Source organism: Triturus cristatus, chromosome 7, assembly GCF_964204655.1.
Source record: "Triturus cristatus chromosome 7, aTriCri1.1, whole genome shotgun sequence".
Classification (NCBI taxonomy): Eukaryota; Metazoa; Chordata; class Amphibia; order Caudata; family Salamandridae; genus Triturus; species Triturus cristatus.
The window spans coordinates 1625042917-1625115005 of NC_140590.1; the positions used below are offsets into that span (position 1 = coordinate 1625042917).

Sequence of the window (72089 nt, forward strand, 5' to 3'; positions counted from 1 at the left end):
GCGAAAGACCTAAAATATTCGTCATCGTGTTCCAAGGCCTTGTCTAAAGCCCGTCTGGTTTTCCGGGATTAGGTTAAGGTCGTCAGACCATGCCTTAAGCTCTTCTAGTACCGGTAAGGCATAATATTTGGCCTCTACGCCCAGCAAGGCTTTAAATAAAGGTGTCAGAATCGAACCTTGCCAGTTTACTGGTGTGATGTTTAGTTTCTCTATTTCTTGATATAAGTTGGAAAGGTGTTTGCCCCAAAACGGAATATCATATTTGAAGATTGCTTGGGGGATTCCGTTGGGGCCTGGTGCACCGTCGTTTCTAGCTTTCTTAATTATACGTCTAACTCCTTCAATCGAAGGGGACGAGTAACTTTTGGCTGGAATCAGGGAGACATTTTCCTCCATTGGATTTGTGACCACGTTCGATTGTTCCTTCTGTTTTGAAGTTGCGGCGTCTTCTGGGCTGGTGCTTTCCAAGAACCCGGTGGACTTTACATGAACTGTCCCTTGATCATAGGTGTTTCCCACGATTGGTTCTAGCAAGGGGGCTTCCCAAAACCTACTGGATAGAAATTCCACCCACTCAGATTCTTGTATGTTTGAGGATAACACTGTAACCGGTCGATTCAGGTTGTTTATAATGATCCAAAACTGTTTTGAGTTGGATTTCTTTGAGCTGCAGAGGAGTTCGGCCCAGAATTTGTCGTTGCTCTTTCTTTTTTCTTCCTAGAGGTCTTTTTTATAACATTTCCTGAGCTGTCTTACACTGTCCCATGCTGCTGTATCAGGAGTTGTTCTTTTTAGCATCCTTATGCATTTTTTGAGTTTACATTTCAGGGTTCGCAGACCTAACGTTGTTGTTTTTTCCCGAGTGTTGGGCTGCTTTTGTCCTGACGGCATTAATGTTTTTAGCTCAGCTGTAAAGCTTTCCCATGCTTGTATTTTGTCCTGGGCTCCAATTTTGCTAGTAATTAACAAGTTTTTTATTTTTAACTGCAATATTTCAATTGTGTCGTTTGACCATTTTAGACGTTTTAGGTCCACTGTGTGTATGTTGCCATCAATAGTTGTATTTACCTGGTGTTTGGTAATTTTTGACCTAAAGTGTATCAGCTGATATGAATGGTCACTCCTGGTTGTGAACTCTATCGAGAAGTGCGATAGGGATGGTATCAGCGATACTGAGATTGCTGTGTAGTCCAGTCTTGACCTTGTCTTTCCCCCATGGAATGTAAACTTAGGGGGGAAGTCGTCTGGAGTTCTACCGTTCAATACTCTTAGCCCAAGAAACTCTAAGGCATTAACCAACCCGTGTCCTATGCGGTCCACTTTTGGCCTCATTGGCTGGTATTGATGTGGGACGGAGCAATATATATTGTCTGCTGATGTAGATTCGTCCTCGTCCGGAGTATAAATTAGGTTTGAATTAAAATCCCCTGTGAGTATCAAGTCCCACAAGGGAAAGGTACTCCGGATGTTGGTAATGATTCCAATTAGTTGTTTATTATGGGCCAATTTTTTCCTGGCCGAAGGATGTGTGTATGTGTTCATCAAGAGGAGGATTTTTGATCTATTAGCAGGCCCTAATGTCAGTTTGATCTATTGAATATTTGGTCCTTCTGAATCCATTTGTTCACTTTCAATCTTTAACTCTGAAGAGATATAGACTGCCAAGCCCCCTTTTGGTCGACCGAGGGTTTTGGTTTTGGTTGCTGGAACTGTATAGTGGATGTAGTTTGCCAGTGGGAGAGCTTCTAGAGCCCAGGTTTCCTGCAATACTATTATATCGTAATTTTCTCATTTTTTTGGGAGTTCTCCATTCTCCAGCCATTTTTATGCCCCCGCGATGTTCCACGAGAGCACCTGTATGTTGCTTGTGTCTTGAGTTGATAGATTATTTTCCATTGGTCAGAGGCTTGTTTTCGACATTAGTACTCCTGGCAACCATCCCCAGTTGTCCTTAATCCCGTCCATTCAGTTTACCCGGTCATTTTGTGGCCCCTCTTTCTGTGTTGTAGAGTGGTTGCCACCAATTGCCCCTTTGAGTAATGTTTGAATGTTAGGTGTGTTGTCATTTCGCCTTTGAGCTTTTCCTTTACTACGGTTGAGAATTTTGTTTAGGGGGCCAGGATAACGGGGGGTCGCTGATTTTAACAATTTAATTCCCCAAGCTTCTAATTGCACCTTAGAATCCATGCTGTGCTGCGCGTCTTCTTCAGTCAGCCAGGTGGTCAGTGTTTGCTCCTTACTCTTTTGGTGTTCCATTCCTATGAATTCTACTGCCAGTAGATTCGCTGATGTTAAGTATTTTAATGCCGAATGTTTGATGTTAGCTGCAATATGTTCCCTCTATTCAATATATCATGGGGCCCTTTTGAATCGTATTCTGGGATTAGCAATAATTGCCATTCTGTTGGTGCATTACAATGGCCTGCCTGGGGCGTTGGGTGTTCTTCCTTATTTCCGAGTGTAATTTGCTTTAAGTCACCTGTAATTTCGACTTTTATGTTGACCCGGTGGGTCTTGAGATCCATCGCAGACTGATCGACCAGAGGGTCGTCTACCCGGCGTCCTGCGCTCGAGGTAATTTCTACTTCCTGTGCCGTACTCCTTAGGATTGAGTCGGCTTCTTGTTTCGGTTGTGGTCTCTTTTGATTTTCCACCAATCCGTTGGTTCCCCCTAGACTAAGCATCTGGAACTTTGGGGTGTCCGTTTTCTGGGCAACTTTTGTACTGTCACCGTACTTTTGGTTCCCCATGTTTGGAGTTTCTTGATTGTCAGGGAGTTTCCATGTTTCTCTTCGTCCATCTGCAAGATCTCTATTGGTGTCATGGTCCGATTCTGATTTGTGTTGTCCTTGATTATTTGCAACTTTGTTTCCACTGCATTTTTCTTCAGGGCAATTTTGAGCTGTCGGGTTACTAGTCGTAGCTCGTTGTTCGCCGTGACTTCTCACGTCTTCGATTATGATTTCCATTCCTTTCCCTTTTTTTTAATTTTTTGAGCACTTGTTCTTCGTTATTTGTTGGGTTCCGGTAAAGTCTCCAACTCGGGTCACCTCTTTATTTGGGCCTTGTTTATTATCTCCCTTTCCTTCTGCTTGTTTTTCAATTGCTGCCGGATCTAAGCAAGCTCGGGTCACCTCTTTATTTGGGCCTTGTTTATTATCTCCCTTTCCTTCTGCTTGTTTTTCAATTGCCGCCGGGTCTACGCAAATAACACTATCGGTGAGATCATCTGTAGAACTAACCGAGGCTGTTGTTGTATAACCAATCTCTGGTAAGCGAAGCATTGGATAGATCTTTGTTGTATGCTGCTCTAAAAGCAGAGACAGTTTATTCCGTGCTTTCCTATCGCGTTTTTTTTGTTTTCGTGATAATTTGCGATCTTTGTTGCTTGATCTATCCTGATTGTCTGTCTGTTTGTCTGTTTTTATGTCATTGTGATACTCTGGGCTTGAAAGAGCTTGATTGTTTTCTGTTTTAATTTTTGTCGATTCCTTTTCTTTTATTATGCCCTTCACGCCCAAAGTGAATTTATTGATTTGAATTATCTGATCTAGAAGCGTTGGCAACAAGCTTAGTTTGTCTATTATTGGGCTGCATGCGCACTGGACGGAGTATTTTGCCTGGGCTCTAGAAATAAGATTGTTCATACTCTCCAGTTTGGTATTGATCCCTGCTATTTGGGTTGCTATAATGTTCATCAAGTCTATTTGGATATCCATCTCATCATTTTGCATGTTAAACGCTGTTATTGTTGTCTGTAGTGTATTCAATAAAGATTTAGATGTCTCCGAAAAAAACTATGGTTACTGGCTGTTTCTCCTTGTTGCAACTGAGATTTTAAATATTTGGTCTCCTTTGGGTCTTGTTCTTGATTAAGCTGGTGGGTTTTGTCGTCAATCTCCCAACTAAAGCTATTGTTGGTATACCTTTGATAGCTTTTTTTTCCCAGGGTGGATTCCTGTGGGGTTGTATTGTTTTGGGAATTAGCATGATGCTTTCCGCCCGCTTGGGCAGGCATTTCGGACACAGTTATTTGCATGATGTCTCTGTTTGGTGGTGACATTCTTACAATTTGACGGATATTGTCAATACCTTCTTGATCATCTTGGTCCAGCTGGTGCACCTGAGCAGCTATGTGAAGCCTTGTTGGTCTAGCGTTGTTTATTACGGGCTTCGGGGTGGATGATGACAGGTCCCCTTGGGTAGTTTTGAGTATTGTTGTTGGCGAGTAGGATTTTTCACTGAGACTTAGCGCCCTTTGGTCAGAGCTTGTTAAGCCTACTATCTGATTCAGGCGGTCCGTGGGATTAGTTAGTTCTGTGTTGTATTCAGTGATATTGTATATGGTGCCCTCGTTATTTGTCCTGCATGCCTGTGCTGTGTCAGAGCTCAGGCTTAAATCCTCTTTAAGTGCCGTACCTATGCTGGTACCGTTCATCAACTCTTCCCTTTCTGACGCTGACAGAACAATCTTTTCCTCTTCCAGGCTTTCTGCTTCTGTTTTTGCGCCTTGTTTTTTCTTTTTCTTATTCTGCCTGTCGCTCTTGGTTCCCTGAGTGGGGGTCTGTCTGACTCTCCCCGACCTCATCTCCCTAAGTTGTCTGCCCTCGTTGGTCTTGCTACTAGCCACCAGGTAGAGCCAAGTACGCAGGCTTCCTTTATCGCGGTCGGCGATGTGTGGAGCTCACGGGGGGGCTGGCTGCGAGAGGAGCACACAGGGGGGGCCGCGGGTTGATCAGACCTAGTCGGACTGCCTGTCGGTCAACCCCCGGGCTCTTACTTCGCGGCCGCCTCTATCGGCAGCCGCTCTCGCGTCTGTCCCCCCTCCGTACCTTGTATCTTGCTCCGGTGCCGGTAGCGATACCGGTGCCGAATTGCCGGGACGCGCAGCCTCACCTTCCTCCTTTCACCAGGCAGATGGGCGGGCGGTGCAGAGCGTTCAACCGGCTGTGGGGGCCCTGGGGGGGCCCTGGATCGCAGGAAAGAAAGCCCGCAAAGTCCTCTGCCTCGCCTCGCCTCGCCTCTCCTCGCTCCTCCTTCGACACGTGAGTCGCCTCACTTCCTGTTAGTGCGTAGTGCGAATAGTAATTTTTTTAATACATTTTTTCAGCCTTGTACACCTATAACGCTGATCCTACTTTCACTACCCTGAGATGGGAAACATGCGCAGCTCTAGTGTTGGGGATACGGTGCTGCCATTGATGTTAGAGCTCCTTCGATGAGGGGTTGGAAGACCAGTTACAAAAGAGAAAGGTCTGTAAACACGATAAACAATCGATAAGCAGCATTGTAGAGATTATCAGACACAAACAGGTCCAATGATAGCCGTACGTTTTGACTGTTGATCAGATATGGCTTGTGGGCGCCAAATGTTTTTAATTTCATTCAGAGCCTGGAATTGAAATTTTGTTGTCCTTTACTCTATTCGTAATGGCACAGTTCTACTGCGTTCAGCCTGGACGCCATTAGTGGAGGGGGTCACAAACAGAGAAGTGAGAGAGATGATAAGCTTGAGGTGGGTGTCTTGTCCAATGGTGTCAATTGATAGCTTTTATGAGAAACAAGTGTGAAGAGGTAGGAGCTCACCTCCATTATATAAGAATATTTGGAATTATTCCGCCAGCCTAGAAAGGTTAAATTCTACAACCCTTATTTATATAAACGTGATCCAACCAGACAACCCAATAGAAATTGTCAATGATGAAAACTGTCTGCAGCTCAAAGGCTCCCTGCAGGACTTCAACCTCATTCCTCAAACACTAATGGGGCAATATTGTTCATGACTCTCCTACTTCATTGAAAGCCATCTCTGTTGGAGACAGTGATAACAACAGTGAAGATTGATTGGATTAGTTTAAGAAGATTATATAGCGCAACAGCTACCCGCTCAGAGTTTCCCAGGGCTTTAACAACAGGGATGAGTGATACCGGCCCAGCTAGCAGAGCACAGCCACGTCTTTAATTGTCTGCGGAAGGTGGTTAGTGAAGGGCAGAATCTCAAATGTTCCGGGTAAGTCGTTCCAGATTTTTGGGCTGAGGTACGCAAAGGAGCGACCTCCCATACAGGATTGTTTAATCCTAGGAATTGTGCACAGAGAGACCAGCGAGAAGGAGCATGGAACTGTTGTGCAGGTCTTTGCTCTCATTGGTGGTCAGGCATTTTAATCAGTGCACACACTGTAGTTGCATTGCACAGGCAGAGCGCTTAGTGCATAGTCCTTTGTGCCGCCTAGCAGGATTCTTTGCTCTTTGCCCAGATGCCTGGGAAAATAAGGGCTTCTCAAAAGTATGTGACTTTTTAATATTTATAGGATGGAAAAACGAAAACTCCTGTCAGGAGCATTGTCCCCAGTAGTTTTGTTATAAAATTTGGTGGAACACTAACGTCATCCCTCATCTATAGAGGATTTCTTTAATAAATTATGAGGATCACAGGGCTCAGTGGTACAAATAGGCAACAGTTCAGTAGGTTTTGCACAGACCTTATTCACTTTAGCTACTGCAGAAATTCACACTCCAGCTTGTGAGTCTTCACAGTTGCCTAAGGCAGTGCCTTAATATGTAAGGAATCGCTTGAGGGATTCTCTTATGTCTTGAGTCACGCAACTGTGCCATACAGCTAGTGAACCACTGGTCCTACTATGACACAATCCTCTCTAATCTGGGTCAGCCAAATCCTGCATTGCACCCCCTAGAAAACTCATTCTTTCCAAGCAAGCTTTTCTTTAGAAGCCTTCCCCTAAGTCCTACTGACTTTGTAGAGCACCCTGGAAACTACCACTCTACCTCTAAATTGGCGATCCATAAAACTCTACATACAAGTCCATTAGCTGCAGCCGCTGTTTGGGCACGTCGCTTGTAATGATATGTAGCTGGGTAATTTAAGCAGCAGGTGGATTTCAATACGACTCGAATCAGAGGAGTTTACCCTAATAGCCAAGTGCTCTGCATTATCAGATAAGCCTAGAACAATGCTGCAAGCGATTGCTCATGAAATTAAATCCAGTTGATCAAGAAGTTGTCTCGTGTGGTTGTTGTTTTGTTGCATGACCTAATCATATTCTGAAAATGTGGGGGATGCAAGGAGACTGTGGATATTCTTTGTATGGATATAGCACCAGAGTAAGATATAGCTCATTTAAAAGCAGAAAGCATGTTTGCAGGGCTATCTTTGCATTGAGGGGGCAATGATTACAGGTTGTCCTATTACTGTATTCCCGACGGCCATATGCCAAAAGACTAGGGATAAATTAAGGAAATTTACTACACATTGGAATGCTATTACAGATTTAGAACACAAAGTAAAGACAACACCACCATTTCCCCAAACAAGTTATTCCATATTTAATATTTTTGCAGATCTAGAGAACCTTGGTAATAGATCCTTGGGCTGCCACAGGGACAAACTCTAAAGAACCCACAAGAGTTTTAATAGATAAGGGGTAGGGGACAATATGGTTCTCATTAGAGGAATGTGCTCATTACACTTTGGTGGTAGGAGACCTAAAGAATAAACTCCTGTGCACAGACTAACATAAATGGTTTAACACTGGTTCAGAAGACTTGTCCCACCGGGTGTACGGGATCAGACATGAACAGGAATATTCCCATATTGCACCCACAGGTGCCAAGAAGGGAGGTAAATGGCTGGCAGCAGCCAAGATCTTGAGAGTGGATATGTCAACTCTATTCCCTTTACATAAACTTGGTTCTCTGGCCAGAAAAACGACTCTGACAGCCAATATTTGTCTGACCACTGACCCTGATAACAAGCCTTTAGATGGGAGCCAACAATTAGCATGCTACTCTTCCACTTTGCTTTTGCCAGAAGTACCAGTCTCAAGGTTCATAGACAAAGGCCTTAGAGAATTGTGATTTACATACATCTCTTAACCTGACTGGATCTTTCAGTAGGGTGCACCAGACTATCACCGGGATTGGCCTCAATACACAGATATTGTATGAAAACTTAGAAATATATTACTGACTTATAAGTAATTCATTCAATGATGATGCCATAAATATTTGCGATTCAAGTGGTAATTGTATTTGATTTTAGGTAGACAAGAATCAGGCAAGTGAAGCTATTGAAAAGCCAACACATCCTTTTACCCCTTAGTAGCAGTTTTGCTTGGGTCTTCTTCAAGGCTCTAATGGGTCATGGTTAAGCATAATATAGATTGCCACAGTACTTTGTACTGATATAAATCCTACATGGTCAGAGCGAATTAGGGGTGTGTATGTGTGTGTGTGTTCGTGTGTTCATGTGTGTGTGTGTGTATGTGTCCTTCCTACTATGGCTTTGTTAAGTGGGTCGAGTATAAACCTAGGGCACAGGGTCAAGACTGATTTGCATATGGCTGGGTCCAAACTGGAATGGCATGGTGAGCAAAAGAATGATGGATTTAGGCCCAGATCTCTGTACTGGGGTGAATGTATGACATTGTTCTGCATTCTGTCCATCAATAGTTCTTTTTGCATCGAGTATAAACCTTCCACCACAAATTGTCTCTCAATAGAAGCTATGGCGAGCAGTCACAGGCTTCTCAGGGAAGTACTGTGGGGGTGCTCGTGCACTCTATATACACACATCCATGTAATACAGGTTCCCCAAACCCACTACTTGACTTTAAAAAAGAAAAGTATGTTTATTACACACTAGGACTAACTACTACACACAGATATAGTCTGGATTCAAGTTAGTGTCCTGGCATTGGAGTCAGTTGGTGCCTTTTCGCACTAGGGCACTGGGTCAGTCTGAGTCGGTTGGCGCCTCTTGCCCTTATGGCCCTGGGTCACTCCCTGTGACTGGGGGAAGGGCTGGGCTTAGATGCAGTTTGCCACCAATACTCTTAATAGCTCACAACTTATCAGTCTTTATATGACTCCTTGCCCAAAAACAGATACAAGGCTGTTGATTGGGCCAAGTCATGGCGGTCACCATGCTTCCTGCAGGCTTCACTACTTCCTCGCTTTTGGGGCTGGGCACCCTCCAATCATCTTGGTCAGGCTTCCTCGCAGTCACATCTCCTCAGTTGATTGAAGGCTTCTCTGCAGGGCACTGGGTTTTCATAGTCCTGGTGGTGCATGTTGCAGCCCCACCCTTATATGCAGATCTGGAAGTTAGCAACAACAGTTTATAAGTGAGGTACAATGATACCTGCCGGAGATAGATGCACCGGGAAGGTGAGATCGTTATGCCCCAGCCGGGACCATTGGAAAACGTACATAATTTGCGAGTGGACCAATTTGTATCCTCAGCGGTTCCCGGTGCGGGACATACCCGTGGCCGATTGTCCCAGGGACCGCTGGGGCATAACGACCTCACCTTCCTGGTACATCTATCTCCGGAAGGTATCATTGTACCTCACTTATAAATATTTTTTTTCACATACCAGGACGTCTAGGTATCCTGACATAAGGGGATGTGACTTTAACCTCCTTCACATTTTTTGCTGCCCACAAGAGTAGACGAGGATTACAGGTCCTGATGAATTGCCGAGATCCTGTTGGACTTTTTAAATAGGCATGAGACATGTTGACCCTTTCAGATAACTCACATGAACTGACACAGGTCTAGTTTCCCCTCTCAGTTGACACATTTTTATCTATGGCCCAGAAACTCCGCAAATAAATTCCACTTAGAGTCTCCAGGAGCCATTTTTAAATCACACAGGCATTCCCACATCTACTCACTTCACATAGGTTTGCCCTCTCATAACACCATCTAGCTTCACTACGGCAAAACCCCTTACGGGGCTCGTTGGGCATTGCAGCGCCGGCCCAACAATGAGCAGCCCTATGATGAAGCATGACACCCCTCGGGTGTGTGAGGGCCCTTGCTCCTTATTGGAGCTATCCATGGATGTTTTTTTTCTTCAATATAGCTATCCATGGACGTACCTACCCACGCCCACCATCACTGACGTGTCCTCCCTCTCTTTCCTTTAGCCCTCCTTCCCTCCCTCCCTCCAAAGGAATTGAGCCACCCCACCTGTACCCTGTCATGGTATACGTCACTGCTTCCCAAATTCCGACCGTACCCAAAAAAAAAAAAAAAGAGCATTAATGTGCTGTGCTGCTCATGGCAGCACAGGTAATAGTGCTGTAAGCTGTTGGGGTGAATGGGACTCCTGATGACTCTTTTCAATCCATCCATCCAAAATCCATCCAAACCTCACCTCACCTCAGGGAGTGTGAGTTTGAACTCTAGTGTTTGCTGGTGTGGAGACTTTTGGCCTGGAGCACTGCGGTTCCCGGGTTAGAAGAGGGAGTGAGTCCTGTGTGTAGAGGGAACCTCGGCTCTGAGGAGTGTTCGCTCTACCTTGCGCCATGGCCGCCGTTCTTGGAGGTAGCTAAGGGGATGTTATCGCCGGAGTGTGGCACGAGAGGACGGTCAGAGGCAGACCCAGGTAGCAGGGGCTTATGCACGAGAAAGGGGGCGGACGAGACAGGCCATGCTCGCATTGGGCGATGCTCAACAGCCATGCATTGGTGGCCTAAAATGGGATCAACTGACCCTCGCAGTATCGGGAGCGGTACTTACTTTTTAGAGTACCGGTTTGCTCCTGAGAAGTTCTGTACTCTCCCATTAAATGTACAGCAACAGTGCTTATAAGTGTAGGTACTATCCCTTTCAAATTGAAGAAGTGCAGGTACACAGTACCGGACCGGACCTGCCTATTTAAAGCACTGCTCTTACAAAAAAAAAGATGGGTTATGCAAAACAAAAATATAATGGGTGGTCTGACTGTAACACTGGCAAATCAAGTCATGAACTCAGTTAGCACTCAGGACAAGTGTGTATCTTAGGGCTAGATGAATGACCAATTTTAGAATGTGCAAGCGGGTTGGTGACCCGTTTGCGCATGCTAAAATTGGAATGGTCATGTACTAACACAATTTTGCGAGTCGATAATGAATTGCGACTCACATAAAAGTGTTTAGAGACTCGCTATTTGGAGGGGCGTTCCCTTCCCAATAACGACTCTGTAACCCATGTACGAATGTTTTGCGATCGTAATTACGGTCGCAAAACACTCGCAAATCACCACCCTTTTCAAGAGGGTGGTAATGGAGTCGCAAATGGGAAGGGGTCCCCAGGGGACTCCTTCCCCTTTGTGACAGGCTCTGAAAATATTTTTAAAGGGCAGGCAGTGGTCCCAGGGACCACTACATGCCCTTAAAAAATTAAACGAAAACGTTTCATTTAAAAAAAAATATATATATGCATCCCGTTTTCCTTTAAGGAAAACGGGCTGCATTTTAAAAAAACTGCTTTATTTAAAAGCAGTCACAGACATGGAGGTCTGCTGAGCCCAGCAGGCCACCATACCTGGGAGGGCCTGCCATTCCCAATGGGCTTGCAAATTGCGAGAGGCTCATTAATATTCATGAGCCTCACAATTTAGACCCCATTGGGAATCGCAAACTGTGTTAAACACACTGTTGTACATGCAAAATAGCGCCTTGCAAATTGCGAGTCGCAAAAGACTCACAATTTGCAAGGCGCTATTTTGCGCAGCGTACATCTGGCCCTTAGTGTGTTCTCTGATTAAAATGGGAGGTGCACCACCACCTGCTTTGGTCACTGTGGCGTCACGGGGCTTATCTAGGTACTGTGCTATAAGAAGCTTTCAGCTGATGTCAGGAGGGTCGGTCAAGATAAATATGTATTTATGTTGTGCTTGTTTGGCATTGCCACCTCCATCTGTATGAGTAAAGCCAATCGCTTTGGTGTAACTCCAGTTGAGGCCACACTAGGCTGCTCGTGATGGACTGGTGGAGCACACACATAGCAGGGCTGTGTCAAGAATGGGGGTGGGTGGGTGGGTATAAGGTGCTTTATGAAAGTGCATGGAGAGGCAGTGAATTCATGAGTACAGTCCTCTTACCCTCTGAGCATCAGGGACTGCTGCTGGATTAAAGCTCAGTGCGCTCACAAGCATGCCTGAGATCATGCAGAGGGTCCCTATCACCAGGAAGCTTGCACTCATGCTGGTGACTGCGAAACTACTGGCGACAGCAGCAAGAGAGGCTTTCCATTCATGTGTCTCGCAAACTACGCGAATGGCAACCACCTCTGGCACAAAGTATGGCCGGGGGAGGTGGGGGGGGGGGGCAATTACAACAATGATCAACAAAAGAGTTTATTTTAAATCTGCACTCCGATAGTTCATGCAAGCGATGGAATAAGTTACCACATCACTTCTCAGAAGTCATTTCATCTCTTCTGTGGCTGCTTTTGTTGTTTCCGTTCCCGGCAGCGCATGATGCAAGGCCGCCATCTTTCACAGTCTATTGACAGCTTTTCATGCCTGCTTGCTATTGAAACGTGATATTTGCATACACTGAAATAGAACAGGAAACAGCAACCAGCTTTCTTGAAACAAAAGGACATGCGCATTAAATAGGTTTTATTTGAACAAAATACCCTCGTATGAGCTGCGTTACCTTTTATTGAAGGTGATTTTTAGGTAATTTCAGCCTCCCTTCAGCCAAATAATGGGGTAGAGGGTCTTCCTCTTAACCGAGGCTTAGTCAGGCCTCACAGTATAGGCAGCAGTATCTTAATATATAGCAGAAGGGAAAGTTACCACATCACTACACCAAAATTATTCAAGCAGAGCGTTTTTTAGGGGGTGGTTACATTCATTTACTTTCATCCATCCCCAAACACTCCTGGCTCAACCATTAAGCTGCCTATTTCTGCTCTATTATGCTCTTAAAGGTCTTCCCCTCCCGGGCTCTCTGCTCCTATGCTGCTTATTTTCACCCTTCCCCCTGCCCCCATCTGATGCTCCCTCCCGAGCACGTCTCTCCATTTGCTTGATGAAACAAGCATTTACAATGCAATGGTCTCGGCATTGGTAAAGTTAGAGCTATTGGCATTGCTCATGACATTATTTTTGTTTATGTTTTTGTTTTTAAAACATTTAAAGAAACGGCATTGTCATGAGCAATGCCAATAGCTCTAACTTTAACAATGCCGAGACCGTTTGCATTCTGCACTAGCTTGAATCACACAATTCTAACATTTCCTACACACAGATTTCAAAACAATCCAGTCAAAATAGAATAAAAGGGATCCACCACAATATAGCTTCTCTAAACATCCTTCAAACTTCTGATTTTCTGCAACAAAATTAGATACATTGGACCAACTATGGATAGCCCCATTGATGGCAAAAAAATAACTGACGGAGCCAAACCTCTGCAATCCCCACTACAGGGACGAGTCAAACATGCTGCAAGGGACCAGAAGTTGAAGTGACAACATGCCTTCATGCCATTGAGCCGACATGCTTCAGAAAAAAAAAGTGCGCGCAACTGGTCAATCTCGAAAAGGGTGCTTGGAAGCAGGTATTAGAATTAGTTGAGGGAATCGCTTGAAGCTTCCTAATCTGTTTAAAAATAATGGCACTCCTTACAGAATGAGTATCACTAAAATCTACATTTTGTAAGCACGTGTTATCTAAAATTTTCCGCATTTTGTACCAGCCTAATATACTGTATGCAATGCAAGTTTCAAATACCTTAGTCACAGTACTTTCTGTTAAAGACTGAGACCCGTAGCACTAAACATACGCAAATCACTAATCTCCCCGCAACAACCTTTTTTCCCCCCACTGCAATTTCTGTGTTGGCTAAGCACCAGATCAAACTATACAGGGATCATGAAAGTACTGTGAAAAAAAAAAACCCGCACTTACACAAGTGCCCACTATTGTGTTTTACACAGGGAGCCTCAATCAAGGGACATCAAACAAGCATCTACTACACTTATCGGAATAGAAGTGATTTTCCATTTTTAACGTTCGGAAAGAACCGGTAGAAGACAGGAAGCGTTTAAAACGTGCATAGGTAACTTACAATGGCCTTCAGACGGACTCTTTGGAGGCCCCTATAAATGCGTTTCTTCTCAGCTACTTTAGGCTCCAGGCAAGTTACTTTGCAGTGGAGTGAGCTCATCACAAGATTCATACACCTACAGCATAACAGTGAACATATTGGCCTACTGAAAAGATGTTGCTTGTGGTTAAGGAACAGTTACTACATATGGCAACTCATACCTGTGCAACTGCCCGAAATCTGTAGCTGAAAGGAAATCGGGGAGTTTGCTATTTCAAAATTAGCACAGCATTTTTGATCTCCTGTTCTTGCACGTAATAGCAAGTGAGTTGGGGGTAGTTATGATTGTACTATACAATAAGGCTGCTTTGCGAGAACAAAGTTATTTTACGAAACCGCGCTTAATACGGCAACTTTACCTGAATATAGTAATAACAGGCAACCAACTCTGAAAGGGTGTAGTTTATAGTGAAAACGGTAATCAGAAAAAACATAAAATGACGGTCTAATACGCTATTAGTACAAACTTTCCAACTTAAGACACCATTGCACTTTCCACGAAAAAAGGAATACGTTGTAGGGCAGCGTCTAGTCAACGCCATGTGGTTACCGTGAATTATAGTAGCGAGGCATCCACACCCTCCCGCAGACAGTCATGCAAACCACGCTCAGCAGGTTGTACTGACACAGGCGATGTCTAAGGCGGGGAGCAAAACACCGCCACCAGCCGCAATCCGACGCCATCCTTAGCTATCAAAACATGATAAAAGAACAACTGCAGGGCCACAGCGATCTGCCAAATCAGGGGAACACTGTCCCAGTGTTATTAGAGGGCATTCTTCAACCAGAAGTTACCGTTTCAACATTAAACACGGCTCACCTTCCTCTTCTTGGAAATTTGGACCGCCATCTTGCACAGCGCCGCTGAAGGAAAGGAAGGGCTCTTCCGGGAGAGAGGCTGCAGAGTGAACCCGAGTGGAGAGGCACCCGGAGGTGGTGGGAGGGTGAGAAGATGCAGACATGGAAGGCAAGGCGAGAAAGACGGAAGGTGGGGGCCGAGGGAGGGTTCTAGACGGACGCCGGGACACCACCGCCTTTCTCCGAGGCCAAGCAGAAATGCCTCGGAGAAACGCAGCCTCGGTTTCGGATTCGGGGGCGTGTTTCTTTTTCTCTCCTCTTGCCATTGGCTGGAGGAGAGAAAAACACGCCCTGCGAAAAGCAACGAAAAAACACGCCCCCCGATCCGAAAAAGACGGGGCTTCAACGGAGTGACTGGACCTCTTCTCCAGTGGCTGGCCAGCATTTAAGAGGCCAGCCAATGGAGAACAGGATAGAAGAGGGGCGGGTGCAAGCCCCTCTTCTCAAAGTCACTCCAACTCATTAAATCAACAGGATAGAAGAGGGGCGGGTGCAAGCCCCTCTTCTCAAAGTCACTCCAACTCATTAAATCTCGGAGCGAGACTGCGCAAGCGCAGCCTTTCGCAGCCGAGACCTAAAAAAGGAGCAATGACGCAAGCCAAGGTGGCCGGGTCATAGCGCCTTTTTAGGTCTCGCCTTGCTATCGCGTAAGTGATCGCAAAGCGAGACTATAGGGGCTTTTAAAAGTGCTCCCAAAAAGCGGATTGCATGGCGAGCACGCGCACAATCACGCGCATCGTGCCGCCATGCAATCCGCTTTTTGGAAGCACTTCAAAGGGTCCGCTCCCCCGCCTGGAATGCGCTCCCCGCCCCCAAGCACGCGCGCGCCACGCTCTGCCGGGCTTGTCTTGTTTACCATGGCATCTGCTTCACTCGCGGCCACGCACATACGTTTTGGGGCGCCATGCGCCCACTTTTGTACTTATACACATGACATGCTTATTTACAGTGTGGCGCCCGCTTTTGTATTTATACATGACATGCCTATTTTCTTTTGCAGGGTGTTTAAATAACTTTGAACAATTCAGTGAGGCGGCCATTTCACGAGCTCTGAGCATTCAGCTCCAAAGCTCCATCTCCCCGTAAGGTGCCCTCCCTCCCACCACCAAAAACAGGCTATTTAAATCCCCTTCCACCCCCGGGGTTCTAACGATCGCCTTTGTAATTTTATTTTTTGTTTTGATTCCCACTGTTTATTTCATTTTATTGGTGCTGATCAATATCTTGTTTTGTAGGCATGGCAGAGCTGAGACTCGAAATCGGTTCCCAAGTACAAAAGTCGGCAGCTCTGTACTTTGCACCACGTCCTCTTAGATCGCTTACTTCTTTAACTTGTAAAGTGTGGCCTGGCTCAGCTTATAGATCACCTCCGTGGGTGTGTGCAGCCCAGAGTGGCTTTGTGTTTTACACAGACCGTCCGCTCTTCTGTGTAACACAGCCTTGTTTTTTTGTAGGTTTGTTTACTTTCCTTTACGGCGCAGTGGTATGTGCTATAATGTTTTAATTTTTTTTTATTTGTTTACTTTTCTTCGGGCGAGTGGGTATTACAAACTCTTTTCCACTCCTTCCTGTCTTCAACGCGGCACCCAATTTATAAACGTTGTGCTAAAATTAGTTTAAAAAAAAAATAGTTTACTTTCATTTAGGCGGTGCGGGTATTGCAAAGACTTTGCCGCTCCCTTCTGTCTTGTTTTTACAACTTTGCGCGGCTCCCACTTTATGAGGGTCGCGCTATAACTTTTTCATAGGCTCCGAGTTTGTTCCCCCTTCCCCTGTGCAGACGCTTCCTCTATGCCCATTGTTCTCTCTCCCTCTCCCATCCATTCCCTTCCTGTGGCTTTTTTTCTCGACGAGGTTTCCACTTTGTTTCTTGCAGAGCGACAGGTACATTTCAATAAATACCATCTATACCCAGACCTGCCATTAGCAGCCAGGCAGAAACATTTTTACGTGCCCTGATAAACCATGGCTGCTTGTTTGTTTATTGTCTAAACACTGTAGCATGCCTTTTCTGTGTGCTGAGGGCAATTACAAGGAAACGCGATGTATTCTTTGGCTTCGTTATACAGCAGCTGGACGGATTTACATATTGTGCACTACGTTACAGGATTCACAGCCTCATGTGTGTTACATTAGACTTTGTGCCTAAAAGGAGGTGAGATGCTTTTTAAAGACCAATACAAGAGCACTATGCATCCAATGTCATCAGTGTCATAAGAAACATTTTAAGGCATAGGTTAAATGAGCAACTGCCCCTCTGCCCCCATCGAAGCACCCTCCCCCATCTCAAGCACTCTCCCTCCCTCTCTCTACCCACTTCTACCCTTAACTGTTTTTAGGTCGAGCCTAGATTGCAGCGCATGTGCGGCTCGCTTTAGGACCCCTTTTACTCTGCTGTCATTGAAATCCATGCACCAGGCTCACACAGCCGTCATAGCACAAAGACGGTACTGCCCCGGTACATAACACCCGCCCTCCATGTATGTTGCCCTTTATGCCTAGTACTTCCACAATAAACACACTACATCTACCACACTTGTTCAACATCGCTACCCCCAAGGGCCGTCACTCCTCGATGTTTACTTCGACTATCTAGTAACCTCAGCACCTCTAACTCCCCCCACCACCCCATTCTGCCATCTCACCTGAAGTTTTTGTTGCAAGTGTTGTTGGCCATCACGGACAGAGTTTAGGTTGAATTGTACACTCCATCAGTCAGCTACCGGAGTATCATCAGTGATCCGTGGTGGTGGTATCTCGTCAAAATAGGAAGAGTTAATCTCTGTGCACCACATTTGGAAATGTAGAAACCATCAGAATTTCCTACTTATAGCCATTAAAACAACCATTTGCAATACAATAGGTCTTGTATTTGCGAGAATTTAAGCTATTGGCAATATAAATGACAATACATTTTTATTTATGTGTTTAAGTGCATGTTTACACACTGCTTGCAGGTTTTCAAAACACGAAAATAAAAGACATTGTCATTTACCATGCCAATAGCTCAAACTCTTGCAAATGTGAGACCTATTGCATTGCAATTGCTTGTTTTTTTTTACAGTCATGCTCTTCACCAGCACTCTCTCTTTCACCACCCCCACCCGGCTGAAAAAGCCAATAGCTCACCTATGGGTGAGATCTATTGGCTTTGCCAATGCTTGTTTTTTAAAAGCATTCAAATATTACCATGAAGTTTCCAAAAGGTTCAGGTCAACTTAGCCACAGCCATCTTGCTGAGAGAGAGACCGGATCTCCTGTCAGTCACATCACTGTACCAGAGTGAGAAATGGGAAGGTTTGCAGTTTTGAGTTTTATCGCTGGAGCGCTGAGATGAAGGAAGAAATATCCATTGTGATCCATGTTTTTGACTTTGATGCAGGTCCCCCTTGATTATTTAGTATAGATTTGGTTGGCATCAAGGGATTCCCATGGGCAGTGTGAAATTTGGGTACAATGAACTTAATAGGGCCATTTGTATTAATGTAACCTACCATTTTAAGGGGGGGGGGGTATTTTAGCTTAAATTAGATATTTTATTGAAGTGTGAAATCTCTGTATATGATTTTATTGTGCTTTCATGGTCAAGATTGACTGAATAAAGATACATATGATGATGATGGTGTTTCAGAAGCACTATTCAGAAAGTGCTGGTGCTAGCAGTGTTTAGACTGCCATGAACACCGAAAAGAGGGCTTTCCCCATTAAGGCTATTCAGGATAATGTGCCCTCCTGCAGCCTGATTTGGTTGTAAGGGACCGCCATAATCCTTCATTAAAGAACAATTGAGAAACAGGATAACTTGGTTTTCGGTCTCACTCTACTGCGTATCCACTCAAAGATTAATTTATGGTCAAAATAAAAACACACCTATGGGTGAGTCAAGCAATACTTTCAACAAAATGCGGTGAATCAAAAAAGGACCTGTTAACGAACATATAGAGGATGCCTATTCCCAGTGTTAATCAGCGCATAGATTCCTGCCACAGATTTTATAAAGAGCAGTAGGTGGGACTATAAAGCAGATTTGTGGCTCATAAGTTTAGTTTCCTGTGGTGGCTGTATCTGAAACGTAGTAGGGCTTGATCCATCTGGATACCCGTCCGACAGACGGTTCAACAGCAGTTGCAGCCATGCAAAAGCAGTGACTTCTGAAAATGTCCACAGTGCTTGTAGATCCACTGTTTTTCAATCACATTATGCAGAATGCTGCTAGTCGCCATTATGCTGCAGCTTTGTGTGTTTTTTAACTGGCATTTATATTGCAATTTTAGGAACATGACCTCGCTCGGGAGTCCTCAGTTAATCGAACTCAGTCTGCGTGGAGTGAGGCGCATACATTAGTCTGTATTGTATGGAGGCATATGGTATCTCTGTAGTGCAAACCTAGCCAAAAGAAGGGGGAGCTGTATATGGTGAAAAATAAGTACAAAGTCAATGAGTAAGGAGGGAAGCTGAGTTATGGATGATTAATGCATTGTGGTGTAGTGTTATTTCCTAAATTGGAGCAGCAGTGGGGCAGTCTTGGTGATATAGGAATGTTATTCCAGATCCTGGGTGCATAGATGGAAAAGGCCTTCTGTCCTTTTTTCCTTTTTTACACTTCTTAGTCTTCAGTCTGATGATGTCTTGGCTGAAGGTCTGCCGAGAACCACCAAGGATGATGAGCTTGCCTGCACGATAATGAGGGCGCTGGTCGTGATGGCTCTGTAAATGATGCCCCTGGTTTTGAAGATGATGCATGCCAGCAAGAAGAGCCAATGGAGTTCCATCAGGATAGGGGTGAGATGTGCAGTGGGGTGCCAATGAGGAGTCTGGGAGGCTATGTGGCAGGGCATTACCACCAAACAGATTCAAGCGTACGAGGGCTTAAACAGCAGTTCTGAAGACTTTCTTTAGAAGAGAGAGCTGGTACCTGGCCATCTTTGGTTTTTAGCAATGTGTTGCTTGAGATTGGTGTCCAGGGTGAATTTAAGTGACTTGGCATTCAGTGCTAGTTGGGGTTTGAAGCCATCACGGTGCAAGTCATTGAGCCATGTTTGTACTGTTTCTTGTTTGTTTTTCTTAGCAAATAACAGGAAGTCTGCGTTGTTTGGGTTGGGCTTCAGGCAAGTGCTGGATATGCAGGTCTTGCATCATGCCTTACAACAGATCACATGTACATATCAGTAAGAGAGACACCTCTATTGGAAGTAGTAATCATGGATATTTATTTTATTTACAGTTCTTTAAATTATAACATTTGATATGTTTTTGCTCAAAGATTTGTATGGCTGTTTCCCTCTCGTACGTGATGTGTATTCAATCCTTTACTTCAGCTCTCAAAAAGACTTTATGGTCCATAGTGTGTAGTTAGTTTCTTCCTTTTGATGGCAGGTAAATGACTCACAGGCAAGGAAGTGGCAGTGATAGAAGCAAGTGCAAGCCAGGGATGCATTAGTCATTCTGCCACTCTGGCATTCCCCTGACAAATTGCTACCCTGGGGGCTGCTTTCAGACCAGGATGAATCGCCATGACCGTACCATGCTCTAATGGCCCCAATGTAGTAGGCTGATTTGAACGTTTTTGCCTGACCTGATATTAGTTTCCAGCCCATCCCTGGGCAAACGTGACTTTTAGGCAATCAAGTGCTGACGTGACCTACTACTGCAGGTTGCACTTCATAGCAGCCAGGATTTACGTCTCCGTCTTTCCTTTCACGCTGCTCTGCTTGAAATCACCAGATTGTAGGGATTAGAGTCCAACCGCTGCCCGGACGGGCTCCTTGAGCCTGTCGGAGGTGGCGGTCTTCCCCCCAACATAATCCCTGCGACCGCTGGTATTGTAATCCGGAGGTCGGGCTGATGGCCTGGAAGTCAGGTGGACCGCCACCGACAGCCTGTTGGTGGCGGTCCGCCTGAAAACATAATGAGGGCCATAGTGTAGAATCTCTCTATTGTGGATTGAACGGCTATTCAAGTTTGCCAGTCAGTGGCTGGAAATGTTTATCACTACAGAGAGATCTGTGAATCCTGTTGGAAAACACATTAAGAGAAGCCATGAACCTATATTACAGTGCTCTCCTTGGCAAGATACATGCTATGACTATACTGAGGATCCAACTGCTGCTGGTGATAACATCTTTACTGAGAAAATGAATTCCCTAGCATCTGTGCCTTAATGTTTTTATGGTAAATGCTAATGCTCATGTGTACCTTAACACGCGCTATAACATTTCACTGATCAATTGCAACATTGTTTTTGCTCCTGCATGAAGGCCACTAAAGTCTTATTATAGTTGCTCGTTTGCATGCATTCTGTTACTACATGTTGTACACTGCACATTTCTGCTAAACCATGCTAGTAAAGCGTAGCCTCGTTCTGAAGTTGGCACAACGGGGCAAGGATTTGAGAAAGTAATGGAGTCAGCTCCTGTTAGTGTTAACTGTATCTCTCTTCCAAAGTCTTCCCAAATTCCTTCCCAGGAGAAGACTCTGGCCCATACTCATTGGGGCATATTAGTTAGTTTCACTTCTGCCACATATTCCAACTCCATTCACTTGTTTTGAAAAAAAATGTATAAATGTAACTGATAAGTGTGTGGGTTTTAGCATTATGTGCTCCAAGTGATCAAGGGCGAAGCTCTGGTCCATTTCAATAGCAATTGCATTGCTTCATTTCTGAATGCTTGCTGGCTATCCTGCATTAAATTCTTGTTTCTATGGGATCCTGAGTGTTTTGCTTTCCTTTAAACTTTTTAAATGAAGTATTACTCAATGCGCCGAGGGCACCAAGGTTGACAAACGTCAATGCGCCGAGGGCACCAAGGTTGACAAACTTTCCGGTGGTGTCATTATCCATAGCCGACATGCTACAGTCAGATAGCCGTTCCTGAGGACTGTTCTTAGATGTTTTGATGATGGTAGCATTGGAAACCCTGGCAACATCAGCAGGACACAGATTCACGCCCTTACTTGAAAGAGGGCTACTTCTAGTATGAAGACCTCCTGAATGTGATGTCATAAATTGATAAGCAACACATTTCTTCCAAATTACTGCACTTAAAAGAAAAGTATCATCCAAAGTATTACCCATTAAAAACACTACTACAATATTAGTAATTTGCCATTTTCACATCATTTCAATTCCCAGTGAATCATTAAAGTTTCACTTGTATGTTTAAATTGCAATACATGAGCGACTAACTTATTTCTCCATAGTATTGTCACACATTAGATTGTTTTTCTCATAGAAGTGTTATATACTAGAAACGCCAGTTTTTTTGTTTTCTGATGGAGTAGTCTTTATTTAATGTCTTCGGGCTCAAGATGCAAGCACGACCTACTGGCTTTGCCAATGCTTGTTTTTTTGTCTGTGATTATCCTGGTCTTAGATTGAGAAAAGCTGGTCACCCTAGGGATGAGGAGCACCAGGGAGTGGGGAGGAAAGAAAACAAGAGAGCATGAGTGAAGAGAGGCCATAGAAGGAAATACTAGAGAAAGAAGCAACATGTACTCCCACGGAGTGCTCATTGTAAAATAAAACGAGCACTGGCAAAGCAATAGATCTAGCTTTTTATTCGTGAAAATTGTTGCTCACTGATGAGTGAATGTGTATGTGTGTGAGGGTTTGTATGAATGGGGCAGTCACTCAAAACCGCGATGGTGTATGTGATTTTTTCTTTTTTCAGCGTTTTTTTTTTATAGTGCGAACTTGATCGGAAGATATTGGAGCGCTTTACATGTGCACAAGTTACCTTACACAAGGACGCAATCATTTTTGGTAGGCACGGGGAGATCAACGGGCACATCAACAAGCAACGGCAATAAATATCGCTAAGCGCGTTTAGCGCTACTTCAGTTATCGCCGGCTATTGCTGGATGTTATCGCCCAGATAACGCGTTATCAACAACGCGTTTCTCCAGGGCGATAAAAAATCCAGCAAAAGCGGCGATATGCGGGAATATCACTGGAAATCCAGCGATATTCCCACAGCGATAGGGGAAAGCTTGATGATAGCCCCTGGTGGTTTTAGCCGGCAATCAAACCCCCATTACAATTATAGCTAAGTCTCAATTTAAGCAGACGTAAGCTTACGACGATAACCTCTGTTAGCGCGGTTTTTAATATCGCCATAGGTGTCAGGGTTCAGGCTTGTTAATACCGCGATGTGCGGTTAGCGACTTTTTCCATGTTGTATTGCACAGGAACGCCTACTTTGCATCTCATTAGAGATGTGATGCAGGGCGTTAGTAAAAGCAGTGCTAGGACAAGGAAACACGTGCTAGCGTGTCCTTGCTAATACTGCAATGCCATTATCGCTGCTTTTCGGCCGAAAACGGCCGCAAAAGCAGCGGTAAAAGGCTAGATATTATGCCCCTAAGTGATTTGCCCAGAATCACAGGATGTTGAGCCAACGCCGAGCCTCGAACCTGGTTCCCCAGCTCTAAAGTCGCCGGTTCGGGCCGTTAAGCCACATCCTCTGTTTCAGTACATGGCATAGATGAATAGAGCGCAAGAATAGAAAACAGTCTACCACTGTCACGAGGCCTTTTTAGGTCTCGCCTTGCTATCACGTAAGCGATCGCAAAGCGAGACTATTGTAAAAGGGCTTTTCAAAGTGCTCCCAAAAGCGGATTGCATGGCTAGCACGCGCACAATCACGCGCATCGTGCCGCCATGCAATCCGCTTTTTGGGAGCACTTCAAAGGGTCCGCTCCCCCGCCTGGAATGCGCTCCCCCGCCCCCAAGCGCGCGCACGCCACACTCCGCCGGGCTTGTCTTGTTTTTCCTGGTTTTTTTTACTTTAAGCGCGAGGCGCGCGTGCGGCCAATGCTTGTTTTGTTTGTCTCTTTCTTACTTTGGGGTCACATCCTGATGTGGAAAAGTACGTCCCGGTCAGCACGGGCAAAATTAATCACCTATATATGCTTGAAATCGCCAGTGTTGGGCACGGAGCCGCCATGTATGTCCCCTGAGTCCTTGTGAAAAATATATTGCACGCTTCTTCCCACAGAGAATCACAGTTACAAATAATTCCAAAGCGTATTATTATGAGCCGAACCGAAAAATACATCTTGCACGAAAGTGTGAAGCGCCGTGAGGACAGTTTGTAACTGTGAAGGCTACATGGGCATCCCCTCCAACTCTGAAGACGACACGTGCTCACGTGACCAAACGCGACTTGATCCTGAACCCAAGCGCTTCAACAGAGACCAGCCGTATGAGCTTCATTTTCGGAGCAATAATTATTAAAATAAGTGCAAAAAACTAATGAATACCTTTACTATTGTGTTTGCACTATAGACAGCACAAACTCGGGCTTGTTTTGTTGTACGTGAATATAAAACAGGCAACTTGTTGGGAAAATAAGTATTTAAAATATTTCAACAGCAACATATGTTTTCATATATTTCAATATGTTCCCACGCGGATTGCTCTTTTCAAATATTTCAGCTCCAAAATTGTTTCGAAGTGGTTCGTAGTGTGACTGAGACTTCACTGACTGTCTGAGCAGAATATTCAAAGGTGCACGTATGTGAGCCAACAACAATTGCACACCTGCATTAAAGACTAGACAGGTGGACGTCAACTATGAAATAGGCAGTGCTTTAAATGGGCCGACACTCACTGGTACGGAGTACCGGCACTTTTTAATTATCGCCTCTTGAGTACCGGAACTTTTCCTAGGACAAGGAGAGTACCGGTACTCACGTGGGCGGCCTTGCCTTGAAACAGGTGGTGCGCTTCAAGGTCTCGTGCCTCGGCAGTACTTTAAACACGACCAGCTCTGATTTTGCTATCCTGAGTGGAGTTCGCACAGGAGCGCCAGAACAGCAGCTCTTCTCACCTTGACACTCAGCAATCTTGTCCTGAGTCTCTGCAATTCTTCCAGCAAGGGTGAGGCAGCAGGGTGTTTTGTTTACCTTTTGATCCTGCACAGTAGGAGTTGAGAGTCGACCATAAAACTAATGGAGATGGTGTGGGGCGTATTCTTCAGCGTTTCAGCATGCCATTGTTTTAAATGACTGTAAATGTTAGTTCATCAGCAATTTAAATTAAGCATTTTTACTTGAATGTACATCCCTGCCCTCCAACAAAAAACACTTTAAAGGCAACACAATTTTTTTCTGGTTTGGTGCATTTAAACCGCTTGTTTTGTATGAGAAACCACTTTAACCCAAATGCGACAGACAGCTCCATGGAATGCTTTAAACTTTCAGACAGTTATGGATTTTAGCTGGTAATGCTTTTGCATGCTGGGACTTGTAGTTCTCCTTTCTCATTATAAGTAAGGGTTTCTAAAAATTCCAGCATGCAAAGCTTTGATGGCAAAATTCAGAGACAGTTTTTAACCTACCCTTATTATTATTATTAGGGCCATAACCATAGGACAGATACTTCAGATTTTTTTTAACTTTGCACTTGGATTTCTTGCATATAAAGTTTGGCAAGGTTGAAAACCTAGCCCCACCCCTGGCTCTGCCTCTAGTCCCGCCCCACACTCCACCCCCAGTCCACCGCACCTTTTGGTGAGTACCTGCACTTATTTGTTTCCATTTAAAGCACTGGAAATAGGCTATTATGTCTCTTTGCCGTATTCCCGAGAGTCGCCACTTCACCCCTTAAGTTACCCCCTAACTTCCACTCATTGGTGCTTTCACACCTACTTTACATGGTGTGCCGCACCAGAGGGCGTATGACAATTTATTTTTTTGCCCTCCGAAAAACATGTGAATTTATCAAACAACTGACAGCGAGAAAATTCGGTAAATATTTTTTTAGGTTCTGGTATTTGCATTTCATGACTGTACACAGATGCTTGTCTCTGGGTCCGGTGCCTCCGTGGATGCCACGCTTTCACCTTAGGGTGCACGCTTCACCCCACTGTCACGGGTTCGAACCCTGGCGGGCCCAGCCATCCTCTGCTAACTCCAGCCAGTGCAGCGGACACCTTGACTTTCTCAGTGACACCCAGTACAGGTGGGTGGGTGGGGGTCTGTCATCACCCCTGGCACCAGCTGCAATGTGATTGTTTGGCATAACTTTATCCAAACAACTAACTCCCGCCTTTCTACACGCAGGGCCTGCCTGGGCCATTTTTTGGGCATGGAGGATGCAAACGTCTCTGTTTGAAGCGTTCAAAGTAACATTAAAAGTAATCCCATCAAACGGAAACTGCTGGGATGGATGGGAATTCAAACCTGGCAGTTAAAACGTATTTACTGTAACCAGTTTGGCAATTTTTATTTCCCACGATTGCTGAGTAAAATCAAACACTCCAGTTCACCAACAAAAAAATACGTGTTTCAAGTAATCCATTTGTGGTAAAACGGTTTTCCAACATCAAGCGGATAGGATTATTTTTTCTATAGTGGTGCAATTGAAGTCAAAAAAGAACACGAGCCACAGTCAGACTTATCAGAAATAATATGAAGCTGGCACCTAGGCCTGAGGAAGCACTCTAAGCGAGAAGAGAGGTGGCTCTGGCAAGTAAAATGAATAGTCACATAGAATGACTTGGGTAAATGAGAGTGATATTCAGTGCGCATTGTATGACTGAGTGCACATAATGAGTGAGCAGGCCGGAGAGGGGGCGGGGGGGGGGGGAGAGGGATTGGCAATATGAACAGGACACGAGGAACGTGAGTTCCCTACACTACACTTCAGTGTTTAACTGGGGACAAAGTCTTCTCTCTCCTTCACACACTCACACATCAGTGTTTCACCAATGGCAAAGGGTTGCCTCCTACACTAATTCACACTTCTCCCTTTAACTCCCGAAAAAGGCGAAAAAGGCACCCCTCCTTCACACCCCCACACATCACTGCGTAACTCATGGCAGAGGTTTGTCCCCTACTCTAATTCACACTTGAGTGCCTAACTTGTACAAAGTTACCTCTCATTCACACACCCACCCATCAGTGTGTCTCATAGCAGAAGGTTGTCCCCTACACTAATTCACACTTATGTGACTAACTCCCAACAAGCATTTGCAATGCAATAGGTCTCGCATTTGCGAGAGTTGGAGCTATTGGCATTGTAAATAACAATGCCTTTTATTAATTTGTGTTGAAAACCTGCAACCGGTGTATAAAACACGCACTTTGTACATATAGTCCTTGCTTACGAAAAGCAAGGCTGGCAGTAAAACAGACTGCCAGCTTTGCTTCTTATAAGCAAGGACTATAAGTACAAAGTGCTTGTTTACGCACAGCTTGCAGGTTTTCAAACGCATAAATAAAAGGCATTGTCATTTACAATGCCAACAGCTCAAACTCTCGCAAATGCGAGACCTATTGCATTGCAAATGCTTGTTAATTCTACGGTTGCACTCGGTGTCATATGGACACAATAGATTCATGTTTACTTTCAGTTAATGAATGATTGAATGATGCCTGCCTTCAGGCTGTAACGACTTCAGAGGTGTGTTTGATGTGCAGCGGGACTCAGGAAGCATCAGCCAGGAACGGCTGCTCGCGAGTTCGAACCCCAAAATGGGTGTCGTCTGTCTTTCGATGCACTGCTGCAAGCGTGGTCTTTTTTTCAAATGTATTTTTAATTATAATTTTACATTAGGAATAGAATTAGAAATTGAAGTACGGCAGACCCAAACTGTCAGTAATTAGGTCGTCTTAATTGCTCCTGAAAAAGAATTTCCGGCGAGACGGCCCGCGTCAGACTCAGCCCATGAATTAAGTGCAGAGGGCCGCTTTAACAGAACAGTTTTGCAGCAATACCTCACAAAACCCTAGGCATTCGCCTTGCACACTACCCCTAAGCCAGACTAATACAATTCATGTACCCAGCATGCCTACCCTAAGACCTTCCCTAACATCTGTCATAAGCATTCACCCAACATGAGCCCTTAGCTTACTTATCGCGGCGGAGCAGCCGGCCACGCCCATTGGCCTAAAAGAGCTTCGGGTGCCCCACGCCACACACACCACGTGGTCTGTCAGCCCCGCCCCCAGCAGCCAAAGGGTTTAAGCAGCTCTTCCGAACGTCCTTTGCAGGCTGTGAAGGCATTGTCTAGCTCCCCACTGCTTTTAGTAATCCCCAAGGGTCTCGGCTTTGACAGCCAATCAGCCCACTTGCAAGGCGCCCATTAAAGAGGTGATTGGCTACTTAAGAAATCTTTAGGGATAAATTGAGAGGCAATGAAAGGTCCTGTTATCACATTCCGCCACACCCACAAATGCAAAGTAGGGCTTATTTTACCTGTTCTAATAGCAAACAAAGATGGAGAATGCCAAATTTCTTTAGAGAGTAGGTGAGAGGGCTAGATATGCCAGAAACAAGCTGAGGAAGATTTTGGCATCCAACGAAGTATGAAAAATTAATATTAAATTATAACATAAATGTTAATGGTGCTATTTATTTCCTTAATACTTTGAAGCCAGGCTGGAACTGCCAGAAAGGAGCACCTGCCACGCTTTTGAGCCCCAGTGAGTGAATGAAGAGTGCCCCCCACCTGCAGTTCCGCATCGCTGGAGCAGATGCCGAAGGTGCAAAATAGTCGACCACACCATTCAGCACCACAAGAGTTATTCCTTCAATGAGCAGGTAACATGAGGCCTGCACCAGGAAACACTGACAGGCGGTGTCTTAATGGTGCATATACGAATCTTCAGTTTGAAAGCTACATTTTCCCTGGGCAAAATCGTTTGGCTTAAAGAACTAACAAACTGCTCTAAAAACCGGCAAGTGATGTCCACCTATGCCTGATCAATGTCTATTCCAGTACCTTTGCTTAGCTTAAATCCCTTGTCATGGCCAGCGCATAACTTTATTTTTCTGTCCACGAGTAGGAAAAGAAAGGCTTTCCTTACTGCTCGTAGAAAGAAATTCCAACCAATCCTGGAGCTGCTCTCATGCTGTGAAAGCTCCCCCAGGATTGGTGGGAGCAGACTCACCCGGTGCTCATTTTGAGGCTGGGGGCCTGTGCCAGCAATCCCCAGGCTGTTACACAGCCTTTGGATTGCTGGGTCTCCAGTGCGCATGTCGGTGCTGGCCGTTGCAAGACGGCCCGCCAATCTGGCATGCGCACTGTAGACCAGTGCTGTCATCCTGCATTTTCAGGATTCCATTTCAGCCCACCCCCACCCTTCTAAAAGCCTTGTCATACTCCTTCCAGCACATCCCACCATACTCATCATGGGCACATGTAATTCTCTTCTGGTAGCACACCAATTCTGTGCCTAACCTCGGAAATGTCTCTATCATTACAGCATGGAAGTTCCCAAATGCCTTTATCCAATTAATCCGTGTTTCTTCAACCTTCCTTCTAGTCGGCCAATTGGCCCAGTCCCTTGGGTGAGCCCATTCCCTTATTTTCTTGGCCTCTTCCTTCTCATTTTTGTCCACCAACAAGGAAAACATGTTTACATATTCGCTCTTCCAAATCTGCTCTTTCGCATCCTGCGCAATGTGCTGAGTCAGACGCTCCCTGTTAGAGCATACATTCCCCAAACCTAAACTTGGCAGTAATTGTACTGTACCTGCCGATGTGTCCGCTTGCGCCCGCTTGCGTCCTGGCGTCTTCAGGTCACCCTGCCGCGGCCTTCTTTGGGGGTCCTGAGTCATTTGCGGTGTTCCCTGCCCTTGTGGGGACCTCAACTGGTGGGGGCACCACCTGTGCTGCTTTCTCTACTCGCACTACCAACTTTCTTGCCTCCTCTAAGGCATTACCCTCAGCTGACAGGACCCCACTACCTGTAAACGGAATCACTGCCCCTGCTTTTGCCAGCCATGGTAGTAATGCTGCTAGGTTCACCACTATATCCTCCTGACCTGGCGCTAAGTTGGGAGCACTGGCTGCTGCAACCAAAGGCTGAGCTGGGGTCTCATTTGCACTTGTTGGGGGTCGCCCCCCCTGGAGTCGCCCTCTCGCCTGGACCCCAGGTACTGGGAGTTCAGGCCCCGGGATGGCTGGTACTGATGGCAATGGAGCCTCAGGACACGGGATGGCAGGTATTATTGGCACCGGTATGGCTGGCAACATTGTTACTGGGACCACTGGCACTACTGGCACTGGCATGGCTGGCGCTACCGGCTCCGTGGCTGGGTTGGTTCTAGCGGTTCCGGTAATACTGGCACTGCGGGAATCTCTGGGACAGCCCTCCCTTCGCACGCTTTTGCCTGGATTTCCAGGGCACGGGAGGCAATGCTGCCTTGGGTGCCACAATAGAGCACCTGGGCCTGTCCTCTGTGTTCTCTTGACCATCTACCCTTCCGGTTAGATCTGCCACTGTCTGATTTAGATCGCTCATGGAGCGCATCATGTTTGCCATCCACTCTTCCATCCTAGATGGAACCTGCCCCCTTTTCGCTTTCGGCGCCATCACTAACTAAAGGTTCACCTGCTCACTGCAATTGTGTCCCACAAACCCTCAGTGCTCACGCCCACTTTGCAAAAACACTAGCACTTGTTTGTCAATGGGCTTAAGCAACCCCTCACCTAGGCGCCAATACACCCCAAATAAAAACACTTACCCCAAAAAACACTGCTACCCACGTCGAGCAGCCCACAGACCTTCAGCGCTCACCCCCACTTTGCAAATCCAATAGCCCTTGTTTGCCTATGCGCATGAGAAACCTCTCACTAATGCAAAAAAGCCAATGTAACCTGGGCCTCAGATGTCCCCTGCACAAAAAATACCCCCGTCCACACAGCCAGTGGCGGCTGGTGAGTTTTGAAGGTGGTAGGGCGTAAAAGTTGGGGATGAGTGTTACATCACAAGCAAGCCAAGCGAGCAAACCCGATCGATACGGGGCAGGTCTCCTCAGTGAAAACTTTGAAAAAAAGAGAGGCATTTCAATACAAAACTATTTTATGTGCAATTAGACCTGGGGTCGAGAATTTAAAATAGTTCTTGCAACTCCTTCCTTAAACTGACCTCATTGTGTTCACAATGGTACCTTCTATAATTTGGTCTGGCACACATTTAAATCCAAGAGAAGCATCACAAAAGAGGCATTCAATGTCATTAAGCACAGTTAGGGGTAACGTGATAAGGGAAATCAGAAGGGAATAGATTTGATCGGAAAAATGCGAAGCATCGGTTAGTTCCTCTCTACAACACAGTGATATTGGCCTTTCATTAAATAAAATAAAATTTGCAATCGAACTACTGCGTACACCCCCAGGGTAAGGGGAACTGAAAGTGCTGTTTCCATCTGTTGGGAGAGGAGTTGGCCTAACGGCTAGGGCGCTTGACCTCGGACCTGGGGAACTGGGTTCGAGTCTTGGTAATGACGCCAAACATCCTGTGATTCTGGGCAAATCACTTAATCTCCCCGTGCCCAACAAAAAAATTAATGTGTGTCCTCATGTAACGTAACTGGTGCTATGTAAAGCGCTCTGAAACCTGATTGGATTCGGGTCAAGTTTGCGCAGTACGCCGTGAAAATGTACTCTTTGTTGGCATTTACTGTATTCTAAGATGCCTCGTATCATTTTTAAATGTTTGTATATTCACAGTTTTGCACCTTGCCTTAAAGCTGCGTAACAGTAGCATCGGTGTTAAATGAAAAATAATACCTTCCAAAAATGCAGACATTCTATTCAGTGCCACTTGCTAGGAACCTTGGCACAAACAGAAGATATATAAAGTAACGCATGCCAAGTGCCAATGAGTTTCTGGCATAAGCACAGACAAGTGCACCGTTCAAACAAGCAGAACTGCTGCCGAGCCTAAAAAATGCTTTCACGGAAGCTGCCACTGTACTTTTCAAACTGCTCCTGCCTGAAAGAAAAAAAGCAAACATATTTTGCCTGGATCTGAAGCCTCCCGACCCGTTGATCTTCAACGTGTGCGGGCACCACCTACAGTGAATCTCTCTATGGTGAGTGACTGCAGCCTGTACCCGCTCTTCCTCATCCCAGCACGCGCTGCGTGGCCCTGGCTCTCCTGCGGCGCGAGGCCACATTCCATGCTCCACACCGCGCGTTTCTTGTTCTGACGTTCGGGCGTACCGAAGGCATCATTGTAGGAAGACAAACATGCCCTCCAAGTGAGAGGTACGAGCTCTTGTACTGATAGAACTTTCAAGTGGAAAATATTAAAACACGTCATGCTCAGAAATGCAAACTTGAAAAGGATTCACGTTAAGCGAGCTTTGTAATGTGCAACTCAAATGCATAATCGTAATGAAAGGAAGGTTTAGCACTTACCGTCCTCACCTCAGCTTCTGGGGGCCGACTCCCGCCATCTACCGTCCTGCTGCCTTTTCAAATTTCTGCTGGCAGCTCTCATCGCCGCGACGTCATCAGCCAGCCAGGAAAGCCAGCCTCCCTCCCTCCCCTCCGCCAATCACAAAGCGTGAGGCTAGGCGGAGCGCGCCCCACCAGGGCCATTTTCTCTATGTAGGCTGATGCGTGCAGCAGCATGCAGCAGCCTGCATAGAGAAAATGGGAGAGTGGGCGGCCCTGCTCGAGGGCAGGGGGGGGAGTTGCTTGCTCACTGTTGGGCATACTGACTGTTTGGTCGGCACCCAGGCCGGCCAAACAGTCAGTATCCACAACAGTGGGCAAGCCACTCCCCCTGCCCTCGAGCAGGACCGCCCACCCCCACCAGGCACTTCTGCTTTCTCGCCGTGCGAGAAGGCAGAAACATAAAATGGTAGTTATTACCATTTATGTTTCTGCCTTCTTGCACCGCGAGGAAGTATTGGGGCAATGCCCCCACGCCCCAATGGGGGAGCCGCCACTGCACACAGCTCTAAGTTTGCAGGCCAAACAATTCCCACCAAAAGCCCATTACCTCCCTGTAATAGCAGGACCCCGACCGCAGCTACAGCCAGAGCCACTCCCACACGATCAAGAATGTGGGGCAAGTGAGGGTATCCTCCAACCCGCCTGGCTCCCGATCTGTGCTTGCTGGTCCGGTCCTGCTGAGGAAGGCGAAGGGTGCTGCTGTGGCCGATGGCTTCATCCGCTGGCAATCCTTTCTTTATGAGCCTGCACGTGAAAAGAAGTAAACAGGGGTTAATTCCTTATGCCCCCGCCGCGTAGGGCAGAGGCATGTAGCGGGCAGGAAACAAAAAACTGCCGGAATTCCCCCGTCCGCTTCTCCCTGCTGTCATCGATACTGCTGCCACCTGCATAAAAAGAAAGAGAAAGAAAATTCCCAACGGAGGCTCCCTGGAGTCCTCCACGAGTGGTCAGGCGGCGATGTTTCCTGGCAGAGCGGCGGAGAAAGAAGAGGCTCTCCCGCCGCCCTGCTGGTGTTCTTAAAGGGGTCCTACCCCCTGAATCAGAAAAAACATGTCCCGGCTTGATCCGGGACACGTTTGCCTTGCGTTTGCCCCATAAGCACTTGAACTGCTTACGGAGCAAACACCCTCTCAGCCAATGGGCGAGGGCGAGGAGGGCGGGACCCCTGCGCATCATCAGCGCGGGCCCCGCCTCCCCCTCCCTCGCCGGGAAAGTTCACCAGGGACTGGCACAACCGCCATATTGGCGGCGTAACCGAGTTCCCGGTGACGCCTATGGATTTCAATAGCAATTGCATTGCTTAATTTCTGAATGCTTGCTGGCTATCCTGCATCAAATTCTTGTTTCTATGGGATCCTGAGTATTTTGCTTTCTTTTACACTACTGAAACGAAGTATTACTCAATGCACCGAGGGCACCAAGGTTGACAAACGTTCCGTTGGTGTCATTATCCATAGCCGACATGCTACAGTCAGATAGCTGGTCCAGAGTACTGTTCTTAGACGTTTTGATAATGGCAGCATTGGAAACCCTGGCAAGAGCAGCAGGACACAGATCCATGCCCTTACTTGAAAGAGGGCTGCTTCTAGAATGAAGACCTCCTGAATGTGATGTCAGAAATTGATAGGCAACACATTTCTTCCAAATTACTGCACTTAAAAGAAAAGTATCATCCGAAGTATTACCCATTAAAAACATTACACACAACATTAGAAATTTGCCATTTTCGCATAATTTTTTTTACCATCATCATCAAGATATCTTTATTTCGGCGATTTGCCTTAAAAAGTACAAAGAATAAATATATACACAGACAGACCTAACACAGATTAAAATAAGTCATAACAATACATTAGGTGATGATCAGTCCCCTTCTTCTATTCCACATTGCTAATAGAAATTTGGAAACTGCAAAAACTATACATTCAGATGTGTCTGTTTTAAGGATTCTAAAAGCATGGCTACATTGCCGAAAACCCATGTTTTTGCAGATAGGCACTATCCAATGCTTCCTAGCTTTTGAGTATGCAGGGCAAAAAAATATAACATGGAGCTCATCCTCTTTATCACAGTTACAGCCAGGGCAGGCCTCAATAGAGGTTGGTGCCCAACTACTGGTGAAAGCTCTCAGGGGTAAAGTGCCGTATCTCCATTGAAGATATAGTTTTCTTGATGCAATGGGATAGATAATATCCATAAAATTCTCAAATTGATAAAAATCCTTAACACTTAAAAAGGATTTCGTTAAAACTCCATTCTTAGGGGCAGTCTGTACTCTATTTAGTTGCTCATCCACGTAGATCTTAGTAAGCATCTTCCGCGAAATCACCCTGCAGCTTGTTTCCGGTTCATACCACATGTCATCTAGCCCTAGTTTGATAAACTGGGATTTTATAAACATAAACCAAGGGATTTTTAGTACACCATTGCTAGCCACAATTTCCTTCAGCTCTAGTCTATAATGCAATAGTTCCGGCGTAGTCCACAACCTGTGCCAGTACCTAAGGGGCTTCAGGGCTAGTTCATCATCAATCGGCCTCAGGTCCAGATCCATCCTTAAAGGATGCAGCGGGGTACTTTGTGGAAGTGATAATAGCTGTCTGATGAACTTATTTTCAATTTTAAGAAGTTCCAACCCTGTTAAATGCCCCCAGAGTTCCGCTCCATATAAGATTGCTGCCCTGGCCTGGCTCTTATATACTTCAAGCGCGGGTTTAATAGGTTTATATGTAGACGTATTAGAAAACCTAAGAATACCCCCTGCATACTGAGCTAATTTCAGCTGCGCTTTGGCTATTTGTGGAGCCCATGAAAGATTTTCACTTAAAGTTACTCCTAGATAATCAAAGGTTTTTACCCTTTCCAAATTTGATGAATCTAATTTTGGATTTGGCCGTGTGGAAGGGGAAGGATTAAAAACCATATACTTTGTTTTATTCACATTGATTTCCAGGCCACGACCTCTACAAAAGTCCTCGAAACTATCGAGCACACGCTGGATTCCAATTGGTGATTTAGGGCCTCATGTAGGTAGCCAAATACCGGTCGGTAACGGCCGATTTTCGGTAATTATACCGTTACCGACCGGTATTTTGGCTATTGGTATGTAGGGGGACAATTTTTGGTTTCGGAATTTACCGAATCGGTAAAATTACCGAATCGGTAATAATACCGAATCGGTAATGTTACCGAATCGGTAACTTGTCCGATTCGGTAATTTTACCGATTCGGTAAATTCCGAAACCAAAATCGAGATGTAGGGGGAGTGTGTGGGTGTTTTTAAGAGTCGGTATTTACCACCAACTTATAGTTGGTGGTAAATAATTAATGTATGTGTATGGGCATTTTGAAGCGCGTAGCAGTGTGCAATGTGGCATACATACATGCCCTTAGGGCATGTATGTGTGCCACATGTGCACACATGGCCGAATCAGGGGTGCAACAGGGTGTCAATGTGACACCCTGCCACCCTTGCTTGTTCTCCACCATTACCGAATCGGTATTTACCGATTCGGTAATGAGGCATACCTTCCCCTCAATGGGAAGGTATGCCTCATTACCGAATCGGTAAATACCGATTCGGTAATTACCGAATTGTAACGAATCGGTAAAAAATACCGACTCATTACCTACATACGAGTTACCACTTCTAAAATACCGATTCGGTAACGTTCGGTATTTTAGAAGTGGTAACTGGTATGCTACCTACATGAGGCCCTTAGAGAGTAGCAGAGTGTCATCCGCGAACATAATCGCTGGCACCCTGCTACCTGCCAAAATTGGGGCATCATTATTAGGGGCACTATTAAGATGGGAAATCACACCATTAACGTATAGGCAGAACAGGGTAGGTGCTAAAACGCACCCCTGCCTCACCCCTCTGCCAATGGGGAATTTAGAAGTTAAAGCCCCATTCTTCCCATGGCGCACCTGGGCAAAATTACCCTCATGCAACTTAATCAGTATTGCCAGGATTGGTAGTGGCACCCCCAAACTGACCAGCACAGCCCAAAGTTTTCCTCGGGCACTAGATCAAAAGCGGAGCGGAGGTCCACGAATACCATGTAGAGGCTGCCACCCTCAATCTTTGCTGTTTTCCAGAATAGTAATAACAAGCGAAAGATTTGATCCATGGTAGAGGTGTTCCTCCTAAACCCCGCTTGGTATTGGCTCAGTATAGCGTGCTCCTCCATCCAGTCCTGCAGTCGTTCGAGGATGAGCCGCGCAAAAATTTTTTACGGGACATCTATGAGGCTAATGGGCCTATAATTTGCCGGTAGCAGAGGGGAACCCTTCTTGAAAATTGGAACGATTTCTGCACCCAACCAGGTGCAGGGTACATTCATTCCTCTCAAGATTGCATTAAATAAAATACATAGATATGGTCCCCAGATCTCCATTTGATGTTTAAAGAGGTCTCCCGGCAGTTTGTCTAGCCCTGGGACCTTACTGGATGGAATTTTAGAGATGGCATTAACAACTTCCTCGACCGAAAACTCTATAAAGTCGTAGGGATCATTCGATGATGGTAAGACCGGATGTGGGTCCATATTAACTTCAATAGCGTACAGGGCTCTAAAGTGGTCTTCCCAAATGTTAGCCTCTATATTAGGTTCGGTTGCAGGTTTGGGATCGCCGCTTCCTGTGTTGATTATAGACCAAAATTTACGGGCATCACTCTGTTCTAAAGCACAAGACAGATCGGTCCATTTTGCATAGTCCCAGTCCTGTTTGGCCAGCTTCAACATAGCTTTATAGTGTGTTCTCTTGGCGGCGATAAGGACCTTGTCATTGCCATATTTTACAGCCCGAATCAACTCTTTTTTTGCCAGGCGACAAGCATCATTAAACCAAGAGGAGAGAGGAATCCTATTCTTTCTCTTAGTTACTACTGGATTGAACACATCAAATAAAGTACTAACAAGATTCGTATGCAGGGCCTGCAATTTGATATTAAAATCAGGAGGAGGTTGTTGGGATATTAGAACATCTAGTTCAATAAAACACGGCAAGATTGAATTATACAATCTTGCCAGATCCTCAGAAGACGCCTCCACCTTATCCCACTTGACCCTGCGCCGATCATTCGTTAGGACTAACCTATCTGCTCGAACATCTCTGTGTCCTAATTCCTTCGGTTGTGTGACCGGAGAAACCAACTCCAGCCTCAGCAGATTGTGATCACTGTCATCCCTTACAATGACCTCGAGGTCGATAACCTTTGACCACAACTGTGTCCGAACCATGATGTAGTCTAAACGTGATTCGTGGCCCTTTTTATTGTATGTGCACCTAGCAGGTGTATCTGAATGGGTGCATCCGTTACAGGCCCTAATTGAGTGACTTAGTGTAAGGGCCGTTATTTGGACTGCAAAGGGGGACCATGACCTAGTGTGTGGAGATTGGATTTGCGGAATGGACCAGTAGTCATCCTCAGTTGCAAGTGCACCATGATCCATCCCTGGTAAGGGTTCATAATGACAATTCAAATCTCCTGCTACTAGTAGGAACACATCCGTTGGAATGGAATACAGAAAATGTGATAGTTCGTCAACCGTAGTAGACTCACTAGCTAGACTAACAGGTCTCGAGTAGACATTCACAGCAGCCAGCTTAAAGCTATTTGGCCATTTCAGGATTACACACTGTATGTCGTCCGAGTGGGTACAAACAGACTCAGCTGTGCAACCCAGATGAGTTGCCACCCATGTGGTAAGACCCCCAGATGGTCGTCCCTTGCCCCCCCATCGTGCAGGTATGGTAAAACCCGCAAATCCCATTCTCCTTTCCTCTGTTCTCGCCCACGTCTCCTGGAATAGACATATGTCCATTCCATCAATAAAAGTGCCCCAGTCATCACTCGCTATTTTACTATGTAGCCCCGCAACATTCCAGGACGCAATCACCAGGGATTCAATATTCGTGGTTGCCCTGGGGTTACAGTCACTCCTGTTTGTAACGATGCTTTCACACAGATGCTGCTCTATGACCTCTTGGGCTTCTAGGCGCCTGGCATCAGATATAACCTCTTGGGGTTCAAGGGGGAGTTCGGCGGAGGGGGTATGGTTCTCTATAGCAGTGATTAATGTCCCATCTATTCTTGACGAGCACTCGGCCTCACCAACGGCCCAACTTTTACTATTGTTCTGAATTTGGGCATCACCCATTACCCGACCAAGTCAATCCACTTGGTCCAAACAGCTGTATCTGTTTTGAATCGATATTTTGGGAGGTGCTGGCAGATGATCATATGGAGCCCTTAATGACCTGTCTCTTCCTCTGTGTTGTACCAATGACCACCCATTCTCCACAGCGTTCCAGCGGGTCGGTGGGTAAAAGTGAGACAGCGGGTAGGTTTGGATCAATGCTCCCTGGTCGTAATGCCTCCAATTGCAGATATGTTCAGCAGTTCGGGGATCTTTAAAGTTTACTAGGATACAATCGCCCCTACTGGTTTTAGGACCATGACCCACCCACGATGCTCTACGTGCCATGAGGATTTCACTAGTAATATGGGGGGGAAGTGGTTGATTTTTATTGAGCCAATCTATTACTTTGTTTTTAAGAGAAGGGTATGGTTCTATGGTTGAATTTGGAAGCTCTGGGACTCCAACCAAAATTGCCACATAAGGGCTACATTCAGGTGGCAAATCTATAATACGTTCCTTGGGGGGATAACCCTTGCTCTCCATCTGACCATCCTTCCCTTTATCTACATTGGCATCCCCTCTCCGCAATGATGTAGTTGGCGTAGTAGTTGGAATTATTGCTATTGGTATTGTTGGTGGGACAGGCGTGGTGTTATTTATTTTAGCTAGCTCGGGCTGGGAATGCCCATTTTCAGCTGGAGCAGGACATGGATTAGATGTGTCTACCTTTAGATTGGTCTGTATATCCAGCGCCACCTGTTCCATCCGCAAAAGCTGTTGCTCGATACGAGACAATCTCAATTCCAGGGGCTTGATGATAGCACTCAAAAGAGCACTTACGGTGGCAAGTGTCTCTGCTGGGGTGTCATGTGTCTCTAGTGGAGTGTCACTGCTAATAGAGGTTCCTAGCCGAGTTTCTATGGGTGTAGGTGGGGCATGAACTAAAGCAACAACAGGTGGAGCTGTAGTAGTTGAATTACTTGTCATCTGGCTACCCGTATGACCTTTGGCAAGTTTAGCTTTTTTGCCCCCCGCCCTAGGGGCCATATTTATTTTTCTTTTTGGCATCGCTCCCTCACATCTTCCTCGCAGCTGGGGGAGACTTAATCTCTCAGGTGAGCTTGGCATTGTTAAAGCTAGAGTGGAATCTAGAGCTTGCTCAGGTGAAAGGGACTGCGGTGGATCTATGCTACAAGGTACATTATCACTACTTGAGGGGCCATTGTCTAACATTTCTCTCCTAAGAGCATCCGGAGTGCGAGCATTAGCGATATGACCCATAGAGGATCTTTTCGCAAAAGCTAAATCTTGTGAGACTCTTCTTTCCATTAATATTATCCCCTGGTCAATTACGGAATTTGCTCTTGTAATGAAATTGTCCAAAGTTCCTGTTAGTGCAGTCCTGCTTCTGGTCAATGATGCAGCCATACTACGTTAATCAAGCAGCAACAATAACAGTACTTACAGTCCTCCTCGATACTCAGTACGGCAGGGGGTATTTGGGATGACAGAGGGGTGGCCCGGTCCGGTCTTGACCGTGCTTGAACGGGCTTAAACGGGCCCGCCCTTGGCCCGGGCTTCGCCCGGGACACACCCCGGACGCGTCCCGCGTACGCGTTGTGGTGGAAGTAGTTATAGTGGAAAAGGGGGGAGGGACCGGGAAGAGTCTCCAGCTGCGGCCAATGTCCAGGAAGCAGAGGGGCCGCTGGGACTCGCAGTCCCGGTTACACCGTCTCACAATCCTCGAAGCTCCCACGCCTGCACCTGTGTCCACACGCACACCTCCAGTGGCAGAAAGACCTTCGCTCAGCCCGCCAGCCAAAGTCGTAGTCTCCGAGCGGCATAATTTCAATTCCCAGTGTGTCATTAAAGTTTCACTTGTATGTTTAAATTGCAATACATGAGCGACTAACTTATTTCTCCATTGAATTGTCACACATTAAATTATTTTTCTTATAGAAGTGTTACATACTAGAAACGCCAGTTTTTAAAATGTTTTCTGGTGTATTAGGGCCCGATTCACAGAATTAACTTAAGACAAAATCCTAAACTTAGTACCATTTTGGTATTCACAGAATGCACTTACTACTTCTGGTATTCACAGAATGAACTTACTACTTTTGCGATTCACAGAATAAACTTACTACTTTTGGTATTCACAAAATGGATTTACGACTACTAACTTTATGTCCGCACTCGGGCCGGAATTTCCGGCCCGGAGGCGGAGCTTCCGGCCCGGAGGTGGAGCTTCTGGCCCGAAGGCGGGGCTTCCGGGCCGGAGGCGGAGCTTCCGGCCCGGAGGTGGGGATTCCGGCCCGGAGGTGGGGATTCCGGCCAGTGGCGGAGATTTAGCCATGGCCAAAATCTGCGCCTCCGGCCCGGAAGCTCCGCCTCCGGCCCGGAAGCCCCGCCTCCGGCCCAGAAGCTCCGCCTCCGAGCCGGAAATTCCGGCCCGAGTGCGGACGTAAAGTTAGTAGTCGTAAATCCATTCTGTGAATACCAAAAGTAGTACGTTTATTCTGTGAATCGCAAAAGTAGTAAGTTCATTCTGTGAATACCAGAAGTAGTAAGTGCATTCTGTGAATACCAAAATGGTACTAAGTTTAGGATTTTGTCTTAAGTTTGTTCTGTGAATCGGGCCCTGAGTCTTTATTTAATGTCTTTGGGCTCACGATGCAAGCACGACCTACTGGCTTTGCCAGTGCTTGTTTTATGTCTGTGATTACCCTGCCTGGTCTTAGATTGAGAAAAACTGGTCACCCTAGGGATGAGGAGCACCAGGGAGTGGGGAGGAAAGAAAACAAGAGAGCATGAGTGAAGATAGGGCATATAAGGAAACACTAGAGAAAGAAGCAACATGTACTCCCACGGAGTGCTCATTGTAAAATAAAACAAGCACTGGCAAAGCAATAGATCTAGCTTTTTTGTGTGAACATTGTTGCTCACTGATGAGCGAATGTGTATGTGTGTGCGGGTTTGTATGAATGGGGCAGTCACTGAAAACAGCGATGGTGTTTGTGACTTTTTCGTTTTTTTTGGGGGGCGTTTTTTTTTTTTATAGCGCTAACTCGATCCGAAGGTATTGGAGCACTTTACACGAGCACAAGTTACCTTACACAAGGACGCAATCATTTTTGGTAGGCACGGGGAGATTAAGTGATTTGTCCAGTATCACAGGATGTTGGGCCAATGCCGAGCCTCGAACCTGGTTCTCCAGCTCTAAAGTCGGTGGCTCTGGTCGTTAAGTCACATCCTCTGTTACAGTACATGGCATAGATGAATAGTGCAGCAAGAATGAAGAACAGTCTACCACTGTAACGCGGCCCTTTTAATTCTACGGTTGCACTCAGTGTCATGTGGAGACAAGATTCAGGTTTACCTTCAGGAAATGAAAGATTGAATGATGCGTCCCTTCAGCCTGTAAAGACTTAAGAGGTGTGTTTGCTGTGCAGCGCCAGCTCAGGAAGCATCAGCAAGGAACTGCTGCTCGCGAGTTCGAACCCCAAAATGGGTATTGTCTGTCTTTCGATGCATTACTGCAAGCGTGGTCTTTTTTTCAAATGTATTTTTAATTATTATTTTACATTAAGAATAGAATTAGAAATTGAAGTATGGCAGGCGCCAACTGTCAGTAATTAGGTCGTCTTAATTGCTCCTGCAATAGTGGTTCCGGGGAGGAGGCCCACGTCAGTCTCAGCCCATGAATTAAGTGCAGAGGGCCGCTTTAACAGAACAGTTTTGCAGCAATACCACAAAAAACCCTATGCATTCGCCTTGCACACTACCCCTATGCCTTCCCCTTATCTCATCTGCTTTACCTCCGGCTTCCCCTCCCCACCCGGCATCTCTCTAATATTCCAATGCCATCTCCTGCCCCCTAATCCTACCCATCTCTCCCCTACTTAATCCACCTTTCTTACAACCTGATCTACCGATCAACTCTCCTTACCCTCCCCCATTCATCCCCCCTTCTCCTCATCCCTTTCTGCTCTTCCCCTTCCCTCGTACCCTTAATTCTTTTCTTACACCTCCCATCTCTCTTCAACCTCCCCTTCTTCCTCCTATGCTTCACAACCCTGTCTCCCCTCTCGGTAATTCCGTCCTCTTCCCTCCCTCTGACCTTACAGTCCCTCACTCCTCCTACAACTACCATTCAGCCCAACCCACCCCTCTGCCTAGTGCCTGTCTCCCTACATTCACCTTTCATAGCCTATGGTACCTGGCCAGCACCTTCTCTCATCTCCCCACACCTCTGGCCTTCCATTGACCCCCCTCCCTTCCCTCCCTGTTCAGCCCTTCTCCTCTCATCTCCCCATACCTCTGGCCTTCCATTGACCCCCCTCTTTCCCCTCCCTGTACGACCCCCTCCACCTCTCGCCCTCCCTCTCTACTTCTCAATTTTCTCCTCCTACTTAAGATCTCTATTCTTCACCTCTGCTCAACACCAGTTAATATATCACTGTAACTCCATCCACTCCTTTCTACCACCATCTTTACCCACCTTCTACCCTTTCACCCCAATACTACCCTCGGTCCCCCACCTCCACCTGTCCTCCTTCGCCTACTGCACTCCCTCCCTTAACTATCAAGGCACCCAGCACTCCGTGCTCAGCCCACTCCTCCTTGGAAAATAAACTTGATTCTCCCATCTCTTCCATTTCCCAGCTTGAAGCAGCCATTTCACTTTTAAGTGCTAAGTTATCCCCCTTCCCTAATAATCTTCAGAGGAGTTCCTTATTCCCGCGCCCCAATAAAGCCAACCACAATCTGTCCTCCACAGATATCGCCAACTTACTGGCTAGCTACAAGACTACCAACGTTAATTCCCCTCCACTCTCTTCTCCTAAAAATTCTACACAATTCACTATTCAGACCATCTCTTCTGTCAGAACTAACCAGCCTTCTTCCTCCTCTTCCTTGACACCCTCATACAAGAATCTTATCCCTATCCCCCTTAACAGCCCAAACACTCACATCACCAAAACAGTTGCGACAGAGCTACAGTGTGTGCTCCACAACTGCAGATCTGCAACCAAACAAAAACTGGAAATCTCTGACACTATCACCCACTACAATCTTGACATGCTCTTCCTCACTGAGACCTGGTTTAATGACTCTTCTCATACTTTGTTTGATATTCTGATACCTACTGACTACTCTATCCTCAGAAACGACAGAACAGACAAGCTCGGGGGAGGTGTCGCTATTATCTTCAGAAACTCCCTTCAAATGAAAGCCTTTTCTACCATCTTCTTCCGCACATTTGAATGCCTATCCCTAGAGCTTCAAGTACATCACGGCTCACCCTTCAGGTTCCATGTCATCTATCACCCGCCCGGTAACTGCTCTTCCTTCATGGAGGAACTCACCGACTTTATTAGTGACCAATATTCTCAAAGTGACAGGCAGATCTTCCTAGGTGACTTCAATCTCCACTGGGGCTCCTTGGAAGACTCAGCTGCCAACAAACTTGCCACCTTTCTCTCAGCCAACGATCTTGTCCAGCACTGCTCGGAAATTACACACGCCAAGGGCTCAATCTGGACCTTGTTTTTTCTAAATCAGACCTGCTTACCATTGCTCCCCCTATCCATGTAGACTGGTCAGACCATTTCCTCATTTCCTTCCGTTTTCACCTTTCGCACGTTATAACTCTCGGCCAACCCAAAAGGGCTTCTACCTGGTTCCGCAACACTAAAAACATTGATCTTAAGACTCTGTGTGATTCTGCTATGCGTTCACTTCCTAGACTAGACCCTAACGCGGATGTCAACAATCTCACCTCCCATTGCCTCTCAATCCTAGTAGTCGAAATCGATAATGTTGCTCCACTCCAAAGCAAAAGAAAAAGACCCACCCCCCTCAGCACCTTGGTTCAATAAAGCTCTCTATGATGAAAGGAAAAACCTTAGAATCTTGGAGAAACATTGGAGACAATCTCCATCTACCTCCAATCTCTCTCATCTACGTTCGGCAAGATCCAAATACCACAAGCACATCTTTCATGAAAAAGCATCTCATTTCAGATCCCTCCTCGACTCAGCCAAAAACAGACCCCAAAAACTTTTTGACCTCATCAAAAACCCAAACTGCTCTCCCCAAACCATCAAACCTGAGGATGCTTCAAAGAAAGCAACTGAATTCGCTATATTCTTTTATGAAAAGGTAAAATCTCTGGTGGATCAGGTCACCCACCCCAACCCCCATTGAGGAGCGAAAATCCTTAGTCACTTGGCAGAACTTTGCCGCCATCTCGGAAGAGGACCTCCTCAAGTGCATCCTCGAAACCAAACCCTCCAACCATTCTTCTGACCCCATCCCTAGTGTCATCGCCATTGATTTCTGTACCAATACTCTCTCTTATTGGACCAGGCTAGTTAATCTCTTCCTCAGTCAAGGCTCCCTCCCAGCTGTCCTCAAAACATGACAGGTTACCCCTCTTCTAAAAAAAACCTCCGCAGATGCAAACGATCTCAACAACTTCCGCCCCATCACCAATCTCCCTTTTCTTTCAAAAATGACAGAAAAATGTGTTGCAAAACAACTTTCCCAACACATTATGGACAATAATCTCCTTGACGTGTTCCAGTCTGGCTTTATTCAAAATTGCAGCACTGAAACAGCCCTGCTGCAAGTGATTGATGATGCGCTGCATATACTCAATTCTGAGAAATCGTGCCTTCTGATTCTTCTTGACCTCTCTGCAGCCTTTGACACCGTTAATCACAACACCCTCCTTAACACTCTTCAACAGAGAATGGGCGTGGAAGGCACAGTCCTTAAATGGTTTCCCTCATTCCTCTCGGACAGATCCCAAATTATCAAGATAGCGGACAGTCTCTCATCTCCATTGGTGGTTGGTCAAGGCGTCCCTCAAGGTTCTATCCTTGCACCCACTCTGTTTAATCTCTATCTGGAACCATTAGGGAACCTCCTAAGTAAATCTGGGATCTTTTACCATCTTTATGCGGATGACACTCAAATCTACCTCAAGGTGTCTTCCTCACAAGATCTCTCTCTACTCAACTCTACTCTCAACTCTATTCACAACTGGATGTTAGTTCACCAACTCATTCTCAATCCCTCTAAAACTGAATTCCTCCTCCTATCTACCTCTCTCTCCCCGCCTCCTGTTCAATCCTGGATGGATCAGCTGAATATACTCAACAATAAACCCATCATTGTTGACAGCGCTAAATCCCTAGGTGTCATACTTGACAAAAGACTCAACCTAATCTCACACATCAACTCCATTGCCAAGAACGCACGTTATCAGCTGCGCCTTCTGTGCGGGATTCGTCGGTTCTTCACGGAGAAAGACCTAAAAACCTTGGTCCAATCACTAGTTCTCTCTAGACTGGATTATTGCAATTCTCTTCTAACTGGCCTACCCAAATCTCATCTCTCCCCCCTCAAATCCGTCCTCCATTCAGCAGCTCGCTTCATTTCAGGGTCCAAACTAAGTGACCACATCACTCCTATCCTGTCTTCTCTCCATTTGCTTCCCACCGAGGCAAGATCTATTTACCAAACGGCCTGCATCACCCACAAAGCCTTGCACACTTCCTCCCCACGCTATCTGGCGAATAAACTGAAATTGTCTGGAGGCTTGAGACCTTCTCGGAATTCGGAAAAGTTTCTGCTTGAGCCCCCCTCCCTCAAAAGGGAAAAATCGATGGCTCAATCGTTCTCAGGTAATGCGGTGAGAATCTGGAACTCGCTTCCTCCATTGCTCCGTGCCACCACCTCTATCCGGATCTTCAAATCTGACCTCAAATCTCTTCTATTCCAAAGACACTTTCAGAACTAATATCTTCATTCTCAGACCCCTCTAGGAAGTTCGTTAGTCATTGTAAATTTTTTATATTTTCTTATACATTCCTCACCCTTGCTTGCAGTGTTTGATATTGTGTTCTTGCCTTCTATGTTTTTCTCTACCTCTTCTTACTTGCTGTGTTTGATATTGTGTCCTGCTTTCTTTGTAACGTAATATTTTGTAACATGTCTCTCATGTAACATAACTGGTTCTGTTGTATAGCGCTCTGACACCTTTGGGTAAAGTCCGTGCTTTATAAAAATGCATTAAATGAATTAAATAAATAAAGGATCCAATTCCTTTAACCAACATCTCCACCCTGAGACCTTCCCTAACATGTGTCATAAACATTCACCCCCATGCGCCCTTATCTTACTTATCGCTGCCCAGCAGCCGGCAACGCCCATTGGCCGAAAAGGGCTTCAGCTGCCACAGACCACGTGGTCTGTCAGCCCCGCCCCCAGCAGTCAAAGGGTTAAGCAGCTCTTCCAAACGTCATTTGCAGGCTGTGAAGGCTTTGCTTATCTCCCCACTGCTTTTAGTAATCCCCACGGGTCTCGGCTTTGACAGCCAATCAGACCACATATAAGGCGCCCATTTAAGAGGTGATTGGCTACTTAAGAAGTCTTTAGGGATAGATTGAGAGGCAATGAAAGGCCCTGTTATCACATTCCGCCACACCCACCATAACAGAGTAGGGCGCCTTGCTACTTTCTAATAGCAAACAAAGATGGAGAATGCCAAATTTCTTCAGAGAGTAGGTGAGAGAGCTAGATATGCCAGAAACAAGCTGAGGAGGATTTTGGCATCCAAAGAAGAAGTATGAAAATGTAATATTAAATTAGAACATAAATGTTAATGGTGTTATTTATTTCCTTAATACTTTGAAGCCAGGCTGGAATTGCCAGAAAGGAGCACCTGCCACGCTTTTCAGCCCCAGTGGGTGAATGAAGAGTGCCCCCCACCTGCAGTCCCGCATCGCTGGAGCAGATGCCGAAGGTGCAAAATAGTCGACCACACCATTCAGCACCACAAGAGCTATTCCTTCAATGAGCAGGTAACATGAGGCCTGCACCAGGAAACACTGACAGGCGGTGTCTTAATGGTGCATATATGAATCTTCAGTTTGAAAGCAAAATTTTGCCTGGGCAAAATCGTTTGGCTTAAAGAACTAACAAACTGCTCTAAAAACTGTCCAGTGAGATAACTGCGAATGATGTCCACCTATTCCTGATCAATGTCTATTCCAGTACCTTTGCCTAGCTAAAATCCCAGGACATGGCCAGCGCAGAAGTTTAGTTTGCTGTCCACGAGCTAGAAAAGGAAGGCATTCCTTACTGCTCGTAGAAAGCAACTCCAACCAATCCTGGAGCTGCTCTCATGCTGTTAAAGCAGCCCCAGGATTGGTGGGAGCAGGCTCACCCAGTGCTCATTTTGAGGCTGGGGGCCTGTGCCAGCAATCCCCAGGCTGTTACACAGCCTTTGGATTGCTGTGTCTCCAGTGCGCATGTCGGGCTGGCTGTCGCAAGACGGCCCGTCAATCTGGCATGCGCACTGTAGACTAGTGCTGTCATCCTGCATCTGCATGATTCAGCCGCCCTCACCCTCGCGCTGTACACAGCCTGAGCCGGTGCGGTGGCAAATAAATAAAATGCCATTGACATCCATTTTATTTATTTGTGTATGCCTGCTGGCTCGCAGCAGGCGGGCCGACGCTCCTCCGCTCCTGAGGAAGAACCGCCCCTGCGGCCTGTCGTCATCGACCTACGCACATTATGCCACATTGCTCCCCCAACTCCAACGCGTTGCAGTCCACATTAGGTACCGCTTGCCTGGTAAAGGTTCCCTGTAAGCACCAAGGCGCAGCATTGTTTTTAAACAAAAACTGTTTGGCAACATGAGAAAACACAAGGACGCCGGCCCTCTCCCCAAATCATCCTAGGTCTTCTCATCTCTTCCTGACTGTGCACCCCCACTCCCCCCACCCGCCCGAGCCTGTGCTCAGGCTTCTGTTCTGTAGAAGAACAGCAGAAACAGCCCTGCAGAGCAGTAATGTAAATTAGATGCGCATAATATAATGATGCCCCTATGGAACACAACAGACTGCATAGATGTTAAGCTGACCCATGTCTGATGCTGTACTTCTCCTGGTTCTGTTATTTGTGGCCAACAAAAGTAGGCCTTGTCTGTTCACTTTTCTTCTTGCAAAATGTGCCCGGCTGGTCCCAGCATGCTACATGTTGTGGTTGGAGTGTGTGGGCATGCGAGTGGGGGATAATGTGCTTCATGGCTAAACACTTATAAGGTCTCAAAGGCGAGACCCATTGGCTTTGCCAATGCTTGTTTTGAATTGTTTAAGTGTCGCAATTAAAAACCACTATATGCCATAACATATCAAGGGTGATGATAATATGAATGTGGCCGTCAAATCATTCTGCAACTGTTTTGCTCGGAAACTCTTTATTCTTAGGCATAAAAAGAAATCGGACCTCAAAGTGGCATGTTGCATACACATCACCAATACAGTTCTGGAATTCCATCTGCAGAGATGTGAGCCTGTCCAATCCAATCCAAATTGCACAGATTTTTCACAAGACTTGTGCTCTGCATGGGTGTTATTATATTATTTGACCATTTCCGTATACTATGGCAACATTTCTAGTTATGCTGTATTGTTTATTTGTGAGACATATAGTTTCACCAGGGCTATTTGGAAACTATGAAAACTATCCTTTTTCTAAATATGGGCGCACAAAAAAAATATTGGTGGGTGGAAAAACTTAATCCAGCATTGTTTGGCTTAGATTGCGGGTTAAAAATGTAATATAAGTTGTATTTTTCAAGAAACAGTTGATAGTACACATTTTAGGAGTGGGGCAGAGTCCGACCCCTACCCTGGAAGACTCGGTCATCATGTACTGGATTCACAAACTATGGTAGAGCCTTGCTCTAGAGAAACGTACACATGCCAAGGCCCAGGGGGTCAGGCAATAGTGTAAGATATTAGAATCCCTTGGTTTAGTTCCTCGTTGGATGGGGCAGGCAGGGCTGTAGTTCAAGCGTTGGATTCCTGCTGGAGGGGCAGTGGTACAGCTCTAGTCTGAGTATGATCTCTGCATGCGAGCCACTGAAAGATCGAGTCTGAACCCTGGCTCTGGCTCGGATCCAGATCCTTTTGGTTCCTCGAGCCCATAACGAGCTGAGCTTTTTTGTGGCTTCTGCCTTCCCTCCTCTACCCAGGGCGTGGCGTTACGGTGAGAGCTGCCGCCTGGGCAGCCAGGTTCGAGTCTCCACTCAACATCTCCTGATTCTGGGAAAGTCCCTTAATCTCCCCATGCCTGTAAAAAAATGCACATGAGCTTGGGTAATGTAACTGGTGCTCGTGTAAAGCCACTCGGCATAGGGGTCGAGTTTGCGCTGTATTTAAAACATGCAGTAAGAGATAAAAAACAAACCCTTAACATAAGAACTGACAATTAGCTAGCCATTTACTGGCTGATTTGTACAAAGTGGAATCAGAAAACCTGGATAAATCGCGGCTTCTCCGCTTAAATTGTGTGATCGTAGGCAAATATTTTATTTCACCAAATCTCTTTTTTCTTCATTAAAGCCCTTTCAAATGTGGGAGTTCAGACTACCAGTTGTACACAAATATCACTTGTAATAAGTACTCAGTGCCGCGCTACAAGGTGCCCTAGTAATAAAGCTCCCACGTGTTAAAAGAACACACTTGTTTGAACTTTGAAGAGACTATATTATATGATACCTAATGTTTGTTGTATGATTACATAGCAGATATTTTCAGGGTTCGGATCGTGCACGGGCTCTAAGGCCCGAGCCAGACCCCTGGCTCGGCTCTCCCTGTTAATTTGTTGGCTCGCCCACCTGCAGCATGTTTGTTTATGATAGAGGCATCAGTGTTTGCATACTCCAGTCCCAGGGCCTTCCTTCCCTTGTGAGTGCTTCCCCAGTGCATCTGTGCTCTGGTAGCGACGGCTCCACGAATAGCTGAGTCATACACAGTGTGGTGTGTGATCCATGGGGGAGTGGGCGGTGTCACCCGACAGACAAAGAGAGCTCTGTGGGGGAGGGGCAATTGTTAGTGGAGAACGGTGAGCTGGGATTAAAAACTGGAAGAAGCCGCAGATCAGTTTCCCCAACAGATGCCTTAACAAGAGCAGCCCCAGGGTAGAGTTTATTTCAATAAACCTACATGGCACCTTTCCCAGGTTAGATCATGGGATCGGTTCCAGGTGCCTGGCACCCTGGCCTTCATCCCTTGCCTCAGTGTGGTACAGAGTCATAAACGGTGCCCCTGTGAGATACTGCTCTCACTAACGAACACTGGTGAAGGATGCAACACCCCCCCAGGAAGCTAACAAGCCAGCAGGTAGGGCCCCGGGCCCTCACAGAGGGCACCTACTCACAGGGGTGGAAAGATTGACACACTACAGTTCACTAACTAAAGCTACACAGTGGCCTGGGAAGTAATGTTGGTTTGCAGAGGCGTGTGCAGCTGTGCAGCAAGGTAGCTACACATTAACTCAAACCGAGATAAGGAACTAATAAAAGGGCTATATATAAACACATATATTAATAAGTCTGGACAAGATTGCCGTGGGCTTTTATCTCGAAGAGTGTCTCATTTAATTGACTAAGGGGTCAAGGGGATCTTTAGAAGCACATGTCTGGTGCGTGAGTTATATCGCATCGTTTGCTTGAAGTCAGCAGGAAGGAAAGTTGTGATTAGTCACAGAGAATCGTGCCAGGGAACTCGAGGATACAGTACTGAGTAAATGTGTTCGCCTAGGAACTGTAATGTTTAATTACTGGCAGTTCTCATCTGAGATGGTAACAGACCTGTCTGCTGGTCAGGGGAGAAAATGCTTTGTAAGGTTTTAGTGTTTTTTTTTTCACAAATTAAAATTGGGAGAGAGGAGGCACCATTGCATTCAAGGATAAGGTGAAACCCGAGAGAGTAGAACAGCCTGTGGGAATCCAGCTGGTGGTCAGGTGCTCGGCTTTGAGGGTAGGCGCTCAGGTCTACTTAGCCTCTGTTCAGTGACCGAGTGAGAGCCCCTCTCCTGCCCATCCTTGTACAAGCTGTAGTGTGACAATATGGAAAAAGCGCCATTTATCAGAGAAAGCGCCAAGGGCCAGTACACGTGGGTGGATGAATAGGTGACTTATTGTGTGGATAAAGACTTAGGGAGAGAGTTCATCGATTAATGGTTGAATATGAGGACTAGGGCATGGAGAATATGAGGGGCAGAACCAGTAAGCAAGGAGGCATACAACAAATGGAATGGGCCTCATACATTTAAGAACAGACATGAGTTTGGGAATTAGGCAATGGGCTGGTTGGAGACTGAAGGATGGGCATTTGGAGGCTGGGTCCGAGGAGGCGGGACTTCTCGGGTCACCTTGAGAAGAGGACCAATTACAGCCGTCTGCATCAAAGACCTCTAGATTTAAGGGTGTTTACTTCCTGGGCAAGGTAAGTATCCCAAGCCAGATGGAACTAATGCCTCGCAACATCTTCCGTTGTAGGGTTCCTGTTCCCGTTGTGTCACACACTATGCATGTCGTTACACCTTTGTTGTGTTCTCTCTGCAGGTTTTGTGTTTCTTTGGAGGTTTATCCTGAGAGTTTTGTGGATGTTTCCAAAGTCTGTTCCTGGAAGCCAAAAGTTCTTCCGGCGTTCGTGGATCTGAAAGCGCTATCCAGGTGCGCCTAGGGTCCAGTCGCAGTTCACCTTTTGAAACACCGGGCGAAGACAAATGATACGTTTTAAGTGGACCATTCTACTGCTGCTATGATACTTCCCTGATACTCCACCCAGGCTTGCTTGGTATTGGAATGCTTCTATACTTCAAGGCCTGAGAATTCAGGGCTTGACTGTAGCCTTATCCTGTACTCCTACTTTACCATCTGTACTCCTGCCATAACCGCACCAACCCTGAGGGGCCAGTACATTTCTGAAGAACTGCCCATCTTGTGCTGCGCTTCGCTTCGATTACTCCGTTTCCCCCCGGGAACTTCACGGCCCTTGCGGCATTCAATCCAGGGTTCTAGGGCAGGCATCACAGGGTGGAGTATTCGTGGACAAGATCAGAATCCTTACCTCCTGCAGATGCTCCACCCTAACACTGTGTTGACAGGAAGTGACTATATTGATGGAAATTGGATGAATTGGTGAGTGAATGAATGGATTAATGAGGGATGAATACAGATAGGGTACACTAATCTTACAGGCCGAAGCCTCAAGCAGCAGGAGTAATAGTGTTATAAAATAACAGCAATTGCAATTATTATGCCAGCGTCAGCTTTAGACAGCTACTACCGCTATGCCAAGAATACCCACATTATTTACACAATTATCAATATGCCAAAGGTAGGCTCCATCATGACCTAGTGGCCGTGATCTGTCAGGAACTACCATCATTATTCATGTTCAGGTTACCCCATCACTTAGAAAACCTTAATTCATTTCCAGATTTGCACTATCATTCACTACTCCTCATTATCGTAAATACGTCTCTTTCTCAGTCATCATTAGTACATGCTTAGATTTGCCCCTTCATTCAGTGATTCTTGGTGCATGTCCAGGTTTGCTCCATAAGTCATTCATCTTGAGAGCTTGTTCAGATGCACACTCCACAATCTTGAGATTCCCAACAGGTTTGCACCATTGCTTAGAAGGCCTGGGTGCTAGGTCACTAAGTAGGCATTAGCGCATATGAGATTTTCACCATCACTTTTTTGAGTACGTACCTTTATTCGCACCATCATTCAGTAATACGGCATCTTTCCATTTGCTAACAAATCATCCAACACACTTCACTTGCCAATATTGCAATAAGCCATGTCCATAAGTAAATTACATATTGTTTATGCTGATGACACTACTCCTTCCTCATCATTCCACAAACCAAATTTCTTTGTTATTTCATCCTTATTCTGCCAGCCACCCAGAGGTCTTTACGAGATGTCCCTCTGAAGTCAGCAGAAAGGAAACACAGCCCTGGGTAGCTGCTAGAGGTCTGTCGTACCCAAGGCGACTAACCTGCTGTTCAGGGGGCCATTGTGGAAGCAGCATAGATTCCATCACTTCCCTTACTTTGATGCCATCATTATGCATTGTGGTATCATGGGCACTGGAGTGGGCAGAGTGGAGAAAAGATGTGGGAATGTCCCTAGGAAGCTTTTGGTTCCAGGTTGTGGGCCTTTGTGTCTGCTGTTTGACTGCTGACTGGCTCTCATGGATACTAAGGGGGACAACAACATAACAACAAATAAAGAACACAACAGTAAAGGTGTACCACACAAACTACTCACCTGAACATGATATGCTGATCCATATGGGGGTTCACTTGGAGAACAGTCTCCAGGCTGGTGAACAGGACAGCTGACTGTATTGGCATGAGGCTGATTCTCATTGGTAGGCACATGGAGGGAAGGAATGGGTCACAACAGACTAATTCTTGGTTCTGTCTGTGCTGGATAGTCCTTGATTGTGAGCTGTTGGAAGCAAAGAAGTAACACAAAGCAGAGTTTGCATAGAAGGAACACAGCATTAGTGCCAGCAGGGTTTTGCAGGGAAGACTTACAGGAGCACAATGTTAGTTCAAAGCAGTTGTGCATTATACCATTTCAAATAATATTGCCTTAACATACCTACTGTAGCCATTTTCCACCCAGTACTACATATGCCCTCAAGTTATGTCCATCTCTGGTGTTTAAAGCCTCATTTTCTGGTCTGGCACTGAAGGAAAGACATTTCTGAATTCATTGGTCAATGCTGAAAGCTTACATTTCTGTATCTGTTTCAGGGTTGTTTGTACTCTCCCATGACTTCAGATCCTCACCTGTGCAGAACATTTGCGTAAGTTTCCTCACATGATGTCTATTGGTATCTTATGTATGAATACATTTCAAATTGTGTTTGTTGCTTGGGTAGCTTCAAGCTCATTGGCATGCTGAAGGGGTCCCTTTGTCGTCCAACTCTCTCATTCATGGATTGACTTCTTTTCTGTTTGTTAAGAAACATTTTCAAACTTCAGATTGGCAGGTGGGTAGGTTTCTTTAATACACATGCTACTTTTGGCCAGGAAGTGCCTAGGCTTGACCAGAAGAGGGGAGCGGAGCTTGACCAGACTCAACACAACTATCACTGGGAATGTATGACGTGACAACGCATACATTTACACTGCATGCCTTTACAACACAGTTATTACATCGCAACATCCTTTTCAACGCATTCTTTTACATCGCATGCCACTACATCGCATTTTTAAAAACGACCTTTAGAACGCATTCCATTACATTGCGCTATACCTTTACAACGCATACCATTAAAACGCATACCATTACATTGCATTTAAGGTAAGTGTTGGATAGTCTAGGGGTAAATTTACTATTCTAACTCCAGTGGGTGCAACAGTAGGGTAAGTGTTGGATAGTGTAGGTGTAAAAATTACTATTCTAACTCCAGTGGGCGCAACAGTAGGGTAAGTGTTGGATAGTGTAGGGGTAAAAATTACTATTCTAACTCCAGTGGGCGCAACAGTAGGTTAAGTGTTGGATAGTGTAGGGGTACTATGCGTTGTAATGGTATGCGTTGTAATGACATGCGATGTAATGCCTGCGTTGTAGTGACATGCGTTGCAATGACATGCGTTGTAGTGACATGCAATGTAACGGCTGCGTTGTAGTGACATGCGTTGTAAAGGATGTTGTGATGTAATGACTGTGTTGTAAGTGTAGTGCGATGTAATGACTGCATTGTAAAGGTTGGTTCCCATCACTGGTGCCAAAGCTTAGCCAGAACTTTCTACTGGTGCTACCTGGTTAGTCCCTTTTGCCACTACTATAAATCTTGATTCCCGCGTTGATAAGGATCTGACTTTCAATAGTCAGCTCTCTGAAGTAGTCTTCATCTGCTTTTCTTTACTGACATCACTCCCAATTCTGCCCGACACTATGTGGAAAACCATTTTCCAGGCATTGATCATCTCTCATCTGGACTGTGACAGCTCTCTGGAACCAGGCCTTCCTGAATACCTACTGTCTCAGCTACAGGTCTTTCCAAAATGCCTCAGCTCGGTTGGTTCTTCAGCTTCCATCACGTCACTCTGTTACATCTCATCTTACAACCCTGCATTGGTTCCCTATCAGGGATCTCTGCTCAAGGCTGTTTGTCTCTTTCACAGAGCCTGACTCAAAAAGGCCATCTCTATATTCAGGAAAACATACAGCTTTATCATCCAACTAGGACTTATGATCCTCCTCCCCGAACTTCATTTGTTTTTCCATGTTTCTGTCTTGGCTGCATGGCTGCATGGGTGGTCGCTCGTTTTTTAGGTCGAGCCTGGGCAGCCGTGCGCCTCTCAGTGAGGCATGCTGTATTGAGGTAGGGACTTGAAGCTCCGCCACTCTCCGCCCACATTTCTCATTGGCTTGTGTCATTGTCCACTGTAATCTGTGGCTGTTCATTGGTCAAAAGGCTTAGTAGTCCCTCCTTAATACCGCCTTGTCTAATTGTGTAACCTCCCATGGCGACACCCCCTGTTACATTTGTTGTTGCTCGGTAGGCTTTAATTACAGACCCCGAGCACCATTTTCTCAAATAGCTTTGTCCTGCCTGCTGGTGCAGGCATGACACGCTCTCTCCTAATGCTTTTTAAAAAATGTTATAGCACACATTTGCAAAGCAATAGGTCATGCCTTTACGAGAGTTTAAGCTATTGGCATTGTAAATGACAATGCCTTTTATTTATCTGTCTTAAAAACAACACATAAATAAAAGGTATGATCATTTATAATGCCAATAGCTCAAACTCTCATAAATGTGAGACCTATTGCATTGCAAAGGCTTGTCTTCCTTGCAGCAAAGCACTGCAACTCCCTTCTGTTTGGTTTCAAGAGTATTTGTAAACACAGCCTTCTGAAAAAAACGTTGGACGAGTCCCACATTTCTAGGAATATACTATGCATGAACTTCATGGTATGGAGCAGAAGGTTTTAGAAAAGGTGCAAGATGGGGGAAGAGGCAAAGGAGTGTTGAGAATCCCCTAGCACAGTTTCTAGCAGATGAATGTGTAAATAAAAGAGGGATGCTGGTCCAGCCACACCAGAACCTCCCCAGGCCTTAGCATGCTCTGACCAGAGGCTTTGGAAGGCACCTTTGGCATTCAGTACCTAAATAATCTCAGAAAATGCTAAACAAACCCAAAAGCAAGGCAGATGTGGGACAGTGTGTAGCTTCCCTGAAATGGTACATTTAAAATTGTATATTAAAATATCTTCCTGCTCTGTTCCCCTACAAACCCAACACCCCCTAAGAAATACATTTCAGTAAAATGTAATCTCCCGCAGCAAGGATTCAATTAGCCTTTGAGCATGTACATGCTGGGACCAGAGCCATTGAAACTTGAGCCAGTGAAGACTACAGAAAACAGTATCTGGACCATGCAGAGGAGTTGGGCTGCAGGGAAGCTGTCTTGGAAAATTTCAAAGCTAACTCAGTCAGTGGGTCCTAGCATGGTTTGAATAGAACTGCTCTCAAAGAGGACCACCAAACTCTAGCAAGACTTCCAGTTCTGGTGTGTGCGAGTCTCTCACTGAGACGTCCGACAAGAGAATATTTTAGCAGTTGGGAGCTGGGGATGATAATGTGTCCACATACTTCAAGCTTGGGTGGCAGGGCTTGGTCAGGGGATTCGAGTCAAGGACACAGGCCTGGTGGGATTGGACAGAAATAGGTTTAGGAGGTAGATTGTCCTAATTGGCAAGAGCAAGGTTTGTTGGTTCCTGCTCATGAGAGCATTCCATCTGGAGATGGTTGTCTAGGGTTCTCTGGGGCCTTTGGATGCAGCGGTAGGTTGGTTGTGGGGTAGTATGTTTTGGCTGGGGATATACCATTGTCCCTCTGAGGACAATAGACAGGGTGCAGGACCTCATGTCATCACTGAAGCAATAGAATCAAAATAGCAGCAATAGGTTTTTGTCTTTGAAAGTGACTATGAGTGTATTCAGGATAAGACCAGCAGCTTGTGAGATCTTTTGACTGCCATTTTTTTCTTTTTCTATTAGGAGCCCTCACTGCACACTGAATGGAAAGCATCCATTGCGTATCCGTGATGCCCTGGGACCGGATGACGCAGTGTTCAAAGGGGCCAGGCAAAAGGCATGGACCATGTGCTACTCGCCGAAAAAGCGCTTCAACACCCAATGAGGGATAGCAAGCGCTATATAAATGCAAAACTTTTCCCCTCGTCTATCCCTCCACTATCCTTCTCAATCTAAATAACTGACTAACATATCCACCACTCAAATTACTTTCATATTTCACTATGCTAATTCACCACTAATCCTTTATGGGTTCCCAAGTAGCGTGCTACTTGCTGAAAAAGTGTTTCCTCACCCCGTCAAGGGTAGCAAGCGCAATATAAATGCAAACCTTTTTTCCTCTTCTATCGCTCCTCTACCCTTCTCAATCCAAATAACTGACTAACATATCCACCGCTCAAATTACTTTCATATTTCAGTATACTAATTCACCACTAGTCCTTTATTGGTTCCGGAGTAGCGTGCTACTCACCGAAAAAGCGCTTCAACGCCTCGTCCGGGGTAGTAAGCACTATATAAATGCAATTACAATACAACACAATATGCTTAATGCCTCTCTTTGTTGGAAATATTTTGAAAATAGAGTTTTGAATACCACACTGTTTTCTAGTTTGCATTTGGGTCCTATATGTTGTGTTGCAGAGGAATTTCTTCTTCGGTCTCCACTGCAAAATGTATGATGTGCTACATCTGTTTGCTGATTAAAAAAAAATGTAAAAGACCCTTCAACCAAGCAGTGGCTGAAGGGGGCTCATCCAAAGTCCACCCACTGTTGATTAGTGTTTGCTGATGGCATGAGCTGGAGCTGATAGGCAAAGCTGTGTGTAGCCAGACCGAAAAACAGCATCGGCAATGGTTGTAGTGGAACTGGTACTGAGCATGACTGGGGGAACAAAAGTGCTGTTTGGTGCATGTGAGCAAAAAACAAAAAACAAAAAGTGAAAGGCTCAGTGGGCATTAAAAAAAAAAGTCACTATAGAAGAGAAGCATAGCAAAATCAAAACCTTTGTGAGAATGCTCTTCACTGTCGTAGGCATCCTTATTTCCAATAGTGCATTCTTCATTTATTACAGGATTTGCAATAGCGCTTGGAAGGAAGAAAACTCTTTTCACCTATATCAGTCTGTAAAGACATTAGGAAGAACTATAGGCCCAGGTAGTTGCGTTTTAAATAGCTACTTCGTGTGGCTGGTTTGTTCAGCACCAGAGCATACTTAACTGGCACTAAAACTGGCTTCAGTGTAACCAGATTAATATTGGTGGAAGACGCAGGTTTAAATGCATTATGGGCCAACACTAAAAGAGCAATATTAAGATTCCAAAGTGGATGGAGTGTTGGTACTGTGTAACAGTCATAGTAAACTTTATTCGATCGATTAAAATAGACCATAAAAGTTTAAAAAAAGATAAATGTTACAGTACAATAAATAAACAACTATATGTTTTCCTGTATATTATAGAAAAGATTCATAAAATGGCGATATTGTGTCGTATCATCAAGCTGACCAGGTGAGATGTGATGGACAGCGTGCTATCCAGGGAACCTTCAATCAATTTCCAAAACCTGGGCATGTTGATAGAAAGCCATATCAAAAATGGGAGAGGCTAGAGGCGCTTGTAGGTCCAGCATACCTATCCCCGGGGGGATCAGGCAAGCAACCATGGTATGCAGTTTTTTTTAGAGAGAGAAGAAGAGGAATGGGCCTGGTCGGTCTAACCTCATAACCCTATGGTGGACACAGGGTGTCTCCCACTTAGGGATTTAGGGCCCTCACACACCTGGCTGGGTGTCATGCTTCATCAAACGACTTGCTCCTCGTCTGGCCGGCGCTGCAATGCCTGACAGGCACCCTGTGAGAGGCTCTTTAACAGAGATATTTTGGTCCCAAGCCGTTAGGTGCAGTGTGGGTATTGGGCCTCGTAGGGTAGATTTGAGTGCAAGGTGTAGGGGTGTTGTGCAAGAAGGGCTAAAATGGGGCACCGTGGTACTCCAAGTCAATTTTAATCCGCGAGCCCACTGGTCCCAACTAGAATCAGAAAGGTGTGTCACCACTGTAATAATGGACAGTGGTGGCTACGGAATAGCAGTCGACATGTTTCTTGCCTAATGTGTCTGGGGGATCACGTGGCAATTCTTCAGGACTAAATGTATACTATCTACACAGTGGTTGGTTCCAGTGTTAGTGTCAAGTTAGTGTCAGTGTTAGTGTCACTTAAGCAACCTAGCAATGAGGTACCTTATTAGTAGACCAACCTAAAATATAAAAATAGAAACGAAAACAACATAAATCATAAGGAACAACATTCGGAGCAGCCGCTGGAGAGATAACATGCACATTTACATGCTCAGGTGGTTAGTCGAACTCATAAGTGGTAAGCTCTGTGAAAAGGAAGAAACAATGTGGCAAAACTTGTGGCACATCTAAGGACTGAGATAAAAACGGTGATAGAACAACCACCGTGGTAAGTTTGCAGCACAGCACTCACCCTATTAGGGTGGCTCAATAGCTCCTTAACCAAGATGGCGCCCACATTGGCCCTTCTTTACCCCCTCAAAGGAGGGCATGCAATTTATCTCACACTGTAAAATCTAATGCTATGGGATTTAGAATTTATCGGGTACATTAAATAGCATCTATTTTCAGTTTCGGATTGAAATGGGGCATCATTTGCTGATTTTGGTGCTCAGTACGCTAAGATCTGCATGTTCCAGCAGTTAGTGAGCGGTGGTCCTCTGAAAGACTTGACCTATCAAAATTTACTTGGGAACATTTTTGTGAAAGCGGTGTTTGTCAGGAAACTAGGAAATCGTTCTATTGCTCTTCTTCTAAATCCCTTATCATGTCTTCTTGATTTGTTCTTCAGAGACGAGGAGTTCTCACCGCAGGCCCACTTTACAGTAGAGTTGGCGGAAAGGTTAGCTATCAATGTTATCAGAATTTACTCATTCAGTGGGTTAGTACGCCATGGTACCTCCCTTCTCATTTACAAAGGTGTGACTAGAACCCAACAAAATGGAAAACCTTCAAATATTATTCAAAGAACCACGCACCATTAGGTTCAGGCTATCACACGCCACTGGGACACCCTGTACCAAGGCCTCTGCTCTTGCAGAACCTCAAAAGAATAATTATGTTTCACTTACATTATTTGCAGCTTCATGGCTGGAGTAAACCTGGCCAGACACACCTTGTTCCATAGCTTCTCACAACCTCCATCAATGGCCTGTAGAGCAGAATTGTGCAGCTCAGGCTGCCCCTCTTCATTGCTTCAATAATCTTCCAGCCTCCATCATCCAAGACTCTTAAGGTCATGATGGGAGTGATCTGTGCCTCATTGTTTTACCTCTGTAGCTCTTCATTTAATGTTTGGCCAAAAATATGAGGTCTTCATCCACCTCGTGTCTCAAACTCTTTGTAATCCAGTTTGTTATGAAAAGATTGGGGGTACTCGCTCTTCCCACCAGCCAGGAGTCTAGTCTAAAGACTAAAATCTGAGTCAATGTACAGTGTTCTCCAGACATTGTATTCTAAGGAACAGAAGGTGCGCTTTCTCATCTTCATTTTCATGAGTGTATTCTATCCCCTTACTCTACCGGGGAAAGTCCATGTGCAGGCACCTAGTTTTCCGCTCCACTTAAAGTGGACACTCTCTCTATCAGGCTGGTCACACGCTTATTTTACTTGAGAATTTCCCCTCCTAGTGGAGCAATGGTCTTCTTAGAGTATTCCTCCAAGCGTCTTCAGTACAGGGTTTGCACGGGGGAGTTTAGGGGAAGGAGTGGTTCTAATGGCTCCCCGTCCCTCAGTTCTTTTTTTTGATAGTGTCCTTCTGGAACAAAAATGTATCATCTACTCCTTTAAATGTTGTCTTATACACCCCAGGTTCCTCAGTCATCTTCTATCTTTGTCTGTCTATGTAGGGGATCTTTAGAAACTCTTATTTCATGCTGCTTGTCCTCTTGCTCAGTACTCACACTTTGTTAATTGAGCTTTAAATGTGAAATGACTACTTTACCGCTCTTTTGTTTCACCGCCTCATTCTCCCTACTCAATCTATTTGTGCGTCTGATAACATAGTATGGAGTAAGGGATCAGTGGGCATCTGAGGGACATGCTCAACGTTGTGGCTCTTAAGTGTCTTGTCGCATGGTGTGCACAGATCAGTTTTTAACCCAGGCCTTACAGTACAACCGCAGGCTAATGAAGACCTCTCCCATGCAGTCTTACAATGCTTGACTCACACACACACACGCACACACACGCACGCACGCGCACACACACACACACACACACACACACACACACACACACACACACACCTCTGTTGTGTGTTTTGTTGCTCAGCACATCACCCTCACTTGCTGTTACCACTGGTCGTAATAACACCACCACTCTCCCAGGCCATTCGCTGCCCTGCGTTGGGTGTCACCTCTCCAAGCCAGTCCTCCTCTACTGCCCAGTCTTGCACCACAACATCTATGTTGTGGGTAAGATCACCGAACAACCCATCACAACTTGAGCACACTGGCGCGCCACCTCAATGCCCCCACACTTCACCAGGCCTACAGCACCCCCATCTCAACTCTCCTTGCCCTGAACCTTAACTCTCACAAGGGTCCTTCTCACCACAAAAAGAAATAAGATACCACTAAGTCATGTGGAAACCTTCCAGAGGTTTCCTTCATGTGGTGATGATATGTGGATCAAAGTCCTCAAACAGCTATGAAGTTGTTCTCTATTGGCATTTTTTGTGCTTTTTTTTGCCCTGAGTTCCTATTGCCCAATGAGTGAACTCCTTCGACATCCTCAAGACCATTGATCTTGCCCGGCAGAGCATAAGGCTGAGCTTGGATGGGATTGCTCCCGGTAGCACTGCCATTCATAGTGGATGGTGCTTACTTCCCACCCATCACACTAGCGGAGACTGGCAGTTCCTGGCACCTGATGATGTAGTGCTTGGGCAAAGTAGTCACCTGTCCCTCTGGGAGAGGGTCTACTACCATCTTGTGGAGAATTAGCATGCCGCTCTATAACTGGGGTCCTTTGTGTCCTCCTGAATGCAAATTGTGTGTTGTAGCTGTGTCTGTTGTATGTTATATGTTGTATGTGTTATGTTGCATATTATGCCCTAAGCACATGTTGATGCTATCATTGACACAATGGCTAATGTTAAGAAAAAAACAAAAATAAAACACAAACAAACGTATTACTAAATTAAGCCTACAAGCCTGGGAGCCTGAAAGACATGTCACTGGTTAAAGTACCAGATTTTCACAGGCCTTTGTGAAGTTGTATAAAATTAGCTTCAGAAATGACTGTGAGCTGAACCAATGTGGGCTCCGGGATGCGTCCACAGAGAGGGCGCTACCACCTAGTGAAACTGCCCTTGAGTACGTCACGCAAGGCCAAACCCGTTGAGTGCGGGGTTCTTCCAGACGCCACCATTTTTTCTCAAAAGTCATAAACTCGGGGTTCCTGGGCATATGACCTTGTGTATAATAGTCATTCCTTTGAATACTATTGTACTGTAGCATTCCCATAGTGCAATATAGACTGAATCACAATAAGAACATGGTGACCTAAACTTGGATTAAGACAACGCTGCTTTTAGTGGCTTTAATTGCTTGGGAGTTTGTACTTAGTTCAGAATCAATAATGATGCCCAAGTTGTGAGATTTGTTTACTGGGTCAGTGGATCCTTGTTCCTTAGGCAATGTGGATTACATTTTCGCAGGATTCCCTTAAAAAAAATATGTGTAGGTGCTTGAGAGTTCGTGTGGAAGGTCAAATGTGTTCTGTAAAATTACAGTCCAATTGGCGGTCCCCATTTGGGTTGTCTTAGTCCTGTGGCCTGGTGAATATGACAAAAATGTTTGCACCTAATTATTTATTTGGCGTCTTTAATATTTTGATCAACAAAATTGTATTCAGTAGCGAAAGCCACATAGATATTGTTTACTGTATTGTTATAAAATAAAGCTGAACAAAAACTGCTGTAGGATTGATTTGTTGGGCCTCTAATAAAGAAATCATTGGTGAAAACAGACCTACCTCAAAATATAAAGTGTTTGAAGTTAGTCTGACAAACAGGCATTGAATCCGTGACGGCCGGCACAGGTAAGGGCGGTGCGGCAGCGCGGGACGTGGTGGGCATCAGGTAAGTCGACATACGACTGGAGAAGTCAAATTAAATTAAAAAAGAACTAAAACCACTTACCTTGTGCTTGCCGACTCGGTGATGCGGGGAGCGCAAGGTAAGTGGTTTTGTTTTTGTTTTAATTTAATTTTACTTTTCCTGTCGTATATTGACTTACCCGACCTCCACCCCGCCCTACCGCTCTTACCTGTGCCGGCCGCCACTGCATTGAATAATATCCATGTCACATCCCCCTGCTGCGGAGGTATGCACCCACTATCACCTCCTGCTATGCCTGGAGAGCTGCATTGAACGAGGATTGACAAAACCGGTTTGGCTGCCTGGGTAGCCAGTTCCGCAGCTCTAGCCAGAGATAGTTTACCCCGGCTCACAATGTCTGATGTCTGTCCTCGCCCAGTACATGTCCCTGTCATTCACCATCTGTGCCTCCCCCTTTTGTGCTGTGCTGGGAGCTGCTTGCAACAGAAGACACCGCCCTCTTGATGCCTGTACCCTGCTCCTCCAATGAACTTGCTGCTAACCGTGTGATGCTGGACCCTCCTCTTTAGTGAAAAAATGCCATTCAGCATTATGTAGCTAGAATTATGTTTTTTCAGCGTTGCACACCTTGTGGCTAATCCTGGCTTACCGCCAGTGACTCTTGATTAACATGAATACAATCCCTTCAGAACCAGTACCTTGTATTTTTCTATTTAGATGAGCTCCTGAAGAAGAGCTGTGGCACCGGCCATGGCCCATCCATACAGGCGAAGGACCATGCCCCCTCACCTTTTTCCGGAGAAGAAGAATGTCTGTCAGGCTGAGCAAAGCTCAGTCTGACAGACACTCTTCTTGTTCAGGTTAGGCAGCCAGGAGCTAGATATGCACTTAAGTGCACAGGCTCCTGGCTGATTGAGCTGAATGTTGCCAGGCTGAGGATTTCCCAGTCCTGTGGGTGTAACCTCCTCACCCTGGCATCAAGAGGGCAGGCTTTGGAGTGGGCCCGACCTTAAAGCAAGGTGAGGAAACACAACAGGAGGACACATGCAAAAAGGAAATGGTGGCGGTACAATCATGGGAGTGGGTAACATTGACTTTTAGGAAAGGAGAAACGTGCAGTTATGTCGGGGTAAGTATGTTAAGGATCAGAGCACTGAAGGGGGGGAGGCAAGGAAGGGAAGGTAAAGATGCAGGATGCAGCACAAGGGTCTGAGGATAAGGATACAGGAGTAAAGGATGATGACATGAGTGTGAGGGTGAGTAACCGGCTGGCTATTTGGCTGATAGATTGTTTTGCAGAGTTCTCGCGCACGTTTCCACATACCCGCATTTAAAAAAACTAAATTGCACCAGGGAACCTTTTGTTCCCTTTTCATGATTCTGTTTGCTGTGCTCTCCTTTTAAATTTGTTGCTTTTAATTGCATTGTATCGTATTTTCACCCCTAAGATGGCGCTGCCCTAATTTCGTGCTCTGTTCCACTCTAGAGTCACGTGGGGCCCGCCAGACGGAGCGACACTCTTGCCGCCTTTCTCGCTGCCCTCGCTGCTTCAAAAGCGACCCAATGCAAGCGCGCAGAGGCGTGCCAGAGGCAAGCCCGTCTTCGCCCGTCCGCGACCTGACACGCCCAGCGGCCAGCAATGATGCCCGAATTGCTATAAACACTTCCAATTTACTTACTTATGCTGCCAATGACCTCCTGCCACTTAGAGGTAATGCTTCTTCCTCTTGTACCACGTGCAATCTTTTACAAAGTAGTTTTATATGCCCTAACGGTAACTTTGCGCTGGGTCATAGGCACACTAAATGGGTAACTGCCGTATCAAGAGGAATAGACACCTCTACACACAAAATTTCCTTTCCAAAGATAGGCAAGTACCTACACTTCTGGAGTATTAACTGCCGCTCCCTTTCCAAGAATAAAGCACATATATTTGACCTTCTGAATACATAGAAACCCAATGCCTTGTTTCTCACTGAAACCTGGCTCCATGCTAGTTCAGGCCCAGATATTGCCAGTGCCCTTCCCCCTGGTTATGTCATTACCAGAAGTGATAGAGAAACTGGGAAAGGAGGTGGGATTGCGGTAATCTTTAAATCCATATACTCCTGTAAACTAGAGCCTCAGCCTTTCCCAGATTGTGAAGCTGCCCTGTTTAAACTCGCTGTTTCTCCTCGAATGACCTTATCTGGCATGCTCATTTACCGTCCCCCAGGTAACCCCAAGAAATGGCTGTCCGCCTTTCCCGACTTAGTAGCCCCTTTTGTAATGAAGGCTGCCAACTTCACTATTCTGGAGGACTTGAATTTTCATCTAGAGGACCCTCAGAACAATGGTAGCATTACCCTTCTATCCGACCTTGAAGCTCTCAATTTGTTATTACGAAACCAGGGGCCCACTCATCAGGCGGATCACCTGCAAGATCCCATTTTGTCCAACCTTTCGTTCGACTGCAGTTTACCCGCCCTTCCTCTAGTGTGGTCTGATCATTATGCTATTCAATTTCAATTAGCTACCTCTGGGGATATTGCGCCTGTCCTCACGGGTGATCTAGGCAGTCGGAGGCCATGGAACAAGCTAGATTTAGATTCACTCAATAGTCTTCTAATGGCGAATCTTCCGGACGCCAATCTTCCTCTTCGATCCTTAAACTCTGCAGTGTCAAACTGGTTAGCTATGTCCATTAACTCCTGACTGCCTTTGGTACCCAAACACAGTTTCACTCACCACCCTCCCGCCCCTTGGTTCAACAATGATCTTAAGACCATGAAATCCAAGTGCAAGCACTTGGAAAGAAGATGGCGTAAATTCTATGCCCCCAGTTGTAAGTCTGATTACAAAGCCGCCCTCAACATCTACCATTTGGCCTGCAAGGCCGCGAAAGCCACCTTTGTCACTAATACCATCACCAATTCACTGAATCGTCCTCGGGCATTATTTTCTATGGTTAAGAAGCTAGCAGGATCTAACACCTTACCTGTGCCTCCCGCCCTTGATGCGACTCAATGTAACAATGTTGCTAATTTCTTCATCACTAAGGTTGAGACCATATATAGCACATTAACTATCTCTACTCCCGCTAAAACCGAGAGGCTTCTGTCTGGCACTACCTGTGAGAGCCACCTTCCCTTAACAGCCAAGATCTCAATATGGCCTCCTCTTGATGACGGATCTTTTTCTGACTGCCTAGCCAGGGTAAAATCTGGCTCTCCCCTAGACCCCTTACCTGTTAACATCCTGCAACAGCTTTCACCAGATGTCGTTGGAGTTCTTAAAGAACTTCTAAACTCTTCTTTACGAGAGTCCTTCGTTCCTCTGGATTGGAAGCGTGCTATGGTGGTCCCCCTTTTAAAAAAGACTGGCGCCGACCCTACGATTCTGTCAAACTTCCGCCCAATTTCACTGCTGCCCGTGCTTTCCAAAATTTTGGAAAAACATGTGAACTTTCAGCTTACAGCCCTCTTGGAAAGTTCAGGCTTTTTACATCCCTCCCAATCAGGATTTAGAACCCATTTTTCTACGGAGACCACCTTGTTGGGGGTAACTGAGAAATTGCACTCCTGCCTTGACCGGGGGGAGACTACGGCACTCATTCTACTTGATTTGAGCGCCGCATTCGACACAGTGTCACATACCATCCTCTTAAAGTCCCTCCAGTCGGCAGGAGTTGAAGGCCCCGCTCTATCTTGGCTGGCCTCTTTTCTCAGCAACCGCACGTTTCAGGTCTTCTCTTCGAACTCCTCATCTACTATCCGGTCATCTGCATATGGAGTTCCCCAGGGGTCCACTTTGAGCCCTTTGCTCTTTAACATCTATGTGAGACTCCTGGCGACCATTGTGGAGGATGCGGGTCTATCCCTATACTCATACGTCGATGACACCCAAATTATCTTCTCTTTATCTTCTACTAAGGAAGCTTCCATATCTTCTCTTCAGCTTGGCTTGCGTCGGGTGTCGAAGTGGATGTGTTCCAATCTTTTGAAATTAAACGGAGATAAGACCGAGGTCGTCATCTTAGGTAACACGAGCATCTCTGGGGCCCCCAACATTGGCCCTAGGAAATGGGTCCCCTTCCCCAACCAGCTACCCAAATTCGTAATCTTGGGTTTATCATTGATAACCATCTTTCAATGCGGCAACAGGGGGTTAGCGTTGCCGCCGCCTGTTTTACTATCTTAAGGTGGTTGCGGAAGATCATCTGGATGCTCCCTGACTCCACAAATAAAACGGTAGTCCAGGCACTTGTTACCTCTCACCTGGACTACGGTAACGTACTTTACTTTGGCGGAAGTCAGGAGTTACTGAAAAAGCTGCAGGTGGTCCAGAATTCCGCAGCCCGCCTCCTATGTCACGTCCCAAGAAAAACATCCATCTCTCCCTTTCTTCGGGACCTGCATTGGCTCCGCATTGATACCCGTATCAAATTTAAGACTCTGTGTTATGTTTTTTAAATCAAACAAGGGACCGCTCCTACCTACCTTCAGGAACTTATCCATCCATACGTCCCTCTCCGGTCCTTACGTTCCTCCACTCAAGGCAATTTGGCAACACCCAGATTTAAATTAACCAGAATGGGTGGCCGCTCCTTTGCATGTCTTGGGCCAAAACTCTGGAATTCCCTTCCAAGTTCTATGAAACACGAATCTTCCTACCTCAGGTTTCGCCGAGATCTCAAGGCCTGGTTTTTCTCTCAGTGACTAGCTCACCGTTTACTCAGTCTGCAGTAGTGGACATGCCTGCGCCGGGAAACCCTATCAAGGGTAGCTGTGCGCAATATAAATTCAATTTAATAATAATAATAATGACATAGGGGCAAAGGAAAGCAAATAGGTTAAACATAAAAACCTGCCCTATATAGGCATTACCAAACCACTGGCAGCCCATTTGATGGCATCGACAGAGGTGAGCATTTGGAAAGGGGAGCACACTGAAGTCTTTAAGCTTTTACACAGGGAAGTGAGAGCAAAGGAAGGATCAACGAAGGATCAACGAAGGAGGAATATGGGCTGTCAAAGAGGCCTAGAGTGCCCATTACTATAGAGAATTGGGCGGCAGCATTCCTTATATAGGCCAGTGTATACTGTGAAAAGTTCCTGGAACGCTGCATGGCCTTATTTAAATATATAAATGGAATATGGAAGGCACAATTGACGTTCGGTGGTTAGTCATGGGTATGGAACAATGAAGAATTTTGGGCAAGATTGGCAGAAGATGCTGCTGGGTTATGGAATCAGCTAGACAGCAAAAAAGGTTTTCCAGACAATGTCGCCAGCAAGGCCAGTCCCGATGATGAACACTTTCAGTGGATGGCTGGTGATTTACAAGCCCTTTCAGGGCCGTCCCACCCAAAGTGGGCTGGGCACAGTTGGCATGGGGCAGGTAGGGGATTCAGGTGCATGCTGAGCGTTTAATAGAGGTTTGTGCATCAGGGAAATCTGCTGTTTCTGGCACAAGTGTGGGGGAAAGCACTAAGTTACACAGTGCAGACCACAAGTAGGGGGTGACGGGACCCAAGGTGGTACAAGGGGACAGTGGCAGCCCTCTAGTGACAGCGGCAGGGGAGGACAGAAAAATACGGGAAAAGGCTAATATGACAATTAAACTGTACAGGTTACAATATTGGACAACTTGGGGTTGGAACCTGGGGGAGACAGTTGTTGGAAGCAGTGGTGGCTGGTGCATTTTAAAAGTGGTGGGGTAGAAAGCTGAGAGTGGAATATACAGGCACGCCACACACCCTGCACTCATACAGCGTCCCCAATCTCCCTGCATTGATAAAGGCACACCACTCGCCCTGCACTCATACAGAGTCCCCTATCACTCTGCACTCATACAGTGTACTCACGCACCCTGCACTCATACAGCGTCCTCACCCACTGTGGACTCAACAGGCACATTACTCACCCTGCACTAATACAAGCACACCATTCACCCTGCACGAATACAGGCACACCAATCACCCTGCACTCACAGGCACACCACTCACCCTACACTCATATAGCATCCCCACTCACCCTGCACTCACACAGACACAACACCCACCATGCACTCATTCAGGCACACAATGCACCCTGCATTCATGCAACGTTCTCAGTCACTGTGCACTCACACAGTGCCTCCACCCACCTTGCAGTCCCACAGCATCTCCACTCACCCTGCACTCATACAGCATCCCCACTCACCCCTGCCCTCATACTCGTGCAAGCTTCTCTTTCAATATCTAGGCATAGGTGCAGGGAGGACAGGACATTAGACTCACTTCGGATGGCAGAGGATGAAGACGTGGGCCTGCCCCGGATCCAACGCTCAGTGTTTCATTTTGCTTTGGTACAAGAGGTCAGTGCGCCACTAGACATCGGGTTGTCCATTCGACTTTCAAACCAATGCATGTATATTACTTGGGTATGGATCAGAGAGCTGGCCCAGTGGAATGGAATTTAATTTACATACTTTTCAACATGCACAATGACTCTGCATATGTCCATGAAAACATCACAGGGTTATGTTAGTGCTGCCTGTTTTTGACTTCTCTCTGGAAGTACACAACATTTTAACTGCTAGCCCTTATGATTTTCCTACCTCCACAAGACAGCCAGCAAATCAATAGAGACGTGAGGGCTGGGGCTGCAGCCTGGCTTCAATCCACAAAGGGTTGGGCAGCACTGATACCTGTGGCCCTGGTGTGTGTTTTCCCTTCAGGGCCCACTGATTGTCCCTTAAGTTAGCTTGAGTGCAAGTAACTAGCTGCTTTTCGTTTGCACACATTACACATTTTATTTCTTCATTGTAATGTTATTAGATAAATGGTGCATGATTTTATATTCAGTTCAGCTGCGTGAGACTCAGTCTGCACACATTGTACAAGGTCAAACAAACACCATGCTTTCATTTTCCCAGTGATTGGTTAGCTACACATACACAACATTAGAATCCAGCTGCTGTTTTTCACAGAGCTCTTCTACATCATATGCACGAGAATTGTTCTGTGAGAGTCAGAGGAGGATTTCTTGCAGAGCAGGAACGTCGTGCCTGGCTGTAATTCCAGAGATGTTTTTAATTAATTACTGAGCTCACGTATTATTTACCAATAGGGAGACTAGAATAGAAAAGTATGCTTTTATCATGGTAGGGTTTTTCATTCTGTATGGCCTGCTGGCCCTGTTCAGGTTTCTGTTGATTTATGTATGTCTAATAATGCAGCACACCAGCCTCATAGCAGAGCACGACAGAGTTAATAAATCTCATGAACCTTTCTGGTGTCCCTCTTTGTTTTATTGAGGATGATGCATGTGTGAGAAACGCGAAAGGAATTGATCTGTTTACCCTCGGTCCCCTGGGGACTGGAGTTGTGTTCTGGGATACCAATTCACTTGTCTCTCTGGAAAGGTTGGGAGAGTAAGAGAGGTATTATGAGCTAGTCTGGATTTGGGGCCACAGGTGCTAATGTGGTGTGTTGAAATAGTCCTCCCATTCTGAAGTTCTGTGACCCCGGCATAATTTTGTTTCCCAGCAGAATCCCTGCAACAGAACATGCTGCTCGAGGTAACGATTGTGGCAGAAGCAAAGCGCACAATGTTGAGATAAAGCTGCAGTCTGTGCAGACAGCCGCGGTACGTGCAGGTAACAGCGGTGGAGCGATGGGGCCGCGTGGGGGGGATTTCGAGGGACGATACAGAGGGAAAGTTTAATCATTCGTTACCTGCACGGACTGCGGCTGTGCGCAGAACAATATGGGCTTCACCCTTTACTTCTTTCCTCACGTGAGTCAACTGCAAAATACACTGAGTGCCCCTCCTCCAGCTCGTCTTCTTCAAAACAAAAGCATACCAACGTGGGGTTGGGGACGGGCTCGCATGTTTACTGACGTCTAGTCAACCATTCCTCTCTTGTCTCTGGCGCTATTTTGGCCTACGCCCAAGGTCGCAGGCATTTATGCCCACAATGAAGTAAATACACTGGCATTAAAAAATGCCACACCCAGCACCCTGCCGACAAAACACTGCCTTGTGCCTCCAGGGTGAGTAACCTGTCGCCCAGACTGGCACATGCTCAGCTGAGTTCAATTTTCCAGCTGTTAAAAAAATGTGTTTCAGAATACTTAATGCCTGAAACAAAGCACCACCGAGCCTTTCGTTAAAGCAACTCCATGTTTCTTTTTAGGTCTCGCCTGAGCCAGCGCATGCGTGGCTCGGCGAGACATTTAGTAAACAGGGCTTTTAAAAGTGCAACCGCATGCTTTTGCTTTTGGCTGGCATTCTGCCTGCGTTCACATGCACATCCATATGGCTTTCCTCTCGCTCGGCCAAGCGCGCGCGTCTCGCTTCAATGCCCCTCCCCCTCCCCCACCACAGAGCACGTCTCGCAGCTTGTTTTTTTTCTTTTTTTTTACTTTGAGCGCGAGGCGCGTGCACGGCCAATGCTTGTTGTTGTTTTTGTGACCCCCATGGGACTGCTCACTGGATGCTATACTTCCTGTCTCTTTATCCCATTTTTCAGGTTATTTTTCCATCCCTTTTTTCTCCCATTGTCACCGTTTTCATGTCTTTCTCTTTATCTGGGTGAAAGTTTAATGATTAAAAATGAAGTCCGGAGCCCCAAAAATGAGTGCTCGTCTCCATCATCTTCAAAAACCAACCAGTGTGTGAGGTCGAACCAACTTATGCAGTTACTTTGAGTACAAGCTTCAGGAGCCATGTTTCCCTGTTAACATACTGTGTGATTTTGGTAAGTCCCTTTTACTTCTTCCCTCGGCACCGAGTGGCACCCACAGATGCATGCGGGGACTCTCTTCTTTCACATACGCCGCTGCCAAAGCTTCATAAATCTATCTCAAATCCGCATTGTTCCCGATCCTGTTTCCACCCTTTCATGCCTTCCGTCTTTCAATAT

General features: G+C 45.9%; 1 long non-coding RNA gene across 1 annotated transcript; it reads left to right on the plus strand.

Moving 5' to 3' along the window:
* Nucleotides 1-27779: 27779 nt before the first annotated feature.
* On the plus strand, nt 27780-57511 carry LOC146812562 (uncharacterized). Its single transcript, XR_014965953.1, has 4 exons — nt 27780-27865; nt 28149-28315; nt 53765-53817; nt 57027-57511. It is a non-coding gene; the product is annotated as an uncharacterized LOC146812562 (long non-coding RNA).
* Nucleotides 57512-72089: the final 14578 nt, after the last annotated feature.